Raw genomic sequence first — 72,089 nt, forward strand, 5'->3', positions numbered from 1 at the left:
AAACTAAACTTAGTTATTTTGACACCCTACCCTGCATAAAATGATGATTTCGCTAATAACTTGCAGGATTGATGAGGGCATAGTCCTGTCGCCAGTGGGGGTACAACAGCCTCCTTAATTCAGATAGACTTGCCCAAGTTTTTTTGATGTATTTTGACCCGTAGAATACGAATTTTTTGGGTAACAGTCGATCCGGATGTCGATAAGATTGTTATAAACAAAGAACTTGAGGAATCACATAACACCGATTTCTCGCAAAACAAAACATTTTTTTGTATTTTTTTATGACATTCTAAGCAAAAAATGTTTTTACAAGTTTTTTCGTAGGATGCATAGTTTTCGACATAAACGCGATTGAACTTTCAAAAAATCGAAAAATTGCAATTTTTGAACCCGAATAACTTTTGATTGAAAAATAAAATAGCAATTCTGCTTACCGCATTTGAAAGTTCAAGTCAAATTCTATCGATTTTGATTACTTTTATTGCTAAAAATTAATATTTTTATTGTTAAACAAAGCTATAAACACACAGTGATTGAATGATGTTTTCAATGCATTTCCCATTTGAAATCGAACGAGTAGGCGTCCATACAGACCATTTCTACGTGGATTACGTACATTAAAACGTATGCATTGGGCATGGGAAACAGTATGTGTTTATGGCTTGGTTTAACAAATAAAAACTTAATTTTTAGCAATGCAAATACTCAAAACTGATAGAATTTGACTTGAATTTTCAAATGCAGTAGGTGTAATTGCTATTTTATTTTTTAATCAAAAGTTATTCGGGTTCAAAAATTGCACTTTTTCGATTTTTTGAAAGTTCAACCGCGTTTACCTCGAAAACTATGCATCCTACGAAAAAACTTAGACCATTTTTTGCTGAGAATCACCCAAAGAATACAAAAAAATGTTTTGTTTTGCGAAAAATCGCTGTTATGTAATTTCTCAAGTTCTTTGTTTATAACAATCTTATCGACATCCGGATCAACTGTTACCCAAAAAATTCGTGTTCTACGGGTCAAAATACATAAAAAAAACTTGGGTAAGTCCATCTGAATTAAGGAGGCCGTTGTACCCCCCTGGCGACAGGACTAGCAATTAAAAAAGCGCAAATTATGATTTCTGTCAAAAATTTCATTTATAAAAATGTTTTCAACTTCTCATTTACTATGCTTCCAAATCAGTGACCGATTTTATATTTTAGCTGATGACACAATTATTTTAACAGGTGTAATCAACCTTAAAAAAATTAATATAATTTTACTTTACTTGCCAGACGGATTATTTAATATTGCTATGAATCAACACTATTTAAATAATGAATTGTTTTATTATTGTAATTTTGAGTAAATCCTTTACTATTTGCGTACATATAGTATGATTTAGTTGATCAACAACTTTGTCAGTAGCATTGTTGATATATTTCATGTGTAACTGTATTTTCAGCAAGTCCATCTGCATAATTTGATTGAAAGCATTTCCCGTGGACTGACCGGTTCACAAATGAGGAGGTCCTTAGTAGAATGAGAAAGAACTGAGAGGTACTAACCACCATCAAATCTCGAAATTTGGAATACTTTGGACATATTATGCGAAATGAATACCTCTGCAACCTGCTGCATAGGGGTCGACAAGACAAGAATTCTTGTCTTGACAACAACTTCTTGACTTGTCTTGAACAAAATTCAAGAAATTTAAAAAAATCTTGTCTTGACTTTTTCTTGACATCTTATATCTTGTCTTGACTCAAGAAATTTCAAGATCTTGAAATTTCTTGATTACCCGATCCGGTGTTTCCACGGCGACCTTTCTATTGCGTTGCGTGCTGACACGGCCCCGACTGTCACTGGGGGAGTCCCCGAACTGCATTTGTTTCCTGACTAACGAAAAATTGATGTGTACCTGCATGCTTAAAATAAGCATTTTGTATGGTTCGCACATACCTATTCTAAACTTAGCTGTCCAGGATTTCATAAAAATTATTGAACCAAATCCAAACAGTTAGACATCGAAAAGGATTTTGATTATTTATAGGATGAGATCAAAGTATAAAATGATAGAAATTTCAGATTTTCTAGATTTCAATTCTTCTGTAAGTAAAATTAAATACCTCTTCAAAAAAGCTCAAACACTCAGGGCAAATGCAACTTAAACTTAACAGTGCTTGCGAGGCCATAAATTATTGTAAGATGACTATGCCAAAATTAGATGTGTCTACAAAATGGCATTCAACTTTCGAGATGCTAACATGGGGTTTAAGTGTAAAAAATTCTTTAACTACATTTTGCGACATCGAAAATCTAAATAATTGCAAAATATTAAAAAAATAATGGGTTCTTATCTGTAAATTTTGTCAGTATCTGAGAAGCTTTAAAACACTTTCTTCAATACTCGAAGGGGAAAAATATTGCACACTCCCATTGGTGGCAATTTGGGTAAAGTTACTTTTAGACAAACTGGAAATATTTTCAATCTACGAGAGATAAAATAAAATAAAGTGTTCAATAAATTAAAATATATTATGTTATGTTAAAATAATGTTATCTTTTTCACTAATAAATCCGTTTTAGAGTTTTCATTTTTAGTAAAGATATTTCAAGATTTCTTGTATTCTTGACAAGAGATCTTGGTATTGACATAAAACTTCTTATCTTGTCTTGAAATCTAAAATTACTTCTTGTCTTGATCTTGTCTTGAAATCAAAACAAGATCAAGACAAGATCTTGAAATTTTCAAGAAGTTGGAGACCCCTACTGCTGCATAATACCTTGGACATCGTTCTGTTCTAGCTTGCTCAATTCCGGATCTTATTTTACAAATTTAACTGATATCCAAGTAACAATTTGATCAACTTGCTTAAATTTTGTACTATTAACATAAACACACGGTTTCATATTCTGTTGGTTACTTGAAACGAGTTTTCTGGATTTCCGTATAAAGATTCTTAATTTAAAGTTGACTTCATATTATTAAATGAAATATCCTCAAATAGAATTGTCTGTGAAATTGATAAATTTAAAATTTTTAGAAGAGGATTAAAAAAATGTTTCCTACACAGTAACATATAACATATTTACGTGTTTTAAAGCTCCATACTTTGGCAAGTTATTCTACCAACAAGACTATAACTTTCTAAGTATTATTTGATTCCCAGCAGCATTATCTTTTACATTAACAGGAAATAACACAAGCTTGTTGAAAGTTTCGAACGTGTTGTGCCGTCTGTCGACTTATTGTAGGTACAGCAGGAATATATTCCATTGTTTGGATTTTAGTTGTTGTTTCTCATCAGTAATCGAGATTGTATGAGACTACAATGGAAATAGCTTAATAATTTATCTCAACAAATATTGATACGGAAGTTTTCACTGATATTCAGAAAGTTTCAACAGGATAAACACAGTTCCTTTAATTATATTATTGAAATTATTATTAATAATAAACTCTTTATAATGGGAAATAAGCCACAATTTTACCAAAAAAAAGATTTTATTAACGTTTCGAAGCCCAAATCGGGTTTCGTTGTCAAAATACAAAATACTACTAAAATAAACAAAAATGTTGTTGCTAAGTAAAGAAATTCTTCCAATAATTTATTTAATCTGACTCATTTATATTGGCAATTCAGACGTATATTATACATGTTAAAGTAGAAGACTTTAAAATGATATCGTCAATATTTATGAGTTGCGTTCCTGTTTTAGTAGTATTTTGTATTTTGACAATGAATCCCGATTTGGGCTTCGAAACGTTAATAAAATATTTTTTTGGTAAAATTGTGGCTTATTTTCCATTATAAATAGTTGATTATAAAAATGCCACAAGGAAATATAGTCCTGTCGCCAGGGGGGGTACAACGGCCTCGTTAATTCAGATGGACTTACTCAAGTTTTTTTTATGTATTTTGACCCGTAGAACACGAATTTTTTGGGTAACAGTTGATCCGGATGTCGATAAGATTGTTATAGACCAAGAACTTGAGGAATCAAATAACAGCGATTTTTGGCAAAACAAAACAATATTTTGTATTTTTTGGGCCATTTTAAGTAAAAAATATTTCTACAAGTTTTTTCGTAGGATGCACAGTTTTCGAGATAAACGCGGTTGAACTTTAAAAAAATCGAAAAATTGCAATTTTTGAACCCGAATAACTTTTGATTAAAAAATAAAATAGCAAGTCTGCTTACCGCATTTGAAAGTTTAAGTCAAATTATATCGGTTTTGATTATTTGCATTGGTAAAAATTTATTTTTTTATTGTTTAACAAAGCTATAAACACGTAGGGTTTCCCGTGCTTTTACATGCGTTTTAACGCATGTAACGTAGAAATAGTCTTGATTGCACTAGTACCTATTCTACCTACTCGTTCGATTTTAAATGAGAAATCATAGAAACATCACTCACGCACTAGTTGTTTGTAGCTTTGTTTAGCAATAACACAATAAATTTTTAGCAATGCAAATAATCAAAACCGACATAATTTGACTTGAACTTTCAAAGGCGCTAAGCAGAATTGCTATTTTATTTTTTAATCAAAAGTTATTCGGGTTTAAAAATTGCAGTTTTTCGATTTTTTGAAAGTTCAACCGCGTTTATCTCGAAAACTGTGCATCCTACTAAAAAACTTGTAGAAATATTTTTTGCTTAAAATGACCCAAAAAATACAAAATATTGTTTTGTTTTGCCAAAAATCGCTGTTATTTGATTCCTCAAGTTCTTGGTCTATAACAATCTTATCGACATCCGGATCAACTGTTACCCAAAAAATTCGTGTTCTACGGGTCAAAATACATAAAAAAAATTTGGGTAAGTCCATCTGAATTAACGAGGCCGTTGTACCCCCCCTGGCGACAGGACTAATAGCTTCAGAACAATATTATTAATAAATTAACTAATAATACACTCGTCGCAAAAAGTATCGAATAAATGTAAAGCTGGTTCCAAAAAAAAACTGATACGACTCTTATAGCGTATTTTGTAGAAAATTGAGCAGTGTACTTTCTTCTTCTTCTTCTTTTTGTTTTGGTCTCGCTGCAAGGCCTTTACCAGCACGATTTATAGGCGATCTTGATGTAGTCTGGCTCTAAGCCATATCAAAATCGCTGACTATGTTCTTGTAAAAAGCTTTTGATGAGGTGTGATATAATGAATATGAGTTTAATTATATTTAATTTAATTTATTTTGAAGGATAAATACTTATTATTTACATACTGTCACTGTCACTGCCAAATCTTAAAATTTGTCAGATAACTTTAACCTCAAAAAATGGCTGTTTGTTTGTTTATTTTATTATTTGTCTGTCATAATAAATATAATATAATGTCAGATCAATCATACACTGCTCAAAATGATCAAATCTTACTAAGAGTCGTATCAGTTTTTTTAGGAACCAGCTGTACCTATTAAATCTAGAAGCTTTGATTAGTATCTCCCATTTTTTGGAAATGCCAGGTAGAGCCAGATTTAAGGCAGTGGGAGTCATTGGGCAGAATTGGTTCGGGGCCCTACCTCCTACCATTAAGAAAATAAATTGTTGTTATAACTATGGTATACAGCCAACTACAGGCTTTTCCCTTTTAGAAATTAAAAAAAATGTTGATCTACTTTTATAAATATACCTATTTTTAAATAATAAAAAATACAAGAGGTGCATCTTGTTACAGTGAAATATTAAAAATAAACATAGTAAAATGTATGGATAAAGTCCGGGTACTTTTCGAGATTTTTTAATTGAAAATTCCTTGATTATATCGGACATGTCTATGTAGTCTTTTAAGATATGCTATCCAATGCTCATTACAGAAAGATGATTCAAACGCTCTTGGCCCATCATAGACCGAAGTTATCATCATTCTCAACTTAAATTTTGAGAATGATCTCTCTCCACTGCATTTAGTTAGCATCAGAAGTTTGTCACCACAACGTCATTGGGAAACACATCACTCACATTCGTTTCTTTTAGTAGTCAGTATATTTGAAATTCTTTACTTATATTTGATGAGCCGATTTCCTCTTTAAATGAATTGAAAAATTCTACAAATTATACCAGTTCAACCCCTGGGTTTTCATCTAAATCATTGCTATAAATGTCGGTAAGCTTCAGTGAGTGAGCTTCAATTTCATTGGGAGTTAAGTTTTTCAAATAATGTAAAAATCCAAAATTGAAATGAATTCATTCATATGCAGAAAGCCCCTGATTTAAGGAGGAAGTGAGATCTATAATAGCGATATAATTTTCAGTCTTAAATTTCTCTGATGTTGTCATTTCAGTATCTCAAATATTTCTTAAAAGAATATAAATTCTTTAAGTGATCGAAGTGCGCCACTCAGCTACAATATTTGGATCTTGTAGAATACATTGTGCTATTTGTCCTCTCTAACATTTCATTCCAAAATATTGCAAATATTCCTGTTTCCAGTAAACACATTCGATTATACAAATCATTTGCATCGCTACGAGTTTCAAATTGTTGCTCATCATCTTCTGAAATTTTGGATAATGCTCCTTAAATCTGATTATAACTATAAACTTTAACTAGTTCTTTTGAGGCTTCACTTCTAGATGGCCATCTAGTAGCATTTACTCTTTTAGGAACAATAATATTTCTGCCACGGTCAGCGTTGCTCTCGCTTAAAGACGCTTTTGATTTTTGCTTTTTGTTAATTTGTAACACAATACTCTTTGTATTGTGATTTAGAAAGAGTAAGAACTTGCAAATTAAAGAAACGCTGGGAGAGAAGTTATTGAAGAGCGTGTGTTGGGATACACGGCATCTCTTAGTAATCTTCTAATTAAAACAAATCCTTTTAATAATTAAAAATGTCTTTAGCAAAACAAACTACGTTTGTTGATAGTAAATACGATCGACCTACATTAGCACATATCGGTGTAACAGTTTAGGTTTGGCCAAGGTCGGTTTGAAATAACAATAGTATTCATTATTTTTATAACCCAGTCGACTCAGCGCTTTTAATCAAAACAATCTTACTTTCATTATATACCAAAACAATAAACAGGACAAGACTAATTATTATTTTCTAATTCCATTGCGAAGAGTAAGTCATTAATATTTGAGATCCCAAAGGGAAAACATCACAGCTACTGAGAACTAACGTACCACCAGCTCTTTACCGTTAGTACTCTAACTTACAAAATAAATGCATCTACGGTGATACGAGTTATTTCATCAACCCTTATGGTAGGGGTAACCAACCCTTAATTATCTAAGGTGGCTCAGAACGTAGGAGCCACCATATGGCGATCCTGCCAGGATCGCCATATGGTGGTATGTGGAACGCCATCTAATATAACTGGTATTTACTGCCACCCTGTGAGCTAAGGGCGGTAGTCTTCAGGTTCTTTTCAATGTTAAGTAGTTAAGGGAGAATAAACTTGGTGTTCGTCGAGTGAAGATGTTTTATTCTCCCTTAACTACTTAACATTGAAAAGAACCTGAAGACTACCGCCCTTAGCTCACAGGGTGGCAGTAAATACCAGTTATATTAGATGGCGTTCCACATATATACCACCATAAGCGGCTTAGTTCAGAGGGAAAAATTTAAACGTCCAGAGAGAAAAAATCTCAAGTGAGGATCCGGGCTAGCTTTACTACACTGAAGTTTGGCTTTGAGATAGTAATAAAAGATATATTGGATATAAAACTATATGAACAATGGAGAAAATGAGACCTTTTAACACAAAATTAACAAGTTGTGTCTATATGTAGAGGAATTGAAAAATACATATATGGTTCATACACCTAGTCCTTCCAATAAATCAAAGAACGCTATAGCAGCAGGACAACACTCAGCTACAGCTACAGCTAAATTTAGAGAGTGGGCGGTACCTACACTGAATCCACAACGCCAAGATATTATACTAAATATGTATATTAATTTTAGCCTGAACACAGTGAACACCATTGTACTTTCCACTCATAACTGACGTGTTATCGAAGGACTGTTCGCTGCAGTCTGCAGTTTTTCAAATCGATATCATCTTCTTGCAATAATGTGATTAGAGAATTAAATACATAAATCTTCTGCTTTATGACAATGATTTGGCAAAAATACATTTTCAACAGGAGAGAAACCTTCGATGTAACGAAATATCACAGTTAATTGATTGACAAAAATTATTCTATGTGAATGATCTGCTGGCTCTGATGCCAGGGAATGAAACGTGGGAATATTTAACAGTGGTTTATTCCAGTAAAATGAAAAATTAAAAACTAACAGGCCAAAACAATTAAAAGAACTATTATTCAAGAAAAATGAAAAATACAAATCTCAGTGGCGGCTCGCGACCTCAGTATGCGGGTAGGCTACACATATACTTCGGGTAGGCGACAAAAAATATCCTACAATTTGTAATACATTTTGAGCCGTCTTGCAATACTAAATGTAATCTATGAGCGCAACAATGTGTAAAAATTGCTTTTGGAGCATCTACTTTAATTTTTGATTGTAATCCGTTTAAAGAGCCAGCCATTACACTTGCACCATCGTAAAATTGAGCAATTTATTTATTTTTGTAATCATATGGCTCAAGCACGTTTGAAATTAAACTATATAGAGCGTCTGCAGATCTATTCTCGCTAACATCAAAAAACCCTAAAAATCTTTCTGTTACCTGACCAACTTTTTTAACAAAACGGATTGTTAAAGTACACTGTGATTTTTCGGTTATATCAGTAGTATCGTCCGCTAGTATAGAAAAAATTGATTTTCATTAGTTTCTGTTGAAATTTCATTTTTTGCGTAATCGGCAAGGCAATCTATTAAATCATTTTGTATTGTTTTTGACAAACCCGTGAACACCCCTTCTATTTTTTAACATGATCCTGGATTTCCTGATCGCGTTTAACTACTAAATTAAAAATTTCTTTAAAATTACCCATGTTTGAAGAATTATGGCTCTCATCACGACCGCGAAATGCAGGTTCTTGTTTTACTAACAGAATTGTAACATCAATTTCTTCAACTTCTTCAATCTTTTTCAACTTCTTCATTATATATCTTATTAGATAGAGAAATTTGTCCAGCTAAAGCACTGTCAATAGTTTGTTTATTTTTTTCTAACCGTTTTAAACCTAAGCAATTGTTTAAATGTTCTTTCGAAGATTCATGTTTTTTTACACTAGCTGATAAATTTTTCAAATTTGAATATTTCTGACTCACCCAAACATTTTGCTTCAAATTTGAGAGCAACAGACAAGGCCAACAGAAAAGTGAATTTTTAAAATAACTTCCGCTTAGCCATTTATGATTTTCATACCATATTGTTTTAAACGATCTCGAAAATGGTCGATTGTCGTTTGTCTTTTCTGTGGATAAAATTGTTAAATTTGATAAAGGCCGGCCCATTGAAATAATTTCTGACCTTTCTTGATTTTGGCGCCTTGAATAAGGCGTCTCGATCAAACTGCATATTACATCGTTTAAAATATTCATATTCGATGACTAAAGTTTTTCCACCAATAAAACTAACACACCTACGTTTCAACAACGTCAAATATTACTTATTTTATTTTTGTATCAAATAATAATTTACTCTTCGAATAAATTGATAAGTTAACAATTAACCTCGCTTTAAATTTTTAATTATCTATAAATTCTAATAACACTTCTATCTATATCTATAAAATATAATGGACGACTGACAAATAACTATTCACAGATTTATTTGTCGTTAGTGAATTATTACTAAATTAATATACAGGGTGTCCCAAAAGTAGTGGAACGGTCGAATATTTCGCGAACTAAACATCGGATCGAAAAACTGAAAAATACGTGCTCAATCATTTTCAAAAATCTATCCAATGACACCAAACACCAATCCCCACTACACCCCCTGGAGGTGGGGTGGGGGGTAACTTTAAAATCTCAAATGGAAACCCCCAGTTTTTCTTGCAGATTTTAATTTGTTACATAAAAGTAAGCAACTTTTATTCAAAACATTTTTTCGAACTGTGGATAGATGGCGCTATAATTGGGAAAAACGATTTATCCTGATACCATAGATAAATTATAGGAACGGTCTAATATCTCACGAAATACACTTCCAAATGTGAAACTAAAAAACAAATTTTTAATCTTTTTCGAAAACCTATCGAATAAAACCAAACATGACCCTCCAACCCACCCCCTGAATGTGGGGTGGGGGGTAACTTTAAAATCTTAAATAGCAACATTCACTTTTTATTACAGATTCGGATCCGTCATGAAAAATTAAGTAACATTTATTCGAAACATTTTTTAGAATTGTTAATAGATGGCGCCTTAATTGGAAAAATTCGATTTATTAGCGCCATCTATCAGAAATTTTAAAAAATGTTTCGAATAAATATTGCTTAATTTTTTATGACGAATCCGAATCTGCAATAAAAAGTGGGGGTTGCTATTTAAGATTTTAAAGTTACCCCCACCCCACATCCAGGGGGTGGGTTGGAGGGTCATGTTTGGTGTTATTCGATAGGTTTTCAAAAAAGATTAAAAATCTGTTTTTTGGTTTCTTATTTGGAAGTGTATTTCGTGAGATATTAGACCGTTTCTATAATTTACCTATGGTATCAGGATAAATCGTTTTTCCCAATTATAGCGCCATCTATCCACAGTTCAAAAAAACGTCTTGAATAAAAGTTGCCTACTTTTACGTAGCGAATCCAAATTTGCAAGAAAAACTGGGGGTTTCCATTTAAGATTTTAAAGTTACCCCCACCCCACCTCCAGGGGGTGTAGTGGGGATTGGTGTTTGGTGTCATTGGATAGATTTTTAAAAATGATTGAATACGTATTTTTCAGTTTTTCGATCCGATGTTTAGTTCGCGAAATATTCGACCGTTCCACTACTTTTGGGACACTCTATATAATTAAAATGCCCTTCAATAGACCGATCTCAAATTTACCTGTTTATTATTCAGTTTTCATAAACAAATTTAATTTGTCCTACCTAGTTTTATTCAATACTTAACCTACTAATAACAGCCAAAATGAAAAAACAAAATTATTTAAAACAGTTTCACAAGACAAGAGAAGCAACTGATAAAAGTTTGGAGGTTCGGCTATAAGACTCTGTGCCTATGCGCCCTTTCAAAATCGTAGAATACGCGAGACCTGCAGCAGGCCTGCTCGCGTAAACAGAGAGAGATCGCACGTCAATTCAGTGTTGGCGTCGTTCTATTTCAGGCTACGTTTTCAAGTGCCTGACCCAGGAAGAATAAGAATCTTATACAGTACTACTGATACTACAAGGAGCGTACAATAATTATAACTACGGAGAAAATATTTTGGATATTTTTACAAATAATTTGGATAATTTTTGCTATTTTATTGTAGGTATTGTGTCAAAATTTATAAATTACAATTTTGAAATAAGTAATTTATATTAATAATTTATATTATTGTACTACATTTGAAGAGGGTAGGCGGCGCCTACCTTGCCTACCCCGACGGGCCGCCCCTGAATCTATAAAATAAGAAATTTCAAGGACAAATTGAACATTTTAGTATCTGATATTACCACCTCTGGCTCTAACGTCATCCCTCATTCTCTGCGGAAGGATTCTTATGAGAGACCGTATATACTCCAAGTCCAAGTTTTCCCATTCTTCTGTTAAAGCATTTCTCAGTTCATCAAGCTTATATGGAGTGACGATGCAGACTCTTATGCGTCTTTTTACGTAGTCCCAAACATGCTCAATTGGATTTAGGGCTGGGCTGACTGCTGGCCAATCTAGAACTTGAATACCAACCTCTTGAAGATATTGCATTGTTATTCTAGCAACGTGCGAGCGAGCGTTGTCATGCATAAGAACGAAATCGTTTCCAATAATTGGAAGAAATGTAACAACATTTTCTTTAAGAACCTCTCTTATATACCGATCAGCTTTCAGGAACCCCCTATGAAACACTGTTAATTCTGTGTGACTTCCAAAGCCGATAATGTCTCCTCATATCATAATCAAGGCGCCTCCAAAATTTCTGGCTACACTTATGTTACTCTGTGCAAATCGCGCACCGGCGCGTCTATAAACCATAGGCGTAACCAGGGGGGTTTTGGGGGTTATAACCCCCCATTGGGATGTACTTTGAGCTCTATACGCTTAACACCATAGCCCTCAGAGACCTTCCAGTAGTTGTAACCCCCCCTTAGGATCATCCTGGTTACGCCTATGCTATAAACTGGAATACTTTTGTCGGATCTACAAAGTGCATATCTTGACTCATCAGTAAAAATAATAACGGCGTAACCAACATGATCCTAAGAGGAGGTTACAACTACTGGAAGGTCTCTGGGGGTGTGGTGTTAGGCGTATAGAGCTCAAAGTACATCCCAATGGGGCGGGGGTTATAACCCCCAAAATCCCCCTGGTTACGCTTATGCCCCATATTGACTGCCAACAATGCGCCTCTCGCCTTTTGTCAAACTTTGTTTATGTACCGGGAACGCAACTCTCGCGTTCTTTATATGATTCATCTTATGGGTCTAATATTTCGCTGGCATATGAAGAATAACCTTTTATTGTGGGTGGCAGTCAAAAGGTTAAACGTGCCATATTGTAGTGCAGAGCCGGATTTAAGGCAGTGGGGGCTCCTGGGCAAAATTGGTGTGGGGGCCCTACCTCCTACTCTTGGCCCATCATGAACGGAAGTCGATTTTTAATTAACTTAAATTTTGAGAATGATTTCTTACCACTGCAGTTAGTTAGCATCACAACTAAATATAAACAAAGTGTCACCTCAACATTTGGAAAAACATCATTCATATTCTTTTCTTTTAGTAGTTGGTACATTTGAAGTTCTTTGCTTATATTTGATGAGCTGATTTCCTCTTTAAATTAATCGAAGAATCTTACAAACTGTACCAGATAGACACATAAGTTTTCATCTAAATCATTGCTATAAATGTTGGTAAGTTGATAATAATGTTGGTGAGTGAGCTTCAATTTCACTGAGAGTTAAATTATCCAATTTTCCCAAATGATGTAAAAATCCAAAATAGTCCTGTCGCCAGTGGGGGTACAACGGCCTCCTTAATTCAGATGGACTTACCCAAGTTTTTTTATGTACATATTTTGACGCAGGAAACAGAGTGGATTCGTGCGAAAAACAGGAAAAAGAGGAAAATGGACACTTCCCTAACACCACCACGAGAAGAATATAACAACACAAAAAGTCCTGAAAAACCTAAAATAATTGAGAAACCCCCACCGATTATAGTAGAAGGGGAGAACAACTTTAACGATCTTCATGCTATGGTACTTAGCTACCAAAATTCTCAAATAAAAGTCATCAACGACAAAACTATAAAAATTAATGTACAAAAAGAGGAAGATTTTAAACTGCTTACCGCAGCATTAAATGATAAGAAATATTCATGGCATTCCTATGAAAACAAGCAAAATAGGCCCATTAAAGTAATGGCCACTGGATTACATCATTCTGTAAAGCCTAATAATATTGTCCAAGAAATGAGGAGACGTGGCTATAAGCTCATCGAAGCTACACCCAAGCTAAAGTATAATACTAAACAACCTCTTAATATGTTCATGTTATCATTCAGACACGATGAAAATATCGATAAAATATTCGGAATTTCTGATATATTACAAGTTAGAGTTCAGATTTTGCCGTTAAGAAAATCCAGACTCGTGCCTCAATGCAAAAAATGCCAAGCTTTTGGTCATACGCAAAAATATTGCGCAAAGCAACCACGATGTGTTAGATGTACCGGAAAGCACCTGACTATCGATTGTGATAAACCTAAAAATGCCCAACCAAAATGTGTCCACTGTGGAGAAAGTCATCCTGCAAACTACAGAGGATGCATGGTAGCAAAAGAAATGCAGAAGTTAAAAGACAATCGAAATAAGAGAACTACAATACCTAAACAACCACAAAGGGTGCAGCAGCAGAATCCGATATACAAAACCAACGAAAACAAAAAAACCTACAGCCAAGCTGCTAGAGGTAATATAGAAATTGAAAGTACTAACCCAAAACACAGCTCTAACATTGAGAGCACTCTCCAACAAATACTGGAAACACTGACCAAAATGGATGAGCGTATTACTAGATTAGAATATAGCACCAAAGGAGCTATTCCTAAGAATTTTAATGCCAGATAGTCTGAGGATAATGGAATGGAATGCAAATGGACTACTGCAGCATCAACAAGAACTGCAGACTGTCCTAGACATTGAAAAAATAGACATTTGTCTCATTTCTGAAACACACTTTACAAATGAAACCTACATTCATTTTAAAGGATTTAAAGTATACCATACCTTACATCCGGATAATACAGCCAGAGGTGGTAGTGCTATCATAATAAAAGAAACAATTAGACATCATCAAGAAATATGCTACAAAACAGAAATGTTCCAAGCTACTTCAGTATGTGTTAAAACAAAATCTTTTGAGCTTATCGTTACCGCTGTCTACTCTCCACCAAAACATAACCTCAAAAAAGATCAATATCTAGAATTTTTGAATAGACATGGCAAAAGATTTATAATTGGTGGTGATTTTAATGCCAAGCACACCCATTGGGGTTCTAGGATAATTACAACAAAGGGGAAGGAACTCTTGCAGGCAGTTAAGCAATTAAAATGTGAAACACTTTCAACAGGTAAACCGACTTATTGGCCTACTGATTCCAACAAAATTCCAGACCTGATTGATTTTTTTATAACTAGAAATATTTCTGTTAATTATTTACATATTGAAGAAGCTTGGGACATGAACTCCGATCATTCACCCATCCTTCTCACAGTTAGCGATACTGTTATTCAAAGCCAGCCACCTCCTAAACTGACTAATAGACTAACAGATTGGCGGAGTTTTCAGCTTCACTTAGAAGAAACAATCAATCTCAAAGTTTCACTAAAAACTAGATATGAACTTGATGAAGAAACGGAATGTTTTGTTAAACAAGTTCAACAAGCCGCTTGGAATAACTCACCTGAACTGATTCATAGAGTTAAAGGTAATAATTACCCTAAAGAAATTAGAAAGCTAATCGAAGAAAAAAGAAAACTCAGAAGGATCTGGCAACGCTCTAGAGCTCCATCTGATAAAACAAAACTAAATAATGCTACACAACAGCTTAAAAGAGAAATTAAAAAAAATAAAAACGAATCAATTAGTAACTATCTAAGAGAATTGACAAATGATAGCACAACTGATTATTCCCTCTGGAGAGCCACTAAGAAATTAAAACGACCGATAATGCAAAATTCCCCACTAAGAAATACAGATGGAAGCTGGGCAAAAAGCAATTTAGAGAAGGCTAATAAATTTGCTGAATATCTCGAGGAAACATTCCAGCCAAATGAAGGTGATAACACACTGCAATGGGAAAATGCCACACAGGAAGAAGGTGAAATTAAACTAGTCACCCCAAAAGAAGTGGCCGACGAAATTAAATCAAACATCAATCCCAGGAAAGCACCTGGGTTTGACTTAATTACTGGGGAAATCTTAAAACAACTTCCTAGAAAAGCCATAGTAAAACTGACATATCTCATAAATGCCTCGTTCAGATTAAGATATATTCCCAAGATATGGAAAGTGGCTGAGGTCATAATGATCCTTAAACCTGGAAAACAACCAAATACAGTATCATCGTACAGACCGATTTCATTGCTACCCGTAATTTCAAAGCTGTACGAGAAGCTTTTGCTGAAAAGGTTGAAACCTCTCATAGATGCTAAGGCTCTAATTCCATCACACCAGTTTGGGTTTCGAGAAAGTCATTCAACTATCGACCAAGTCCATAGAATAACGGATATAATAGAGAGGTCGCTAGAAGGAAAGAAAGTTTGCTCAGCTGTCTTCCTCGACGTAGCGCAAGCTTTTGATAAGGTATGGCACGAAGGACTTAAGTACAAATTAAGCAGGATTTTGCCAAGACAATACAGAGAATTATTGGAATCTTATATATCAGAGAGAGTTTTTAGGGTTAAGCAAGAAGAAGCCTACTCGGAACTAAAGGAAATCAATGCAGGAGTACCACAAGGTAGTGTGATAGGACCGGTCCTATACCTATTATACACTAGTGATATCCCTGAAGTACAACATAATACAATAGCTACCTTTGCTGATGACACTGCCGTCTTAGCCGTAGGTGAAGACCATGAAGAAGCAGCAAGAAAATTACAAATATCTCTTAACAGACTTAACGAGTGGACTAAACGCTGGCGAATTAAATTAAACGAAATGAAGTCAGTGCATATAAATTTTACAAACAAGAAAAATCAATACATTCCTGTTAACTTAAATAATACTCAGATACCATATGCCGACACCGCAAAGTATTTGGGTATTACACTAGACGCTAGGCTACGCTGGAAGGCCCATGTTAAAAAGAAACGAGAACAGCTTAACATGAAGTATAAAAAAATGTATTGGCTATTGGGAAGACAATCCACTCTCTCAATCTACAATAAAATACTTTTGTATAAACAGATTATAAAACCTATATGGACATATGGCATCCAACTATGGGGCTGCGCTAGTAATACAAATTTAATTATCATTCAACGATTCCAAAACAAAGTGCTAAGGAGCATTGTCAACGCTCCATGGTACTATAGGAACAGTGATCTCCATAGGGACCTAGACATGGATACTGTTAACAAGACCATAGAAAAATTTGCCAAGAGTCACGAACAACGACTTCTTCAACACGTCAATGTTGAGGCCATCCAGCTCCTCGACAACACGGATCTAGCTAGAAGACTCAAGAGGAAGAAACCCTTCGAGTTAGTTAAGTGAAAAATAGTGCACGGTGCAAGTGATGGTACAAGTTAAAATTTGTGCAATATATTAACAGAACCTAGGGGGTACTATCGAGTTTGTCCTTAGTCTGAAGTTTTTTAGTAGTAATTTAGGTTAGAAATAAGTTGCTCATTGATCACATTATTTGATCAGATTGTAATGTTCTTAAGCATCTTATTGGTGTTTAATAAATAAAAAAAAAAATATTTTGACGCGTAGAACACGAATTTTTTGGGTAACAGTCGTTCCGGATGTCGATAAGATTGTTATAAACAAAGAACTTGAGGAATCACATAACAGCGATTTTTTGCAAAACAAAACATTTTTTTTGTATTTTTTGGGTCATTCTAAGCAAACAATGTTTTTACAAGTTTTTTCGTAGGATGCATAGTTTTCGACATAAATAAACGCGGTTGAACTTTAAAATATCGAAAAATTGCATTTGAACCGGAATAACTTTGGATTGAAAAATAAAATAGCAATTCTGCTTACCGCATTTGAAAGTTCAAGTCAAACTCTATCGGTTTTGATTACATTCATTGCTAAAAATTAATTTTTTTATTGTTAAACAAAGCTATTAACACATAGTGATTGAATGATGTTTTCAATGCATTTCTCATTTTGAAATCGAACGAGTAGGCGCGCATACAGACAATTTCTACATAGATTACGTACATTAAAACGCATGCATTGGGCACGGGAAACACTATGTGTTTATGGCTTTGTTTGACAAATAAAAACTTAATTTTTAGCAATGCAAATAATCAAAACCGATAGAATTTGACTTGAACTTTCAAATGCGGTAAGCAGAATTGCTATTTTATTTTTCAATCAAAAGTTATTCCGGTTCAAAAATTGCAATTTTTCGATATTTTAAAGTTCAACCGCGTTTATTTATGTCGAAAACTATGCATCCTACGAAAAAAAATGTAAAAACATTTTTTGCTTAGAATGACCCAAAAAATACAAAAAAATGTTTTGTTTTGCGAAAAATCTCTGTTATGTAATTCCTGAAGTTCTTTGTTTATAACAATCTTATCGACATCCGGATCAACTGTTACCCAAAAAAATCGTATTCCACGCGTCAAAATACATAAAAAACTTGGGCAAGTCCATCTGAATTAAAGGAGGCCGTTGTACACCCCCCCTGGCGACAGGACTAAAATTGGAATGAATGGATTCATATGCAGAAAGTCTATGACTTAAAAAGGTAATGATGTGACTGAAATTTTGAGTTCTAAACTTCTCTGATTTTCTCATATCTTTCGAAATTGTCACGTCTTGACTGTATAATTTATTTAAGTGATCTAAGTGCTGCCACTCCTGAATTAAGGTCAATATTTGGATCTTGAAGAATGTGACTTGTGCTGTTTGTCGTCCTCCCTAATATCCTCTCTGTTTCCAGTAAACACATTCGATTATAGGTACAAACCATTTGCAATTCTGTGAGTTTTAAATTGTTGCTCATAGTCTTCCGAAATTTTGGATAATGCTCCTTTAATCTGATTATAACCTTTAACTACTCCTTTTGCGGCATTACCTCCATGACCATCTAGTAGTATTTGTTCTTTTAGAAACAATAATATTTTTGCCACGGTCTGCGTTGCTGTCGCTTAAAGACGCAGCTTTTAAACATTCTGTTAAGTTGTATCTATATGTACAGTAAGTTAAAAATATAAGAAATTCTAAGAAATTAATTCTAAGAAATTCATTGTTAATTGATTGATATAAACTGAATAATATGTTAACTTCTTAATCCTTGAAACTATTTCATTTAATACGTTTTGACCCATCAGATGTACAATTTCCTCACATATAGTTGATGAAAGATAGTTGACATGTCCGTTTCCAAGTTTTGAATATTTATTAATATGGTGCTTCAAAAATTACTCATATTCAGCTAATAATATAGGAGTATTCCCAAATAATTTTCATTTTGTGATCAATTCGACAACTCATTTTCGCTACGAAATGCTAAATCATGTATTCACAAATAAACTTTATAACACTAAAATTAGTTTCTGAGTTACCATTTTCCAATAATTCTTTATTTCTTCGGCCTTTTTTGCTATTTCAGTATCAATACGCCCAATTCTTTCGTGTGCTTTAGACATTTCGTGATCTTATAAGCCTACTATCTGCTTGTTTCTAATCACAAAATCCTCTGTGACTAGAATGTGTACGAACACTAGATAAGAATTTGCAAACGAAGCAATACACTCACCCGGTGGAAGGTGAAAAACATAACAATGAACAATGTATTAAATTATCACTCCTACGCTCCCTCATTTTATACTTGTCATACATTATCGAGTTCCTGTATCTCCTGCCAATATCTGTTTAAATGAACCTCTTTATGTTTGGGGCTTTGTGGGGGCCCCCGAAATGTGGGTGCCCCTGGCAGCTGTCCAGCCTGCCACCCCTTAAATCCGGCCCTGCTGTAGTCGTTAACAGTAGAGCAGTAGCAGGCATTCTGGCTCTGATTTTCATGATAAAATTTTCGGTCAGTGCAGTGTATAATAAACGATCAGGTCCAGGTCGTAAGCGTATGCCATGATTTGCATTGATTTATTAAAAAAAATGAGAAAGAAAAATGTCCCCCTGTTTTCTATTGTATAACTCAACATTTCTCATAGACCTCTCCAGTGCTATAGTAGCTACAAACAATTCATGCCAGCATCTGCAACTCCTCTCGTGGTAACGCCATACATGATTCAAAGACTTTCTGTGTGGTCCAGATCCAGACAGAAATAAAGAATAGAGAAAACTAAATCAGAACTTGTTCAATGCAGAAGTAGTTTCTGTGTGTATATTGGCTTCTGCATTAATTACATTTTGAAATATACAAACGTTAAACGAGAAGATTTTTGTGAAATTAAAATAAAACATTATTTTTAATTAAATCCAAAAAAGCCCCTGTAAATGCGCGTAAACTCATAAAGTATGTATAAATAAAATTTTAACTTGGCAGAATTTGAATGAATTTATTTTTAAATTATTTCATAACTAAATTGATTTAAAAAATATATTGAACGCATGTAATTAAAATAACTTGTATTCCCCCAAATAAAGTTATTGGAATATTGAAATTATATTCTGGACGGTAGCATGCGCGTTGCAAGCATCGCTGATTCGATCGTTAGTGTTTTTCCCATCTCGGGACTCGGGAGTAGTTCTCCATTTTGAGGCGAGGCCTGAATACGTATGTTGGCAAAGACCATTTTTATTTTCAGTTGGCCAAACTGAATTAACGTCAATTTCAACGTCACCCGCCGCGCTGTCAACTTTAGTTTGTTGTTAATTTAAGAAGCTTTTTTGTTAATATTTTAGTTATTTTAAGCTAATATTTAGTGAATAAAAATGTCAACCGTAAGGCGTTCTGCTATTTGGAACGTTTTTACAGAAACTCACAAATCGGATTTTATAGCAACATGTAATATATGCTCGCAAGAGTTTTCATACAGATCAACGACCACAAACTTAATGAAACATCTCCAAAGGAAGCATCCTAATATTAGTGTCGATTTAGGTCCTCCACACGTTAAAGTGAAAGATGGGTAAGTTTTAGAATAATACTATTTGAATCCTTTCTTTAAATTTATATATAAAGGATTACAAAGTTTTATGTATGTATTTTTATCTTGTTAACCCTCTAATGCTGCCTCAACAGCTAAATTCACTACAAAGAGTAATTAAACAATGAAATTCAGTATAAACAAATAATGATCACATACCTAGTTTCTTTTAAATATTTATTATTACAGGCTTACAACTTATTTATGTCCTTTATACACAGCTTTTATTGTACTATTTAAATATTGCTAAATCTGGTAACATTTTTTCATTTTAAATTCAAATTTTCACATATTTTCCTTATTTAATGATATTTTTAGATAATTTGCCTAAAAAGGATTTAGACAGAGTTGCCTTTTCAGTATTGTTACTCATATTTGAAAGCAAACACCCATTTTATGGAATTTTTTCTACTTTAAAGTCTTAATAAGTCCAAGTTAAACCAGATATGACCTATATTAACACATTCATGGACACGACTGCATATGAAGTCACTTACTCCATAAGAAGATGTGTCTACATCTGAAGAGTGTCTGTGAATGTGTTAAAATTGATGATAGTTTTATTCACATAAAAAGGAGAAATACTGTTAAGATAGTAAAATTATCTAAAATACCACATACTTTTTGATTAGATATAACAATGACAATTTCTTTATTGTTGTTATGGTGGAAATGAGTGCATTTGATATTTGTGTTCAAAGCTTAGTCGAAAGCTGTCTGAATATTAAAAGAATGAAGCTATATCTTCAATTTATACTACTTTTTTGAGTATTAATCAACCTAAATCCCTAGATACCATTGAAATTTATATTTTTTGTTTGTTTTTGTTTGTCACTATTCAATTTTAAGTGTTAGCTTTAGCTTGGGAATATTTTGACAGATTCATTGTCAGACAAATAAAACACAAAAATTCCTCACTTATAATAGCTCAAATAAATTTACTGGTGTAGTGGTGTAGACTTCTTTTTATTGAAAAAAAAAGAAGAATAATCATGAATAATGTGAGTGTATATCATTAATTTTCATTATACACTTTACATTTGTAAATACAGTCGAACCCGCTTATTAAAATCCCTGTTATAGGAATATCCCGGTTTATGGAATATAAATTCAAGTTCCCGAAACATTTCCATTTACTCCTTAATAAATTTATCTGTTTATTGGAATAGCATCTAACTAGATAATACCGCTTATTAGCATATTTTGCAGGTCAAAGAATATTTTTTTTACAATTTACTAAAAATTTAAATTATGTTTGGTATTATGGTTTGTCGTCAACGGCCTGTAGTGCTGGATTAGATATTATTAGGGTAATAAATATTTATTACTTTGTTACGAATACCAATTCGATCTTTAGCATGGCCGACAAATGCATGGGTCATAAAATAATTTTTATTTGTCTACACAAAGGCACTGTTGCCTGTTATAAAATTGTTAGAAGCAGTTTATTTAGAAATCACTCAGAGTACCTACTTGTTTGCAAGATGGAATTATGGCTTCGTTAAATTCGAAAAGAAGAGAAAAGAACAAGAATGTAACAATCCATTTCTTGACGCCAATAAAACTTCTATTCAACCCATGGATTAAGGATGACCACACGGATTAACAACGAAAAGCTAAAATTACCAATAATTTCTCAAGAAAAAAAAAGTAATTTTGTTATATATGCATTTTAATAAGAAAATATTTACATATCTACATATTGCATACATTTCATATTAATTATATAATGTATTCATTCACATACATGTAATGTAATTTGGTATTTAACACATACATAGATAAGTACTAGTTACACTACTGTATTATTGACGTAAAAAGACCTAAAACCATTTACATACACTGATTATGTAGGTACATATTATATGATATACATATCGTCATAGTATGCGTAATAAAACTACATATTGGCATAGTATGTAAAACTACACATTGGAATAGTATGTAAATAATATTATTACGTATATTCGGTAACACTTATTTCGACTAGCCACCAATGATCGGTTATTAGAATATCTCGGTTATAAGAATATCTTTGCCTTGCACAAAGGCTATTCCAATAAGCGGGTTCGACTGTACATTATACTCTCCCTATAATGAACATGGGTATTATGAAGTTTTGCTTAATAATGAGGTACACATGGCCCGAATTACAAAGTCGTGTCAAACGCTTCCAGGCCATCCGAGTTTTCAACGTTTTGGTAAAATTCTATTTTGAAATTTTGAATACATTATTCTTTTAAGAATTCACATCAAATTGAATTGGTGGGACGAAAAAGTCGACAATTTCTAGAGTGTAATACTTATACTACATCCAAAATGCATGCATTTTATATCGTGGTATTATAGTTCTATGGAAACACAAACTCTGGATTTTTTCCTGTTGGACTCAGCCACCCAATATATGAGATCTTTTACAGTGATTTTTTTCAGGTTGTCAGTAGTTAACAGCTTTTCCCGCCTTCTAATACAGTCCGTTCCAAATTTTTTCTATAATAAACAGTTTTATAAACTGCAGAATACCCTGGTCCATGGGTTGCACTTAGGTGGTCATATTTGGCGGTAGGAAAACAGCTTTTCCACTTCCTTATTGAATATCGAAAAGGATGGAACAAATTGTTTTTCAAATCATTCCTTAAAAAGTGCACTATTCATCCATGCTTTCCAGGCTAACTTTCGGATAATCTGAACTTTTCGGAATCTGAACCAGCTGTCCCCCAATTAGTTCGGATTTGCAGGGTTCTACTGTATTTGGTTATAAAAAGGGAAAATGAGATCGAAGAACACATTTCTTTACCTTTCAGATTCAGATTCGTTTATTCATGTCAATAACACAAGTGTTTAACACATGTCAAATAAAATTACACAAAGATTTGGACGCAATACAAATTAAAAAGATGCACAATACGACTAAGAGTGTTAATAAAAATACTAACATTAAAATCACACTAAATTTGATTACATTAACAATGGACATTGCTTAAAGTCATAAAATCCTAAAACTTAAATGCAAGAAATTCCTCATTACTATAAAAAACATTTTCTAACAAAATATCTTTAATTGTACTCTTAAATTGATTTAATGGAAGACACTTTAAACTATCTGGAAGTTTGTTGAAAAATTTAATAGCCCAGTATCCTGGCCCAGTTTGACACCTCCTCAATCTCCAGTAGGCTGGCACGAGATGGTGTTTATATCGGGTGTCATGTTGGTGTATGTTCTCATGGGTTTCAAAGTGCGCCCCTCCCCTCTTGATAAACATTAGGTTCTCAAGTATATATAGAGATGGAACAGTGAGAATTCTTAGGGACCTATATGCTTGCCTACAATCATCCCTATACCAAAGACCAGCAAGAACTCTAACTGCCTTACGCTGCCAACCAAAGACTGTCAACATTTCTGCTGAATGACCCCAGACTAAAATGGCATAGGCTAGATGAGACTGAAAAATTGCATGGTACGCTGTTATTAAGACTTTATCTGAAACATTAGATGCCAGATTCCTGAGTACAAACAGATTTTTTGCTAGCTTTTTACTTAGACTGTTGATATGTTCACCCCATTGAAGCTTGGGATCTAATAATACACCCAGAAATCTGACACTGCTCATACCATCATTTAAATTCTGTGTGTCTCTGAGAGAAAAAACAACTCTGTTGGTTTTTGCTGCATTGAGCAGTAATCGGTTTACGCAAAACCATTCATTGGTCACTGACTGTGCAGACATAGAACCCTCAAGCGACTCCCCAAGTGTATCAGTTGTAAAATACACTGTGGTGTCATCGGCGAAGAGTGTGTACTTTGCATTTGTGTTAATGCTCGTAAGGTCATTAATATAAATTAGAAAGAGAATGGGTCCCAGAACAGAGCCCTGGGGAACCCCAATATTAACAACACTCTTTCCTGATAACACCCCAGAGACCCTCACAACCTGTGTTCTGTTTTCTAAGTAAGATTGAACTAGTTTTACACTGTAAGGACAGAAGTTGTATTTTTTGAGTTTTTGCAAGAGCATTCCATGATCTACACAGTCAAATGCCTTGCTCAAGTCACAAAACAGAACAGTATTAAACTGCAACCTATGAAAGGAGTCTACAATATGTGAGACCAAGTCCAGTATGCCAAGTACTGTGGATTTGTCCTTTCTAAAACTGAACTGAGAGTCTGAGAAATAGTTATTATTTTCAAAAAATGTGGTTATTTGTACTGCCATAGCTTTTTCAACAATTTTAGAGATTATTGGAAGCAGCGAAACAGGTCTATAGTTTTCTGGATTCTTAACGTCCCCTTTTTTATAAATTGGTGTAACAATTGCTTTTTTAAGGACTGATGGAAATTTATTTTCTTTAAAGCATAGATTTATTAGTTTAGTGAGTGGGCTTATAATAATATTTTTAATCATTTTAATAAGGTTAACATTAAATCCATATATATCATGGCTATTTTTATTCTTTAAGCTGTTTATTATATCCCTCGTTTGATTAAAGGTAATTTCAAGAAATGAAAAGGTGTTTGTATGATTGACATAATTAATTTTATTAATAAAGTCAATATTTAATTTTGGAATATCTTTAACTATATTAGTGGCAATTTAGGAAAAATAATCATTGAACTGGTTTGGCGTGATCTTGTGATCTTCTAATGAAGACCCTGATTTTCCTCGATATTTGTTTATCATGTTCCACATGGTTTTCTGTGGATTTTTTGAATTTAATATTATTTGGTCATTTGACCTCACTTTGGCTTTCTTAATTTTATTTTTATATTGATTTCTGAATTGTTTAAGTATATGATGGTTATTATCATTTTTATGTTGCCTATAAAATTCTTCTAAAAATTTTAGATGTTCCCGCATTGCCTGTAGGTCATTTGTAAACCATGTGATTTTTTCAGATTGGTCTGATCTTACTCTATATTTTTTTGTGAAAAAGATTCTAAAAAACAACTTTCAAGAATATTCATGAAGTGACAGAATTTTAATTCAACATCAGTGTTATCTTCATAGATAAAATCCCAGTTTACTTCCGATACTTTGTTGAAAAATATGTTCTTACCTTTTTCAGTTATAGGCCTAATAAGCATAGTTGTCTCAGTAAAACCTGTAACCTTTTTTTGAATCTCAAATTTGACAATCTGGCCTTTGTGATCTGAAAAACCAGTCTCAAAAACCTCAGCAGAGTACAGGGGCAATCCAGGATCCATGAAAATATTATCAAGACACTTATTACCCATTGTCGATTCATTTATAGTCTTGACTAGGTGAAAACCTTCAAGAATGCCTTGAAGTTTACGGGCACTTGCATTGTCAACAAGAAAGTTCACATTGAAGTCCCCAGCAACAAGGACTTGTTTATTTGGGCTTAATGTGCCTAGAACTCCTTCAAGAGAGTCCAAAAAGATGTCAAACGGGCCAGAGGGGCTATGGTATACTGCTAAAACTAACAAGTTAAAATCTTTTAGACATATACAACAATATTCTATACAAAAATCAATTGTAAAAGTGTCATTATTAACAACATTAAAACATATAGTATTTTTGACGAAGATCGCAGAACCCCCTCCTCTATTTTGTGACCTTGCCGTGTAGTTGGCCAATCTGTAGCCCTCAATATGGACTGTTTGGATTTCCTCGTCTGCCAGCCAGTGTTCTGTAAGGCATAGAATGTCTACATTCTTGTCCTTGATGCATGCCTCCAAGAGACCAATCTTGTTTCTCAGTGACTGCATATTGAGATGAAAAACACTAAGGGCCAATTGTTCGAACGCTAATCAACAATGATCACTATCAAATAATTAATTACTGTCAATGTCAACTTTGTTTGGGTTGTTAAAAAGTCTGTGGAGTCTATAATCAATTAATATAACAATAATTATTAACATAATTAATAATAAATCTCATAATTGTAATTAATTATGTTTTCAGCAACCCAAACAAAGTTGACATTGACTGTTTTGGTGACAGTAATTAAATATTTGATATTGATCATTGTTGATTAGCGTTCGAACAACCGGCCCTTAGAGGTATTGGAGATTCACTTGAGTTTATATCTTCTTCATCTTTTGTCCCTGGTGGCTCTGGATATTCATAAAATGGTTGACTGAGATCCCAATTGGCCAAAGGGACGTATCAACAATTTCATTTGCCTGATCTGTGGGAACTCCTAGCTTGAAGGAACTTCTTTGATCATCCTTTTTAGTGTACATTTTCTGGCAAATAAACCCTGCTTTCATTCCATTCTCCATTAAATGAGCCTTAACGGCTGCCGAGTCCACTGAGGGGTGGAAGCCGGTTACAAAGAACCAAGTTTTGGGGGATGGTGATTCAGCTACCTTGAGTGTTGTGACACTTGCAGCTGTGCCTCTGATTGGTGCCGGTCTACGATTTTTAGGGGCTGCTCTCTTTCTGTTTTGGACAATGGTCCAACCTTCAGTAGTTTCACTCTCATTGGTATTTGTTAACTGATGTTTTTGAAGTTGAGATATTTTGGACTCAGAATTATTGATTTCCGAATCCGAAATCTGTTTTGTTTTTGTTTTGTTTGTCATGTCGTTGACGTTGACATTATTGACTTTGACTTTTGGCGAATCCATTGCTACCAACTGTTGTTCATTGCGTTCGATTTTCGTTTCCACCTGCTCCGTTTGATCCGGTTTCAATGCGCCGGCGCCTGAGACGTCATCGTCAGCGTGAGAGGATATGATGAAGGCAGGCGAAAGGTGCGGGGAAGAGGACGAAGGATGTTTACCTTTCTTTGAGCGTGAAGTCTCCGGTTTTTTTATGGCATTCTCATACTTTTCCTTCCACAGATGGGCATTTTCCTGTAGAATCTTGTTTTTGTCAGTTAATTCATCCACTAACCTTCTCAAATCTTTTATGTTCTCTGGCGTTACATTTTGGCTATCTTTGTCTTCTTTAACCTCGGCTTCTGAGCTTCCGCATCACAACAGTAAATACGACTTTTGTCGACGAAAACTACTTTTCCGGCCCAATCTCTGTTCACACAGGAATTGTGGAAAAGGCTACCGCACTTAACACAGATTACCACAGTAGAACTTTTTGTTTTGCAGCATTTAAATGCCGTTTTATCGGGAGCGTCGTCTTTCGCATGTTTCACAGCTGACGCCATCTTTAATTCTCCTGTTTTTGGTGGGGCTGTAAATAAATACCCCAGCTGCCTGTATACAGAAATGCCTAAAATCTGTGTGCTTACCTAGGCCAGGGATGTAATAAACTCCACCATCTGTAAACTTCTTCCTATTTACCCACTTTGGTGAATTGAATGGTGCTTTTCAAAAATTTGCGAATGCATATCTACCTACATATTACATCCAACCCTCATATCTGTACGCAAAAATACTGAAAATAATAAAAATGTAGTTACGTTTATGTGACAATTAAGCACATAAGCCCCCATTTCTTAGTTTAAATCATTATCTCCAAGAACAAATTTCGAAACAATTTAATAAAATATATTAAAATTTTATTACAAACAATGGGTCACCTACTAATAAATTGTTCACTTAGTGTTTGCTCTGTACATCTTGTAATCTATTATCTTTATCTCTATTTTAACTCAAGAATTTTTCCAATCACATTCTAGACCCCCAGAAAATCAAATTGAATATGTAATCGAGAGACAGTTGCCAATGGAGGAGGAAAATAAGGAGTGTCAATTTAAAGTCGAAGTCCAACCTCTTGGAGACAATAGTGAGTTTATATCAATGACTACAGGCAATGGCAAAACAATATCCTATGTTTGGGAATTTTTTACAAAATTGCCCAACTCTGATTATCTAGCTTCTTGTAATGTTTGCCAAAAGGAGTTTTCTTATAAGACAACTACCACGAATCTAAAGAAGCATCTAGAAAGGAAGCATCCCGAGAATTTAGCAGTAAGTGATGAAAGTCATACATTTATAGTATATAATTCTGCAGATGAAGCATCTGATAGTGAGCAGAATGTTTCACCATCCATTAGCATGGGTAAATCATTCCTATGGAATCATTTTACAAAAATACCAAATTCTGACTTTTTTGCTTTTTGTAATATTTGCAAAAGAGAATTATCTTATAAAACAACCACAACAAATCTTAAAAGACATCTAGAGAGGGTCCATTCAGAAGAATTATCTACATTTGGAGAATTAAATTCTCTATTGTGGAATTATTTTACAAAAATTACTAACTCTGACGACTTAGCTTATTGTAATATTTGTAATGAACAGTTTTCCTATAAGAATTCAATCTCAAACCTTACAGAACATTTGGAATCACAGCATCCTGAATATATATCAGATAGTGACAGAAATAATACTAACAGTATGGACTTCAGTTCCATTGATGAAGCAACTAGCAGTAACAACTTCTCTTCAACTCCTAAAAAGCCTGTGTCTCATATTTGGGAATATTTTACAAAAGGTGTTAACATGCTAGCTACTTGTAACATATGTAATCACGAACTTTCTTGTATAAAGATTTCCGATCTCCAAAATCATCTTGAAAGACAACATCCTAACTCAGTGATAGGAAACGAAAATATATTGGAGAATTTTGTTGATTGCAGTGGTACTGAAAAAAATGATTTTGGATATGTTGAACCAGGCCATAGAAAAACAGTTCCCCAGTTGTGGGAATATTTTACAAAAATCTCCGACATGCAAGCATATTGTAATTTTTGCCATCAACAATTTTCTTATAAGTCATCCACCTCTAACCTCAAGGAACATCTGAGAACTAATCATTCTGTTGTACTTCCTTTAGACAAAGAAAGTAACAATGTCTATTTAGATTTAAACATGTCAGATGTTTTTAGTATATCCCAAACTGCAACAAATGAACCTACAGATCCGTTTAATGAAGAGAATTTAAATTGTACTCAAGAGTATTTTGTTACTTTAGGCCAAGGCGCCAAAGATATGGGAATGGCTTCAATCCAACCAAATCCACCAGCTCAATCAGTTCAACTGATTCAAAGCCCTAATGAAATCAGCGTAAACATTGAAAATAGAGAAGGAGACTTACAAAAAGAAGGAATAGATACTGAAACCATATCCAAAATTAATCAATTTAAAAACGACCAGGATATAGGTGAATATATATCTGATAAAGCTAGAAATAGCTGTAGTACTGGGAATGCTGATTCAAGTAAAGATACATATTTTTTATGGGAGTTTTTCACAAAAGTCTCCCCTTTAAACTACTTAGCCGAATGTAATTTATGTAGTAAAGTAATTTCTTTTAAATCTACAACGTTTAATCTTCAAAAGCATATGACTAAAAAACATCCCGAAGAGTTAAACAAGGAACAATCAGATCTGGTGTCAACAAAGACTAAAACAGATGACATTACTGGTATTAAGAGACCATCTACTGTATGGAATTATTTTACAAAAGATACTTTTGAAATGACTATAAGTTGTAATTTGTGCAAATATATTACATCTTACAGATCAAGTCAAGGAAGTACTGGAAATCTTTGGAAGCATATCGCTAGGAAACATCCTCAATTATCAGACCAAGAAGCCAGTAATGATGAACATTCAGATGATAAAAGTGTACAAAAAGAAACAGAAGGTGAAAATTCACAAAAAGACAGATTTAACTCTTACGCTGATGAAGACTCTGATAGCAATGAATCTGATACTGATGAAAAAGACACACAAAAATGTCGCCAACAGTTGAATAAAGATGACAAAAGACATTCTTCTGTATGGAAATATTTTAAAAAACTTTCTCCTTCCAATATTCCACAGTGCAATATTTGTTTAAAGAAAATGTCGAGTAAATCAGGTACCAGTAATCTTTGGAAGCATCTCAATAGAAAACATTCTGATATATCAGCCGATACTAGCCATAGTGATCAAACTTCTGACAATGAAGAAGTGCAAGTAAATAGTGATGATGAAAAAGGTGACAAAAGACATTCTTCCGTATGGAAATATTTTAAAAAACTTTCTCCTTCTAATATTCCACAGTGCAATATTTGTTTAAAGAAAATGTCGAGTAAATCAGGTACCAGTAATCTTTGGAAACATCTCACTAGAAAACATTATGATATATCATTTGATAAAGATAATAGCTATAGTGATCCAACTTCTGGCAATGAAGAAGTGCAAGTAAATAGTGATGATGAAAAACATGACAAAAGAAATTCTTCTGTATGGAAATATTTTAAAAAACTTTCTCCTTCTAATATTCCACAGTGCAATATTTGTTTAAAGAAAATGTCAAGAAAATCGGGTACCAGCAATCTTTGGAAGCATCTCAATAGAAAACATCCTGATGTATCAACCGATAAAGATGATAGCCATAGTGATCAAACGTCTGACAATGAAGATGTGCAAGTAAATAGTGATGATGAAAAAGATTGTAGTAAACAAAGCGGAAGTAGTGTACAACCAGATCTTAATGCAAAATCAAATAAAGAAGAAGGAAACCGTGATGAAGAGGTTGGTACAAGAAAGCGCTCATCAGTTTGGAAATTTTTTACGAAAGTTCCATTTTCTGATATTTCCCGCTGCAACTTATGTCAAACTAAAATGACATATAAATCAGGTACCACTAGCAATCTTCGTAAACATCTGGCTCGGAAACACCCTGAACTATCTGTAGACAAAGATGGATCCTTTGTCCAGGAAAAAGAACCTCTAGTGGAGTCCACACCTCAAAAACGTGGTCGCAAATCAACCAGTCGTGAAATAAAGGCTGAGGTAATAGATACTACTTGTGAAGAAGTCAACACGCCTCGTAAGAGAGCTTCTTCCGTTTGGAATTATTTTAAAAAACTGCCAAATTCCAAGATCCCCGTTTGTAAAATTTGCAATGTACAAATGTCTAGCAAATCAGGTACTAGCAACCTTTGGAGACATATCGCAGGAAAACATCCCGACATTAAAGCTGATAATGATGAATCTAGCAGCGACGAAGAGTCTGATGATGAAGAACCCCGGAAGGAAGAAGAGCGAAAGCCACATGATAACAGTATAAAACTTGAAGAAATCGAAATTAGTATAGAAGATAAAAAAGGCAAAAAGAAGCGATCTTCAGTATGGAACTATTTTGTAAAACTTTCACCTTCTAATACATTACGTTGTAATATTTGTAAAACAGAAATGTCTAGTAAATCAGGTACCAGTAACCTTTGGAGACATATTGCCGGAAAACATCCTGAAATACAGACAGACAAAGATTGTAGCAGTAGTGATGAAGACTCTGATGACGACGACCAAGTGAAAACTCAAAAATGTAAGAGAGAAAAAATTAAATTTGAAATAGTAGATCGTGACAGTACAGATGAGGAAAAAAAAGGTGGCAAAAAACGGTCTACAGTGTGGAAATACTTTACGAAACTGCCAAATTCTAATATACCGTGTTGTAATATTTGTAAAGCCCAAATGTCTTCTAAGTCAGGTACTAGTAACCTATGGAGACATATTGCTGGAAAACATCATAATATACATAAGGAAAAAGAAGGAGGCTCCAGCACTGATGAGCATTCCGATAATGATTCCGTTTCTGAAGATGAGTTAAAGGACACCAGCAAAAGAAGATCTTCAATATGGCGATATTTTAGTATAGTTTCCGATTCTGATACAGCTAGGTGCAATTATTGTGGGGTGGAGCTGGCTTACAAGTCAAGTACCGGAAATCTTTGGAAACACGTAGCCAGAAAACATCCTGACGAAACTTCAAATATTATTAATGAAAGCACCAGTGAAGAAAGTTCTGATGATGATGAAGAACCCCAAAATGACGACCATAATGTACAGTCAAAAATGTGGAAATATTTCACCAAAGTTTCCGATTCAGATTTCTTAGCTTCGTGCAATTATTGCCAAAAGAGATTTTCGTACAAAACTAGCACGGGAAATCTTAAAAAGCACGTATATAGAAAACATTCTAAACAGCTAGCGGAAAATTCTGAAGATGACACAGATGAAAATACTTCCAGTGACGGCGAACAAAAAGATTCGAATTCTGGGAAAAAGGTATCTCCTATGTGGAAGCTGTTTAGAAAAGTACCGAATTCTGACTATATTGCTTGTTGTCGGCTATGTCGAAAAAGGATCTCATACAAAACGACTACTAGTAACCTTCAGAGACACATTGGACGGAGACACCCGAAATATCTAAGTCTCAAATACAGAAACCGCATCAGCTACACAGCCCGCAGAAGAAACACTGCGTTGTGTGCTAGAAATGCTCAAAAGTACAAAAACGAATTGTTAAATTTCAATAAGAGTGGATCTAGTCTATGGGACTTGTTCTCGAAAATCGAAGCTTCCGATTCTATAGCTTCTTGTAAAATTTGTCGGAATCAGTTATCTTATAAGACTACGACCGGTAATCTGAAGAAGCACATGTATAGGAAACATCGTAGCCTATTACCGGTAAGTAAAGACACGGAGAAATAATTAATTTTAAGCCTCCCTTAATGTTAACATGTATATCAATGTTTTATGATATATTTCAATCGCACTGATTATAGGAAATCCAAATCTCATTACAAGCAAACATTACTTTGAGTTAATAACGAAATAAAAACATAAACAAGAGCCATGCTCATATTTTTGGTAAATAAATAATATGTATGCTACGCAGCATAATGTAGAGGCTTCAAGGACTATGGTTACTGTTGAAATCGTCAAGAAAAGCATCTAAATATACTAGATAGATGAGAGAAAATAACAAAACAGACTAAAACTCTGACAAATCTACCTGAAGCCACATGTGAAAGCTAGTTATAGGTGGTAGCAATATAAAATAGAGCAACATCCTTCAATATAATTAGTACCAAATATAACTTATGCTCTTTCGAAAGAAATGTATCATCGATATGTTTTAATGATAAATTTTCTCGAAATACAGAATAGAAAAAGGCAATAACGTCTTGAAGAGTATAAAAATGATTTTGAAATCTTACGGTACAAGATGAAGAGTCTGAGTACTTCCAATGCCAAACTTGGATGAAAAAAAATAAAGCCAATTAATAAATCACCTAAGGCATTTGCGAAAAGGCCTTGCAGACATATTTTACGTACATTTTAAAAGGACTATTGATTTTTGTACAAATCTGTCTTTATTTTTGATTAATCTCCACTCAACATGACTACTAATCACAAAAGAGGAAGAAACAAGAATTACCAATAAGTAGCAATAGGTGTGTGACAATATAGAAAATTTTTAGAAAAATAAGATGTGATTAAATCCTCAATGATGACCAATTGCACAACCTTAGATGTATCATTGGTACTCGTCTTTTTGTGTTTTTCAATCAAAATTACTTTTCATCTTCACCATCACCAAACATAAATACTGTCATATACATCATGATCTGCTTGTATAAGACACTTAATATCCAAATATTATGTCACAATGGAATGCCCATTTAAATAATGTTTTATAGTAAAGTTTAACAGCCACTAAGGATGAATCATGTCATATGATTGCTAATATTATAGACTGAAATTTGCTAGGATTGCTATGATAATTTGCTTTAGTAAAAGGCGAAAGATTTATTCGCTCTGAAGGGAAACCAGAGACATTTTTGGAGTCATCGAAGTGACTCCAAATTTATATGGCACCCACCCACTAGACCTGTACAGGCTGGTACAGGGTTCCAGAATTCCGGAATGGGTTTCATAAACGAATGGAAGATGTAAAATAAGCCAAGTGGCTACAGTACAACCGGTTCACAACAGACGGCTTCCAGGAAAAAAAAAGATAATTTGCTAGAAAGTTACTATAGACAGAAAGATGCTAAAAAAGAGAAGGCTTGTAGGAATGTACCAAGTAAGAAGTGGAAGTATTTGTCTTACTGAGATTTGGATTTTCATGGATGTATGTGTTTCTGATATTTGGACCTTCTCTAATTGATGTTTTATACAGTGTGGGCCAAAGAAAAGAGTCCACCTCGATATTTGGCAGTAGTTATTAGATTTTAAGGAAATGCCGAAACAAGTCGATTTTTATTTTTATATTGCAATTTTTTGGCATATATTTCATACTAGTGACCTCATCCATGTGAGCGTGATGACGTAAGCGATGATTTTTTTAAATGGGAATAGAAGTCGTGTGGCAGTTCATTTGAACGGGTGTTCAATTCTCTATTCAGTAATATAAACATTAATATCATTATTTATACAGGGAGAACAAAAAAATTAATTGACGCAAAAATAATTTAATTTTCGCTTAAATTAAATCACAAACAGAGAATCCCACTTACCTCTTGGCAGTTTGAACATTTAATTTAAGCGAAAAGCAATGTTTAGTTGCCAAATGAATCTTTTTTTTCTATTTTCTGACAGCAGTAGAATGTATTTTGATATAAATAAAATACACACATTATTCTTTTTGCGTCAATTAATTTAATTCAGAAATTTTTTTTTGGTCACCCTGTATAAATAATTATATTAATGTTTATATTACTGAATAGAGAATTGAACACCCTTTCACATGAGCTTACTAGACAAACGCTATTTCCATTTAAAAAATCATAGTATAAAATATATTTATCAAAAAATTGTAATTTAAAAATAAAAATCGACCTGTTTCGGCATTTCCTTAAAATCCAATAACTACTGCCAAATATCGACGTGGACTCTTTTTTTTGGCCCACCCTGTACATAAGATATTTAGTCATTTGAAAACTATTAACATTTTTTTACGTTGAGCTAAACCTACATGTTTAGCTTGGACATTAAAAACCAACTAACTGTATTCAGCAAGTTTTATCAAATGATAATTGTATTGAAATTTTAGAATGAACAACCGCAAGATCAAGTCCAATCATATTCGGAACATGATGAAGATCAAAAAGATGAAATTCCAGAGATGAAAGTAACTGAAAACACCGACAACATACCAATTCAAACAGTCAGTAATGATGTCGATAATATCGACGACGATGACTTTTGGAATATGGACACCGCTAGTGATTCTGACGATCCAGAATTCAGACCATCTCCCACGTTTGAGGAAGAAATTGATGTGAAAACCGGTTCGACTGGAAAGAAAAGATCTCTCATTTGGAATGTTTTCACTGAGAAACCATTCTCTAATTTTGTAGCCATTTGCAATGTATGTAACCAAGAATTTTGCTACAGAAGTACTACCAATAACCTCAAAAAGCATTTTCAAAGGAAGCATCCCAAGTTGTCCCTGGAACATAAGATAGAACGAGTTGTAGAAGTAAGTCTAAGCAACTATTATCAAAAGACATAAAAAACTTATCTGTGACAAGAATCATTTTTGATACACACATACATACACATAATAGTCCTTGGGCCCACATATAAAATTATTATTTATGACCACACCGTCGAAACTTTTTTTACTTGTTATTTGGGCGGAGTCGGACCAACTTGGAGCTTGGCACGTTATGGTGGTGGGGCGTTTGTCTGTCAAGCTGTCACGCAGTTGTCAATTTTATGCAAGAAAAAAATTTAAAACCACATTGGGCATTTTATTTTTATCAATGGTTCTTATCATATAAACAGCGAAAACAATTTTATCGGACAGAAATATTGGGCCATATGACGCGTCGGACACGCAAGATATATCAAATTTATGAAAATAATAAATTTATTACCACATGGCTAATTTTGTCGGATGTGTTAATGTGGTAACCTTGTCGGACAATTTTCACGGGGCTTATGCGCAGTCGGATGCGCCGAACATGTCAATTTCCAGGATTTTTTTTATTTACAACCATTTTTCCGACAAAAATAGGAGATTGTAAGTAATTATATTCTAAATAAAAAAATCTAAGTGTCCGACAAAAATATTGGGGCAAATCGACAGTCGGACATAAAATTTAATTGTTATTAGTAAACTATATTTTTAAACTATGCTGGGTTCGTGCATCCCTTATATTCACAACCATTTTTCCGACAAAAGTAGTAGGTTACAAGTAATTATATTCTTAAACAAGAAATGTAATTGTCTGCAAAAATGTTGGGGCAGACGAACAGAAAGCTTAATTCTTTTAAGTTATCGACGTCCTTAAGAGGAGGCATTGTCAAAAAAATTTTAAAACAGTTTTTCTCGGTTACTTTTGAATCGATTTGGCTGAAAATTGGTACACACACTCAGTACAACATTTAAAAGGGCGTGACGTAGAGTTGTACTCAAAATTTTCCAAAAAATTTACAAGAGGGAAAATTTTGATCTGAAAATTTGTGTACATACTCCTTGAACAATGACAAACATCGTTCTGTAGTTTTTTCTCTCGAATTTTCAAAAAAAAAAATTCCGGCAAGGGCGAAAATTTCGGAATTTTTCTGAAAATTTTCGACCCATTATTGCTGTCCGACAAGTGATCCAATATGCATTACATAATATGTAAAAAAAAGTACAAAATAAGAATGACATCTGTGGTAATAAATAAAAAATTCCAGGAAATTGAGATCTTCGGCGCATCCGACTGCGCATATGCCCCGTGCAAATTGTCTGACAAGGTTACCACATTATTGTAAAAAGGTTTTATGGTAGATTCTGGTAAAATTAGCCATGTGGTAATAAATATATTCTTTTCATAAATTTGACATATTTAACGTGTCTGACGTGTCATATGGCCCAATATGTTTGTCCGACAAAATTGTTTTCGCTGTTTATATGATAAAAACCATTGATTAAAATAAAATGACCAATGTGGTTATAAATTTTTTTCTTGGATAAAATTGACAACTTCGTGACAGCTTGACAGACAAACGCCCCACTACCAAAATGCGCCAAGCTCCAAATTTGTCCAACTCCATCCAAATAACAAGTACAAAAAGTTTCGACGGTGGGGTCATAAATAATAATTTTATATGTGGGCGAAGGAGTGTAACTTAGTGATTTATCTACACTTTTTACAGAAACATATTTGTTCGTTTATGTCTTATCGGACTATTCAGGCAATTAACAAATGTCTTCTGTATTATAGGAGAGCACAGGTGCTGATTATAGTGACGTAAAGGCTGAAAATAAAAGGTTCATGGACGACGATGATAGAGATTCTTCCGATGAAGCAGTCTCTAATTCCAAACGGAAACGTTCGCAAATCTGGAACTACTTTACTAGAAAAAAACCTGGCGAATACGTGGCGACTTGTAACCTATGCAAAAAAGAGTTAGGTTTTAGATCGACGACCTCTAATCTGAAAAAGCATTTGGATAGGAAGCATCCTAATATTGAGATTAAGTCGGAGAGTGACGATGTGAAAAAGGTGAGTTATTTTTTTAATCTTGATATCTTTGTAATGATTTTGATAATCAATAAATTCTGTTCTGTACAAAATTCATGGATTGTGCCAATATATTTTACTGACGTCTAAGAAGTGCGTAAACATATTTTTCCTCCATTATTGTTATCTCCGAATTCTGTCAATTTAACCCTTTCGTTCACCGTGTCCTCAATTGAGGACAACCTAATTTCTTGTATGTAGCTCCATAGTATCTAACTCCACATTACCCTTGTAACACATTGTCCCCGATTATGGACATCCTATTCCGTCCAATGAGCACTCGTGCTGACATCTAACAGCTTTTGAACAAAATATTTAATTTGTTGAAATATAAGTTTCTATAGTTACTTATGACTGTTGTATACAATGTATACACAATGCAATGTTCAACTGTGTATAAGTAAAGAAAAAAATTGTTTTGTAAGATACCATACATTATTAATTGAATAAATTAATTTAGTTTTTGGTTTTTGTCAGTATTAAAAAAATATCTAATATTTTTAGTCCATTGGCTTAGGATATCCTCAAATGAGGACATCTTGTAGTGACCAACTGTGTTGTTGCGAACTCGCTATGTTGCAAATTTCAGATTTTTAGAAAGAAATTTAATCCGTGAATGAAAGGGTTGATGGAAAATACTGTGTCAATAATATTTCTTAAGTACATGCAAGGTCTTAAGTATAAGCATCTTGTTTGACTAGGGGTGAGAATGAGATGTGGATTAGAAGTTAAGTAATAGTGGAAAGTAGCCTAGCTTCATCTCTCTTCATAGCCCTTTCAGTACAACATATTCGAAGGAATATGCATCATTGTGAATTTGTTCGTATACCAACTGAAAAATTCTACTTTTTTATTATTATCATCCTCATTAAGCTTTGATGCAATTGTGCATGATATGGATGCAACTTTTTCTTTATTTTTACTTTCTACACTATGACCATTCATTTCAACAGAATTTGCAACTTCTCTCATAGTAATATGCGGATTCTCAGTGACACTAAGGATTACATTTAATTCATTTTCTTCATTTACAATAGTATTTGTTCGACCAAATTAAAGGCTAAATTTTTGTGATTTCGTTGCGTTGTTAGGTAGTTATTTCTCAAGAGGAAATATTTGTTTTGACTTGATGAAAATGATGTTTTTTACAGGATGTTCCAGAAGTTCCTGTCAAGACTTGTTTGATTTGTCTACAAACCGATCAGACAGAGACCAGGGAGTTTGTAACAGTCCAAAATTTAGACCTAGGAGAAGGAGAAAAGACCTATATGACTAAAATCCAAGAAATTATGAATCAACCAGTGGTAAGATATATTTTTTTCTCAAAAAATAAATTTAATTGTATTTGAGAATAATGATAAGTTTTATAATTGAGATCTGGGTTTCTCAGATCTAATTACACTAGGATTATATTCGGGCCCTTACAGCTATCTGGAAAGACTTCTCCTTGTGCCGTCTTTTAACGAATGTTGGCGATCACTTCTTTAAACGCTTCTCTATCTTTTGCAACGTGAAATATCTGTTCAACACTGAGGTTAGTCCAATCTCCTCAGCCAATATTTCTTCTTTCTTCCCAAGCCTTTTTCCCCTCTACCTTCCTTGCATGATGACGTGTAACAGCGAGTATTTAGCGTTACGAAGTATGTGGCCCAGGTACAATGTTTTTCTTTTTTAGTTGTGTTCATCAACTTTCTGCCATGTCCAATTCATCTGAACACTTCTTCGTTTGAGACTTTTCCGGCCCAAGGAATTTTCAGAATATGCCTATACAGCCACATTTCGAATGCCTCCAATTTATTTACGGATTGGGATTTTAGAGTCTTAAAGCTTCTACCCGATATAGTAGTTGCGGCCAAACATAACATTCGACGAACCTCAATCTAATGGCCAAACACAATGTCTTATTTGCAAACATTGACTTGTATTTTATAAATCCTTTTCGAGCTATTTCTATTCTGATCTTTATCTCCTCATCTTGATCTAATTGTGAGTTTATAATTGCTTCGAGGTATTTATACTTGTCGACCCTCTCTAGCGGTTTACCCTCCAATGTTAGATGTATGTTGTCATCAGGGTTTTTTGAGATCACCATGTATTTGGTTTTATTTATATTCACTGTTAGTCCCATCTTTTTGTTTTGTCTATTAATGATTTCTAGGAGAACTTGTAATCGTCTATATTCTCTGCCGTGATTGAGGTATCATGTGCAAATCTTATGTTATTAATTTTGCTCCCTCCATGCCAATATGGAAAGATATATGTATTGGCTTTAAATATATTATTTTAGTGTTCATGGTCCTAAACTTTCTGTCTGTTTCTGTGGTTTTTTGCCCCAATATTCAGATTGTGCCCAAAGCAAATACATTTTTGGTATGATCCTAAAAAAAAATTACCCGCCATTTTTAATGCTAAGTTTATTCTTCTGATAGTCTGACATAATTTTGGTCCTTTCTTGAATTTTCATGGTTGCTAATATAATACCTGTTAAATGCAACTTTCATTGTTTTGTCAAAAATCTTGAGTTTTCAGTGTTACACGCAAAATTAATTTTTATATTGATCTTAAATGTCTATGAAAGATTATGTTAATTATACAAGTTATGTTTGTCACCAAAAATGTCTTTTCTCTCTCTCTCTCTATCTTTCTCCCTCCCTCTCTCTCTCTTCCTCTTTTTGTCTTCAGTTCTCTCCCTGGTCATTTCTAGTATATCGTGCATAGGTCTTTAGCAACTTTCATGGAAGATCTTGTTTGAGATCAATTTCAGTGTCTTCGGCTTTCTACCTTCATTTCTTACTATTACACCTATTTCATTACTTTATGACATTTTCAAAATATTTTATTTGTCTCTGTTAGATTTGGACTTGGATTAGAGAGTCTCTTACTGATCATCTAAAAGAACTAAAGGTCAGTAAGAGAGGACCACGGTTTTTCTTTACCAGACAAAGAAAATAAATATAAAAATTTCTCTTGTTGCAGGTGATAGATGAAACACACGTCCTTTGTCAGACGTGCGTTGAAGATATAGAGAAAGTGATTCAATTTAAAGAAAAAATATCCAAGGCATTTGAGTTCTGGAGTAAAATTGAGGCTGAGCCAGAGCCAGAACCGTTCGATAATTTTGCTGATGATACGCATCAGTCAGGTAAGTGGTAATGTCTTCATATATGTATACATTTATCATCAAAACCCAGCAAAATAAAAATTGTCACGAAAAACTAAGTATTTGGTAACAACAGTTTTTTACAAAAGGCATTTACTGACATAATTATTATAAAATATTACGAAAAATTTTTTTATAGATTAACAACCCATTTGATCCCACGACATTTATTTTTCGACAATACAAAATTTTTTGAATGTTCTTGTTGAACCTGGGTTAAATAGCAAAAATTCATTGTTATTTGACATAAAAAATTGAATTTTTAGCAAAAAGTAGGTGTACTCATACGAGTACAATGGGCTGATCGGGAGTCAAAATATAAACATTGTGTAAAAATGAAAATGTTTTATTTTCTTACAATATAGGAAGATACATACGTACTTGGGTATATCCTGTATTATAATCTAACTAGCATGAAATTGTACAAAACAATCACGTTTCAAACACAGAGTAACTTCACACTTTATACTACAAGTCCAACGCACTTTATTGGCATAGACTACATCGAAGTTGTTTGTCTATTTTCTTTGGAAAATGACCGCTTTCATCCATTTTTAGACTAATTGGCACAAATTCTGCTAGTCGGTTTTTAGAATAAGTAGATTTTTTAAGGTAGGTATTTTTAAATTTCTTGGAAACGGGTCCACGAAATTGCACTAGTCACCAATAATTGCGCTCTCGTGCATATATTATGATCTCCAGTAAAAAGTAAAATAGCCAGAAATATCTTTATCTCTTCCTGCGTTACATAAAGTGAATATTATTATTTTGAGCTGCATATATACTTGACTGTTCTGTAATATAAGTATTCAATAATTTCATTGTCAAAAAATTTCTGGAAATAGTCCGATACTAGATTTACCTAGGATTTACTCTTTCATATCATCCAAACGGCCGTGTAACCTGTTGCAGATGCCATACTAATATCAGTAATTTCTTCCGTCCAGTCAGATTCTTTGGTTTTATTTTGACCCTTCAATAAATTTTCTTTTCTAATGGCAAGGGGAAGATTGTCTTCTTTGTCAGAGCCATTACTCATGTAATGAACTATTTCTCTATTTCTCCGGGAATATCATTCGGAAAGCTTTGGGTCTGAAGATCATCCTTATCTATGTCCTCATTGTCAGTTTGATAGTCAACCTAGGAGGAATAACTACCGCCGATACATCTTATGAGTGAAACTCGTTGTCATTTGAAGCTAAAGCGGGTGTTTTATGTTTTCCATAAAATCCGATGGGACTCATAGGCCGTAATTCTTGAAAATCAATTCCAATACAAACATTGAACATGAAAGAAAAAAACCAAATAAACATATTTGATCTCATACAAACCCAATGTACTCATATGAGTACAAGTCTATTTTGTAACATAAAAACGAAAATAATAAAAAAATTCTTACACTGTATAAATAAACATTACCAATACTTACCCTTCCAACAATAAAAGTTAAAAAAATGATAAATAACATCAAATCCACAAAATAGCAACACTTCAATGATTCAACAGAAATATGGAGGTTAGCTTCTAATTACTGCGTCACAGGTTAGGAAGAGGAGCGCCTCCAAGGGTATAATTTGTGAAAATCTACTAGAACACTTTCTAATAGAATCGGATATATACATGGAGTACCAATCTTTTGCAAGATGTGTCTCTACTAGGCCATTTTTGCTGCTGTACTCGGACAAGTACAGTGGGACCAAATGGGTTCTCTAAAATTCGGGACTCGTTTCGACATCTCTCATATTTACTGAATCTTACTAAAAAAGTAAAGTTAGTGTAACCTTCTGGCTAAGGTCTAGCGTTAGAGTTTTAAGGTCGCGCAAGTGCCCCTAACATGACTTAACGACTACTTACGTAGCCGGTACCGACGTCTTTACGTGCACTTCGAAGCACGGCGATGGCTCAGTTAAATTAGAAATTGAAAAATTTGTCAGTGTCAGGAAAAACTAGCCACTGAGTCTTACTGACCTTACTTACTGAGTCGTATTAACATAAAAGTGGAAAAGCGGCTGGGTTGTCAATAGCCGATGAGAACAGAGATGTCCAAACTCGTCCTGAAATTTGTTTTAAATACATTATTGTTTTTATGATTTGTTGATGGTTTCAGTTAGAGATTAATAAATGTTATTACTTCACAGACTTCACATTATACATTTCTCCTCCAAGAAATTAACGCGCCACCTTAGAAATGGGTCATTTTTGATGTCTCGAATTTCCTAAACCTGTTGTCCGATTTGAGTGATTTTTTCAATATCTTATAGCCTTATTCTTTAATAATATCGCTGAAATAATATTGATGCTAGACAGGTAAATTGTCATTATATACTGAGTGTACTAATCAAACTGTGTTTTTTTTTCTCCAAAGTTCGCAACACGCTGTGGAATATTCTAGCATTTATAAAATACTGAAATTAACACCCAACTATAGCCTTAGGTTTTCTTAGCATTTTGTTTTTTGATTCATTGGCTTATGTTGGATAATAAAAAAAGGTACTTTAACAACTAGCCATGTTTGTCGTCAATATATTCTCATTTTATGCTTATTTTAATAATTAAGCCTAAAGTAAGCTATGAGAAATTAACAATTTTGAAAATTAGTAGATTTATTATTTAAAGTTTCAATTAGGTCCGTAATTTTTTGTTGTTGTTTGGTGGAAATGAACCACGCTACAAGAAATTTGACCCGCGATGATTGTTTTCATGCAGTGGCCTTACATAGCGAAGTACTTAACTACCATGCTATCGGCTCCTTATATTGGTAACAATTTTTTGCTAATGCACGTTAATGCGTTAAGACGTCACATTGCACGAACTGTAACCGAATATTTACAACAGGTAAAGCTTGGGACTTGGAACTGGCCATCGCATAGTCCAGATTTTAACCCGATCGAAAATTTGTGGGGCATAATTATTGACAGGAGACTACGACACCGTTTACCAACTCCTAGAACCTCACAAGAGGTAGAAACAGTAGCTCTCGAGATTAGGAATGATATTTATCAAGACCAAATAGCATACCTCATTTGTAATATAAAAGTACATAATATCTCCTTTTTTGTCAACATAAGCGAATCAATAAAAAACAAAATGTTAAGAAAGCCTAAGGCTACAATTGAGTTTTAATTTTAATATTTTATAAATGCTAGAATATTTCACAGGGTGTTCCTAACTTTCAGATAAAACACAGTATGATTGTTACACCCGGTATACAATGACAGTTACCTGTCTAGCAACAGCATTATTACAGCGATATTATTAAAGAATAAGGCTATAACATATTAAAAAATCACTTAAATCGAACAACAGTTTTAGGAAATTCGAGACATCAAAAATATCCAAATTTTAAGATGGTGCGTTAATTTTTTGTAGAAGAGTATAATTATCGTCATTGATTTTCTTTTTATTGTACTCTGTTTTTAATGAACTATTATCTAAGTTTATCTTATCGAAAAGTTTTGTTCTAAACGTTCCTATTTGTCTCCTACAGATTACAGCGATTTAGAAGACGGCGAGAGTTTGGCTAAGTTCACTTGCAGTAAATGCAACAAAGTATTTCCCTCTCCGTCTGTTATGCTCAAGCACAATTGCGGACAACAACCTCGGAAAGAGAAACCTGCGGGCAGACGAGAGGTCGTCGATAAAGATAACAAGTACTATTGCGAACATTGCGGCAAATGTTTCAACATCAAATGGAAGTTGAACAAACATTTGAAAAAGTAAGTGCGTTTACTATTGTGTTTACAGGGAGTCTCAAAAATTTATAGAGTTTTGATAGTTGTCCCACTATTATATATACCGTGAAACATAATGATATCCGTGCCACGCCGTATGATCTAGTAACAAAATGTTGATTACAGTTGAGTCCATGGTTATTTACCCGCGCGTCATCATTTACAGCATATGAAATAAGTCGGAAATTTACTCCACGCAACAGCAAGTGGCTACTGCTCCGATCACGGATTATATTATAAAATTTGACGTTATCAAATAAATAATGGAATGTAAAATGTTAGTTTTGCTTTAAAATATTGGTGCCGAATTAGGTACAGTTACATTTGAAGTAGTTTAATGTATGTATACACCGGTATTTTAGGCGTTAACGCCCTTCCGGTAGGGATCTATGGGGGAGTATCGCCGAGCCGCAAGCCCTTATCCCTTGTCGTACTGCTCCCTCATAGGCCGATCAGACGCCCGCATATTCCAGTCTAAGCGCCAGATTCATATTTAGAATTTTAAACTGACGCGTTAGCATTTTTGTTTTCCGATGACCTGGATGGGCTCAAACTCACATACCTCACGTCGAAGTGAAGTGGCGGTCAGCCGCTAGTCCCACTGATCTGTCCGATCGACTGAAGTAGTTTAATAAATTCTTTTAATATCATTATGCTTTGTTTTTAAACCAGGAGTAAACTAAAAAGACAGATTAACACCCAAGAAATTCACTAGGAAAGTCACCAAATACATCTTCTTTTTTGGTTAATCATGTCCGCCTTCGAAAGTAATCCATAAATATTATATTATACTAATACGTCGCCAAAGAGTTCTAAAAACAACTGTTTTTCATATAAAAGCAGACTAAAAATCTGAAAATTAAAGTTAACTTAATTGACCTAAATGCCAATAGTGTCAAAATTTTATAATTTAGTGGAGTAAACATGTCTGAGGTTGGAGGCAAGCATTACGGCGCGGTAAGTTTGAATTACTCTCTTAGTTTTACCTCTTGGTTTAAAAATAGGGTTTTTTTTTAAAGTGGTTTTTTATAGTTAAACAGAATGTGGTGACAAGACAGTGAAAAACAAGGCTACTAAATATTTGACACGGCTTGAGTTGTTTATTAAATAAGATTGATAGTGTATTTTTTGATAAACAATTGATTTGAGACATGAAATTAATAAAAAGTTATTTATTTACTGTTTATTATTTATGGAAGATTCAAGCAGAGAATACACCAGGACATATTCTGTGATCCAAGTATTTTGTTGCTAAAGATGTTCTCAAAATTTATCTAAGCGTTCCATAGTAAAAATATATTATTAAAAAAATAACTTTTTCTCTTTTCTCGAGTATTAGTTTTTATTGTATAGTATATAAATTATTGTTATCACTGAATACATAGTAAGTGAAAAAATTATATTAATTAACTGAATTAATAATTTAAGCGATTAAACAAGTAGCGGTTATCCAAGAACAATCAAAAGCCATCTCTAAGTTAATGATGACAATGTCATTGTCAACTAATTTCCATACCAGTGGGAATTTTACTACACGTAATTTGCCGTGTAAAGAAAGAAAAAGTAGGGATAGCCGTAAAATATTTGCGCCGACGCTCTTAATGGTTAATATTATAGAACAGAAAGATTGTAACAGAAGATAGTAAAATATAGGGGTGGTCCTATTACGCATATAATCCGTATATCTTAGAAACTGTACATTTGGCCACATTGAAAATATAAAACTTTAATTATTAAGAGGAAAACGAAAAGCCCTAGATCAACGGTTCTCAAACTTTTTGAGTCATGTACCACCTACAGTTCCTTTTACTATTTTTGGTACCACCTATATTTTTAGATTGTATTACCAAGACTTACTAGGTACTACTATTTTAATTTTCTTTTGTGTACCACCGCAAATAATGATATGTACCACCAGTGGTACATGTACCACAGATTGAGAACCACTGCAGATACAAAGTTTACTACCTTTTAAACAATTAGAATAATTGAAATAAAATTTAGTAAACAATATTTTAAATCCAAGACTTTTCGTTAATAAACTGCTTTCTGGCTGCATCTCGTATCTCCAGATTTTACATATACAATATATTGTATATGTCATGCATCCCGGAGATACGGGATGCAGCCAGAAAGCAGTTTATTAACGAAAAGTCTTGGATTTAAAATATTGTTTACTGTATTTTATTTCAATTATTCTAATTGTTTAAAAGGTAGTAAACTTTGTATCTAGGGCTTTTTGTTTTCCTCTTAATATGAGAGATGTCGCTAGAATGCTGTCAAGAGGTGGAACCATTGTTTTCGCGATGGTTTCCCTGAAATAAGTCAGATTGTTTATATTCCTTCAGATTTGTGACTGCATAGCTTCACTGATGACGCATGAGGATGCTGAAATGGCTATATGGAGATGGTGGTCCAAATCTGAACCGAATATAAACAAAAATCTGCATTTATCTTATAAAACTTTAAATCGCTGTTCCATGTAATATACATTAACTAACATTTTGTTCCTTTATCATACGGGGTGTCACAGATATCTTTATGTTTCCAACAGTAATTCCTAAATTGATTTGATACGATTAGAGTAAAGGTAAATTGACAGGATTCTTGATTTATGGTATCCTTATTAACGTATATTACGTATATATAACGAGGAAGACTCAAAACTAGATGGGCGAACCAGATAGTGGAGGACCTTAAGAAGATGGGAGTCATAGAATGGGTAACCATAAGCAAAAACAGGAACGAATGGAGGAAAATTGTAGAAGATGCCAAGTCACAGAACCAATTGTAAAACCAAAATGTTAATGCGGATTGATTCACCGCGACAAACGAATCGGAAGAGCCCAAAAAGGGCGGCAATCACTCCGCTAGGAGTGTAAATGCCATGATGATGATTAACGTATATGTGCAATTACTATGAAATTATTCATTTATTTCTCTCAGAATATAATTTTTAGTTTATTACCTTTCTTTCCAGATGTCAGATTGCTGCCAAGCAGTTCGTCTGCACCTTGTGCAATCGAGTGTTCAAAAAAGCCTACCATCTCAGAGAACACATGGCTTCCCATACCGGTGAACGGAACTACAGTTGCAACCTATGCGGAAAAACCTTCCAGAGATCGTCCTCGAAGCACAAACACATGCGCAGCCACAACGCCAAGCCGGGTGAAAAGTCTAAGAAGACGCCGTTCTTGTGTACCATTTGCGGCAAGAGTTTCCCGTATAGTAATGGAGCTTCGAGGCATATGAGGGTGCACTTGGGCGAGAGGAGGCACGAGTGCCATATTTGCCTAAAGAGATTCAGCCAGACAACCCACTTAAAGGTATTTATATATTTGATATTTCATATTTTAAATTATTTTCAAGGATTTATGTCACAGTGATAATTCTATCTCACTCTGTTGTCATTTATGAAGTACGGCTGCGGCCATTGAGTCGTTTACACCCTTACATATCTAGTAGCCCATGTTTTGAATTTTTACCTTGTTTAAATGCACATTCTACGTCAAGGTAACGTTAATTATCAGTGGCGGACCCAAAATCTTCATGTGCCTTGTCCGTTCCGAACGTTGGCAATTAACATGGCTATTCTGACTTTGTTATGGCAGATCTGAATGGTTCGGCAGCAGGGCCGCCGAGAGGAATGAGCGGGCCCCGGTAAGAAGTGAATAGCGGGCCCCCGGGAAGAAGTGAAGAGCGAAAATAATTGTTTAATTTTGATAAAAATAAAATGATTAATAATAATAAGAAACATTTCAAAAATAAATTTTATTAAGTTTTGATTATAACAGTGAAAATATTTATACATAATACAGGTGCTTTTCGAGTTTTCTAATTGGCAAAGATGTCTATAATTCTGTGGTTCCAAGGAAAAGGGGCATGAGTCACATTTTTTCTTGAAATCGTCAAAAGAGTTTAACGAAAATTATTTTAAATTTTCTATTTGGTAAAAGGCCACATGTCTGAAAAATGTAATGCATTTCTTAATTAGGGCCATTCAAAAATTAGGCATGAGTCAATATTTTATCTACACCGATAAAGAAAAGGGGCTTGACTTAAATTACGCCTATTAAATGGCACGCAGCGCGGGGTTTTAGTTTTGGAATAAGGCATCTTGTCGACTTAGTTCTGGAATGCGCTACGGAACGGCTCAGAACTCACAGGCACTTCTTACGGTTAACGTTGTTTAAAGTGTTTTTATGTGTTTATTTGGTATTACCTTTGTGTAAATAATACAGCTATTTAAGTGAAAATTAAATAAATAATATCTTTGAAAATGTCTCAGTCTAATAGAAGCAGAAAGATATTAGATTTGTTGTTGGAAAATGCATCACAACAAGCAGGTTAATACAAAATAACTTTAAAAATTTTAAACTTAATTTTTAATTTAAAATATTTTCTGTGTCTGTAATATGTAACACGTTTTAATCCTTTTGATTTTACTACATAAGTCTGTATGTTCACAAAGAAGGGATGGCATTAGATAACCTTTTTGCCACATTCGGCCCTAAATTTTTCAAAAATACATTAGTTTTCTCAGGATTAAAAAAAATGAATACATTTAAAACACATTGAAAATTTTGACAGGCGACATTTTGCGCCTTTATTACCCTTAAATGAAATAATAAAAGTTGTATTATGCTTTGTATAGGAAATTAAGGACTCTAATATGGACCAGTGTAATAATTAGCTATAATGTTGAAAGTGTTTGGTTTACTTCTTTTCAGGCACTTCTTCAAGTAGTAACTTTTTTGTAGGAGAACAAATACCAACTGTTAATAAATCTAAAAGTATTGAAGATGGTAACTAGATGTACATACATATTTTAACTATTTTAAATGTTCCTTCTTTGTCACACTTCATCTACACATATCTACATTACACTTTTTATAGCTGCTTAAGATGTTCTTATTTCCTCTATTGTTAATATTTTTTCTAAAATCCTGTAACCATCTTCTTGATATCGTCCTATTAGAGGTAATTATCACGAAGTGGACTTTTATGAGATTTTGACATTTTCATCAATTTTATCTTTCAAACACTACAGTATTATAATAGTGTATTATTTGTGTAGATTTAATTACCTGTTCGGCGATTGATTAAAGAAATGAGTTTAAATTTCTTTGTAATAGATAGCTGTAACATACCTAATCTATTTTGCGATTGAGCAGGCCGATTAAGCAGGCGACTGGTGTATTGTATTGTTTGAACTGAGTATTATATTTTTGAATTTTTGTGCCTTATCTGTTCGGCGATTGATTACAGAAATGAGTTTAGAATAAATTTCTTTGTATGTAACAGATAGCTTACGTAAAGGGTTTTCATAGTCTACTTTGCGATTTAGTAGGCGACTTTTGTGGCTGTCATGTGTCGAAAGTATTGTATTACATATTAATCTATTTTCGAAGAAGGAAACATTGTTCATTTTTTAAATAGTTGACTGTTATTTTTGATAGTTCGTTAGACGTCAGCAATATTTTATATACCTTTGTATAATATTTAAGTATAAAAATGAATCCCAAGGTAACGATACTTTATGGAGACAAATTCACTTCAAAATATCCAATAATTGTGTTCATGGAAAAACTCATCAAGTAAATACCTATAAAAATTGGTTTAAATATCTGGTTTTATTTATTCTTTAAAGTTGCATTTAAAAAATCCTAATATCCAAGTCAGGTGAATTTAAAAAACAATTTGTTCCTTTAACGGGAGCGACTCAAAATGTCGCCTGTCAAAATTTTCAATGTGTTTTAAATGTAGGTATTCATGTTTTTCGAATCCTGTAAAAACTAATACATATTTTTGAAAAATTTAAACCCAAAAATTGCAACAAAAATGATACCATAACGGTAAAAGTGACATCACAGTGACTTTTAGTTTTTGGACTTTTCTAAACTTTTAAAAGTGTCACTTCAACTAAGAGAGTTTGATATAAATGGAAGCAAATTTGTGTGGTGCGATGTTAAATTGTTTTCATATGGCACTGATGAAGGCATCGTTAAGTACAAAACATCCCTAAAACAAGAAGAGCCATTTAAGTGCATTTCATTTTGCCAAAGGGAAAATCGAAAATTCCATTGCAACCCGAAAGGTGCTACACCGGCCCTTGAGCTCTTGAGCATAAGCAGAGAGAAAAAGAAAGATTTACTAAATATTTTGAATTTAATAGATTTAGAATGCCATGCATTTTATGAAAATTTACCAGACAGCAACAATGTTCGAGAATGCAGAATATGTTTGTGGTTCGGACGATATGTTTAAATAATATCCTAAACAAAATTTCCAAATAAATACTTAAAAAAACCTCTCTTTTATTTACCCACTGACAATACAAAGGGGCTTAAGTATGGATAACAATAATGTGTTACCTGCTTTATAATTTGGAAAAGAGACACATGTCACTAAACTAATAAAAATAATAATAATTCAAAAAGTACAATATTACACAAATATCACAAAAGAAGATTAATTAATAAATCATCCTTACTCTGGTTAGAAAGGCTTTATATATATTGTTATTTTGAAATATTTAGTGCGCGCATAGCTTATATTTACTCTTTTGCTAATATTGGCCAATTCTAAAAATGACTAACTAGGTGACTTATGCCCCTTTTCCTTTGAACCACAGAATTTTCGAAAAATGGCATGATTTTACCAAATCGTTCTCAAATGCACAAGTTGCTAGGCCAGTTAACCGATCCTGTTTCATTGTAGATTGTATGTCCCATAGCATTTTTTATTCGAGAAAGAAAACAAAAGCAAACAGAAAGCATCTTTTTGCTTCTGCGACTGTCACGGGTTATGTGCAAAATATTCTTTTAACGCAATAACGACGTCGACACTTTTGAAATAATGAATTCAATTTGAGATGTTCAATTTTATTAAGTAAATCTATTGGAGAAATTTGAGATTCACCAATATTATCCTTGTATATCGCTCTCAAATAAAAAAGTTCATCTATCAATTCTTCACTGATGTCTTCTTAATAAATCCCGCGCAATATTATTATATCAATTTTTTTTTCTTAATATTGTCGTCATCTTCCTCTCGGAATGTCCATAAAATCTTAAATAGCGAATAAATTTCATTGCTGCATTAAATCTTCTGTTAAAATTTCTTATTATATAATCAATGACAATGTCAAATATTTCACAGCCAACTATTGCGTCGGCTCAAAATTATGTCACTAATAGGCCCAAGCAAATCATCAAAAAATCTCGCTGGCTTCTTGTGCCGTTTTCCTTTATTTGATGTAAATTCTGGATTTATTCCATAAATGCTGGCAACTAATTTAGATTTTTCAACAATGAAAGACCATGCATTTCTGATTTTACGCAAAAATTACGTCTATGGTCTGGTCGACGCCGGGCCCCTTACATCGCCGGGCCCCTTACATCGCCGGGCCCCTTACATCGCCGGGCCCCGGTAAAATGTACCGGCTGTACCGCCCTCTCGGCGGGCCTGTTCGGCAGATGACAATCCGAACTCCTCCGCAAGTTTTGGAGCCACGAGTGTCTACTCCCTATACCCTTTCTGCTGTCTATTTTCCCTTGGATGATTAGCGGTAGTACTCTATATATTTTGTGCCTCAGAACGTGACCCAAGTATTCCAAGTGCTCGGTCCAGGATATACGTAAAGGTACGTATCCATACGTGGCTGATCCGTGCTCGGTGTAGCTACTCAAATGGATACGGCATACGCTCTCCTATATATAAACCCCAAACCGGTTGAATCGAAGAGGGTGAGCGCCGAGCGGCGAATACCAACGTATCCACTATGTGGAGCTGCTACACCGAGCACGGAGCACCCACTTATGGATACGTACAGTAAGCCCACATTTCGAAGGCCTCTACTTTTTTTATTAATGTTGCGGTCATTGTCCACGCTTCCATTCCTTATAACAAAACCAGGAATACATAACATTTCAGAAGTCGGATTTTGAGAGGTAGGCTGAGGCTACTGAGGTTTGCATATTATGGCGCATCTAAAAATAGTCTAAGAACCGTCTTTAAGTTAGTGATTGGTTACTCACATTGTAAACATTTATTGCGAGATAATTCGCTGTAAAACGAAATCAAGACACGTCTTATATTTCAGTTCATTCAGAGAGCGCCATAAAGACTCTTACTAGTTTCACTCTCATTAGAGATCTTCAGTGAGTGTATATATGGCTATTTCTGTACCAACTGAAACAAACCAAGCCTCCTAGTACCGAATCACGACAAAATAATCCGATATGGATGCCGTAGCGACATCTGCCTAAATCAATTCGAAGTTTTATTTTCGGAGAAATAAAACCTCTGCGACCAAGTTTCTGCTTCCGCCTTCGTGGTTTCTATTACTTGCAAACCAAACCAATGCTGGATGAAAGCTTTCTTCGCTACGGCGTCCATATCGAGTTATTTTGTCGTGATTCGGTACTAACAAACTTGGTTTGTTTCGGTTCGTTCAGAGATAGCCATATATATGTACACTCTCTGAAGATCTCTAATGAGAGTGAAACTAGTAAGGGTGTCTATGGGGCTCTCTGAACTAACTGAAATATAATACGTCCCTTGATTTCGTTTTACGGCGAATTCTTCTGTATTAGTTCTACTCCTAACTGAGTATCGAGACCAAGTTTTCGTTGGAATTTTGCAACGCTGAATATGCAGGAAGTGAGGTGCAAATTATAGACCTCCCCGTGTCTTTTTTATTCAGCATTCGTTTGGTTTTCAATAATAAAAACGACAAAGGCGTAACCACAAACTTGGTCTCATTTGAAATTATTTAGTGCGAGCTTACGTTTTTGTAACTTTTGGATGTGTCTAGATACACGCTAACTTCATCTACATCTAAACGCTAACATCATAACTTCTAAACGTCATCAAGCCAGTGACATCATTATTTAGCATGCCCTGTGACTGTATTTTGGTACACGCTAATTTCCCGATTTTTTTGGTGTGTTTAGTGTTTGTTTGATAGACAAATATTTGTGATTAAGGGAAGGGAAGCAGCAGCGAGACTCTGCAATGTAGTATACTACATGTAGAAAAGTTTCTATCGCTTTGGCGTGCATCGACATTGTCACGTGAATGCGATAATTTTGGTCGTTTCGTTTCTATGTAGAATACTACAATAGAATACTATGTTGCACGGAGTCCCACTCCAGAACTACATATTGAGATGTATCAATCTTAATTGTAACAAATCAATGTGTATATAAAAATATATATTCAGGTTAGCAAAATATACATTTAGTTGACATGGCATGTACAAAATGTCAGTCAACCAAAAATATTAAATTCCTGCCTAGTGTACCGAGCACAAAATTTTTATTCTGCGGGATATGAAAGCTCGTAATTTAGCGCCATTTTTGTTTTTAATTCCTGCAAGGGGGGGGGGTATCTAATCTCACTCCGACACTCACTACTAGCACAGCATACATGCGGTACAAGTTAGCATGCACCAAAAATACAGTCACAGCGCACGCTAAATATTGACGTCACTGACTTGGTGCCGTTTGGCTTGCGTGTATCTAACTTTTTGATGGGTGAAGTTAGCGTGTACCTAGACACAGCGGTAACTTTTTGTTAAACTTATTATTATTATTTTCAGGTTCACCTTCGTACGCATTCTGGTGAAAGACCTTACGGTTGTATGATTTGTGGTAGGACCTTCTCTCTGAACGCGAGTTTGCGCAAACACATGCGACTACATGTCGGATCTGGCGATTTCGTGAAGTTGGTGAAGAACTTTGAAACGAATCTGGCACCAGGTGAGATGGTGGCTACGGACGGGTTACACGTATTGACAGCTGTCACTCAAGATATAGAAATGGACGCGAATCAGTGTATTGCTTAATGACTATAATAAGAAGTATAGATTTTATTATTATGAGTAAAGGTTAGATCATATTTATAGTAATTCTTGGCGTAAATAAATTGCTTTATTTAATAAAAAAAATAGTTTTTTTTCACCTTTCACAATATTTCCCTTTATTACTTTCCTCTTGTTATTCTGAAGCTATTTTCTTGTGGCATTTTTGCAATTAACTAGTTTTGATGGGAAATAAGCCACAATTTTACTAAAAAAATAATTTTATTAACGTTTCGACCCCCAAATCGGGTGTCGTTGTCAAAATACAACATTGATTTTGACAACGACACCCGATTTGGGCGTCGAAACGTTAATAAAATCATTTTTTAGTAAAATTGTGGCTTATTTCCCATCAAAACTAGTTAATTACTTTTCTCTTGACGGACACAACATATTTTGGATCTACCAGAGTTTCCCGTGAGGTCTGGTTAGAATGTGTCGCAAGCAAGATCGTGAGATCAAAAAGAAGAAGAACTGTATTGACTAGTACGCTTTGTTAACACAAATAAGTGACAGGTAAGTATACAGAATAGGTATAGAAGTGAACAGATGTTCAACCTGGGATTGAACACCTATCTTTTAAATAGCTAGAAACAGAATACTTATTTTATATCAATAACAGTGCTACGGTGTTATTTACGAAATGGGTCGGCGTAACAACTGATACGAGAATAGAAATTTCAAGATAGGTGTAGAGCTGGTAAATGGACAGTAACTTTGAAGTACCCTTTATACTGGTATGTGGAATCCGAAGTAGCACAATAAAATCATTTTAGGTTTATTTAAGGTTTATAAAGGTTTTATTGTGGTAAATAAGAAGATAATGCTTTTAAAGTTACTTTGTAGATATACTGCCAGAACTTTAAAACTGTTAAGAGGATGGGTACGTATTTTCGGCTGCAACGCTATTCAAATGGGAATTCATTTTTTTCAAATCCTGAGAAAACTAATAAATATTTTTGAAAAATTTAAATGCAGAATGAAATATTACGTTATTAGCGAGGGCCGAAAGTCCCTGAGAACGTCTATAATTTTATTTTAATGAGTTACAGGGGTGAAAAACTAAGAGAAAATTTAGTGTGATTTTTAATTTCAAATATCTCATTCAAAATAAACTTTTTATTTGTTCTAAGGGACTTTCGGCCCTCGGTAGTCTTAGACTTAGTCTTTCATTCTGCGTTTAAATTTTTCAAAAATATTTCTTGGTTTTTTCAGGATTCGAAAAAATGAACACAATGTCCGTGGTAATATTTTCCAAATCTATCTTCGTCTTTCAATGCACTCAGTCGAATAGAATAATATATTGTCAGTCAGACATTGACAATCAGTGACAATTTTAAATATTTGACATGGCATCGGGAATATTTTGAGTTGTTGATTAAATAATATTGATATATAATGTATTTGATAAATAATTGATTTAAGACGTGGTCTTAATAAAAAGTTATTTATTGTGTATTATTTGTGGAAGATCCAAGCAGAGAATACATCAGGATAATATTCTGTAATCCAAGTATTTTGTTGTTAAAGATGTTCAAAATTGTAAACGTTCCATAGTAACAATATATTATTAAGAAATCACTTTAACACTTTTCTTCTTTTCTCGATTGAGTATTAGTTTTTGTCGTACATATAAATTATTACAATCACTGAATACATAGTTAGTGAAAAAAGAGACAATTCCCATTAATATGCGATGGATAGAAAATGTAAAGAGTAACCCTGAACACCTGTTTAGTAGAAAAATCGAGAATAACTCAAACGAAAATAAAAGAAAGGCTAATGAAACAAATAAGACATACAATAAAGAAGTACACAATCAATATTTATTATCTCCAAATGGGAGAAGCGAAGAGAGAGCTCGTGCAGTAAACAATGAGACTCCTGGATGTTCCCGTACAGAGCAACTAGAGAGGGACACAGAAAAAACACTGAATGCGATATTAAAAAAACTAGATTGGAAACATAAGGAACATATAATCAATTACTTGAACCAGCTATTTATACATGAAAGCTCATCAAACCAAAAGTTGCTAGATTTAGATGGATATCAAGAATCCACTTATTATCCAATGGAACATAAAAAGTTTAAGCAGTAACTATAACAGTCTAAAAAATATTTCATAAGCGAACATAGACCCAAATTAATTCTATTAAATGAAACTTGGCTAAAAAATGATCATCACTTCTATCTAAGAGGATATGAAATACATAGGTTGGATCGAGGGGATGGTTATGGTGGCCTAGCTACTGTGGTTCACAATAGTCTGGATCACAAAATAGTATATAGGTACAATAATAATGTTAGTAAAATTCAAATTTTAGCAACAAAAATAATAGATTGGGACATTACAGTTATTAACATTTATATCCATCCTAGGGCAAAAATAAATTTAAATAGTTGGGTTGGACGCATAAATAAAATCAGGGGAAATAAAATTTTAATGGGGGATATGAATGCACATAATGCACTTTGGGGAAGTCAAGTGTGCTAATGTTAATGGAAGAATAATTGCTGAATCCTTAGAGGATTTGGATCTAGTTTGCTGCAATGATGGGAGACCCACGCGGATTACCCTACCTGGACAGAATGCCTCAGCGGTAGACCTAACACTAATTTCCTCGGAAATTGCAAATATATGCCAATGGGATGTGTTAGAGGATTCTGGAGGCAGTGATCATTTTCCAACTTCTTGCAAAATCGCAATTGTAAATGAAAATATAGTAACACAAAAAAGTCATAAAAGAAATACAAAGAATGTCAATTGGGAGAATTATGCTTCAAAAATAGAAGACTTGATGAAGAATGGGTGCGAAGACTATAATTCATTTACACAAATTATGGAAATGGTGAGTGATGAGGAAATACCTCTCTTGAAAACAGAAAAATCTATAAGAAAAAAGAAAAGACCTCCCTGGTGGGATAAGGAGTGCTCTAATTTAATAAAAACAAGAAAAGAAAAAATTAAAAAATATAAGGAAGAAGCAAGCAATGAAAATTATATTGAAATCAAAAAAATATTTGCATACAGTAAAAAAATATTTAAAACAAAAACAAGAAATAGCTTCAAAAGCTTTTGCAATGGATGTACAAGGGACACTCCTCTATCTGAAATATGGCGAACAGTTAAGTTATTCTCCACATATCAAAATGCTGTAATCCCTGCTAAACTTCCCAACAAACACATAGCTCAGAACATATTAAATAATTTGGCAATTGACATAACAGATCCTGAGTTCACGGTTACCCTAACTAACGAGGATGTGGAGGACATTTCAAGGCAAGAAATAATAAGTGTCATAAATAAAAAGGATAAGGCTACTGGCTTAGATCTTGTAACATATAGCATGATAAACAGACTTCCCCTGGTGGCGCTAGATGCATTGTCAAAAATATTTAATCAAATAGTTAAAAGAAACACAGGTTTTCCACAAGAATGGAAAAACACCCTTGTCATTCCCTTTTTAAAACCCAATAGAGACCCTCTATGTGAGGATAATTATAGAAACATAGCTCTAGAGTCATGTGTAGGCAAAATTTTGCAAAATATAATTAAATTAAGAATAGAACAAATAACGGAAAAAAAAATCGATATTAAGCCCTAAGCAGTTAGGTTTCAGAAGAAACAAAGGGTGCAACGATAATTTAGCTTTAGCAATTAATTATATTAGAACTGGATTTAGTAAAAATTTAAATACAATTGGAATTTTTTTGGATATCAGTAGGGCATATGATACAGTCAATATATATTTGCTATATAAATATTTATTAAAGTATGACATCCCAATAACTTATGCAAACTTGATCTTGCAATTTTTGCTCAACAGAAATATCTACGTTAAAGACAAATCAAATAATATATTAGGCCCAATGCAAGCATCCACTGGATTGCCTCAAGGGTCTCCACTCAGTCCAATATTATTCAATCTCTATACTAGATCCCTACATGATTTAATAAACCATGAGATGGAGTGTTTTCAATATGCAGATGATTTTGTAATTTTGGTGCAAGGATCTGATATATACAAGTTAATTAATTCCTTAAATACCCATATAATAAATTTACAGGAGTGGTTTGAGAAACACAACTTTAAAATTTCAGCACACAAATCAAAAGCAATAATATTTAGAAAAAGAAGTCAGGCTTATAATTTCCCACATTTGATATATCAAAATATGGAAATTCCATGGAAAAATGAAATAAAGTATCTGGGATTTCATTTACAGTGCAATTTGAATATGACAATTCAAATTAACGACATGATAACTAAAGCAAACAAAGGAATAAATGTCATGAGAGCAATTTGTGGTACAAAATGGGGAGCTGACCCGAACATCCTTTTGAGTTTATACAAAGGAATAGTTAGATCTCATTTAGATTACGCAGCCAATCTTTTAAACCCCTGCAGTAAAAGTTTAATGATGAGGTTGGAACAAGTACAGAATGTTGCCTTGAGAATCGTAACGGGTTGTCTACGTTCTACACCCATCTTAATATTGCAAGCAGAATGTTCAGTAACAACGTTACAAGTTAGAAGGGAGATACTAGCACATAAATATATACTTAAACAAATGCCTGAAAAAAACAATATCATAGTAAAGAGTCTAAATAAGCTAAACGAAGCAATAAATGCAAACAATAGATTCTGGAGGAACAAGGTCATACCAGATTACTCACTAGCATATACAAATATACTCAAAAAAACAAAAAACATAATTAGATATAAAATCAATCCTATATATGAGGTAGAAAGAAAAACTCTTCTATATCCCATTACAATTAAAAGTCTAGAATTTGAAAAATATGAAATTGAATCGAACGAAAGGTTCATAGCTAAATATGGTGGACTATATAATAATCATACCCAAGTATATACAGATGGATCAATAGACCCACAAACAAATCAATCGGGATTTGGAATTTACATCCCAAGCATCAATTATAAATATTCGTCACGACTCCATAACTACACACAAATCTGCACAACTGAAATAATAGCGGTATACAAAGCCATCTCGGTATGTATTGAAAAGGAAATCATGAAAGCAGTGATCTTTGTAGATTCAAAAAGTGCCTTATCCAAAATATCTAGTCACAAATGGGACCAAATGGATTATGTAACTATAATGACTAAAAAACTATTGGTAGATGCAAATAATATGGAATTTTCAATAGGATTAGAATGGGTACCGGGACATCAGGGAATTAAAGGCAACGAGGTGGCAGATAGCTTGGCCAATATTGGGAGAGAATTAAGAGTACCATATGATGTAAAAAACATCAGCTCAGATATCTTTTGTGTTACAAAAAAGAACATCTTGACTCAATTTTACAATAACTGGTATTCCCAAATTAAAGGTAAATATCCGGACTATTATGGACTGCAGAATAGTTTCCCTATAAAACCTTGGTATAACAAATGTGGATATTTGGGTAGGAACAATATTACTAACTTTAATCGTTTACGAAGTGGACATTGCAAAACTCCTTGTTATCTCCACAAAATAGGCAAAACGGAGACACCGATATGCGAATGCGGTACTATGGGAACATTGGTACACATCATCTTTGAGTGCCCCATAAATAAACATAAAGATATGGATTTGTATCTAGAACTAATAAAAGCTGGAATAGACAGTCCAATATCTTTACAGAGCATTTTATATAAACCCTCGAATAAAGTTATTAAGATAATCAATAAATTTATCAAATTTTTTCAAGTAGATCTATAGAATTTAAAAAAAAAAAAATAATAATAATAACAATAAATAAATACTTCAGAAAATACAGGGAATCTCCTAACATGTCAAAAATTATATTTGTATCCTTAAAATCCTTAATCCTAACCGAAGGTAGCCAGCCCTAAACCTATGTGAAAATGTTTGGAAGCTACCCCCAAACGAGAAAAGTCTTAAGTTAACCTTAAATGTATGTAACACTTTCCCCCCTCTATCTACAGGAAAACAAGAAAAAGTACAAGGACCAAAGATAAAAAAATAGATCTGAAGTTGACAGGACACCTGGTTGTGCATTGCGTTGAGCAAGACGCGCATAACCAATAACATGTACTGGGTAAATGATTAAAAAAAATCGAAACCCAAAAAAAAGGAAGAAGAAGACTTTTTATTATTTTATGGTTACAAATACCTACCTACAATAACACATGTAAAAATTTGTTTGCCAATATGGAGATATGGTTTAAAGAATCATTTTAATTTAGAGTTTATGTATATAATAAGGTAAATTGTCTTTAAAAGTGTCCATTTAAGAAACCTTTTTAAGTTTGCTATAAAACTGCGTGAACTTAAAGCGTCTTTTAAAACATGGTTTTAAAAGTTCCTCCACGACAGCTTTAAAACCAGTTGCTTAAGACAACAAAGTCTTAGAAGTTTATTTTTGGTTTTATTGACCTCTTTGAGTGTGGGCCCTTTTATGCTGAAAGCGGTTTTATTGCAACCTTAAGGTTTACTTAAAAACCAAATGGTTTTAATTTTAGTTTTATTCTACAGTTTAAAAGCATCCTTAAAATGCTTAATAAACCCCTTCGGTGCTACTTGGGATGTTCTTGTGCTGCTGGGATCCGGCACACTGAAAATGATTTGCTGTAGATCTATCACAAACGGTTCCAACCGATAAAAGAATTTCACCTTAAATAACCAAAATGAGATGAGCTTATTTTGAAAATATTGTTTATTAAGTTGATACATTTTGTTACGGAATATAGCAGTCAAATCAGCGTTTAATATCAAAGATATAGCAGTTGTCTAATGGTGAGTAGTTTGGTGATAGTAGAAGAGTTTTTCTAAAGATTATTGAAATATGAGTAGACTATATTATTTTAAGTTGCTGATATTGTAGAACAATACTTCAGCAGTAGATGTTGACGTCTAGTCCAAAGTAGAGGTTCGTGGGCTTTATCATACAAACTATCTGTTGGACTGGATCTGAATGCTCCCTAGTAATAGGTGATTCATTTAGAGATACTTTTTTGGTAGGGATTTGATGGGAGATCGTGAATGAATCATGTCACCAGGCGTTTTTTTAAGTATTGTTTGACATTTCATCATGGAAAGATTTAGCCTGGCACAAAATCTAGAAATTATTCAGCTGTATTACGAAAATGGGCATTCTACGAGGAATGTGCGCTTGGAGCAAATTATGGTCCACATAATCGTCATACCGAACGCACAATTCGCTATACCATCAGCAAGTTTGAAACCCAGTTTCTATTATTGGATAACACGCGACCAAATAGATCACATTCAGCACGTAGTGAAGAAAATATAGCGGCGGTAACGTATAGTGTACGCGAAAATAATGAAAACTCGATTCGTCGCCGTACAACTTAGCTTAGTTTACGTAAGGATCTTGGTTTAAAAGCATACAAAATTCAATTAGTGGAAAATCTAAAGCCGACCGAGCTTCAGAGTCATAACCGTTTCAGTCGATGGTCTCTTGATAAGCTTGCAGAAGATCCATTGTTTTCTAATGAGGCCCTTTTTTCGTTTAATGGGCACATGAATAAACAATATGCTCATATTTGGGTTGATGAGCAACTCGAAGAGGTTCAAAAGTTGCCATTCCATACAGAAAAACAAATTTTTGGTGTGGTTTATGGGAAGCTAGGACAAATAATCCCCGGACAAATAATCCCGGACAAAAAATTCCCACAAATTATCACTGGACAAAAAATCCCCACAAAAAATCCCGGACAAATAATCCCCACAAATTTTTTTGGACAAAATATCCCCACAAAAATCCCCAAGAAATATTTGCTGCTGAAATTTTTCCGAAATTTTACCAAATTTCGAATTTCAATTCCATACTGAAAACTTCAAATTTTACATGACGAAAGAGTGTGAGTTTTTACAAAAATCGTGGAAGATATGGGGAATGAGCTAAGGCCGCGTTCTCTTGACAGGCGCTTAACGCGCGGATACAACTACATACAGATTATTTGAGACCGTTCATATGCCAACGCGCGTTTTAATGACCTAAAACGCGCATTAGCATATGAACGTTTTGTTTTGAGGTCATTAAAACGCGCGTTGGCATGTGAACGGTCTTAAAATGTATATCGTGCGTTATCAAAACGCGCGTAAAGCGCCTTTCATGAGAAAGGGGCCTTAGCTCATTCCCCATACCTTCCACGATTTTTGAAAAAACTCACACTCTTTCAGTGGCGTGCGGTGACTTTTTCGAAAGGGGAAGCGATTCAATAAGGATATAAAAATATTTTCTTAAGGGTCGAGGGTCGAGCAACTTTCCACCTGATAACACTCTGATGCGCAGGGGCTCTCTATCAGCAAAGTACTTAATTATGTGAGACGTCCTGCGTACAAGGACTCACACACTAAATCCGTGACGCGTGAATGCGTGAGGCACTCTATTCCCGCTTTTTCTAGTGACTAGTGACCTATCATTGATCTGTATTGCTAGCTCGGGCCTTGAGTCCTCGCGCCGGGCTTGGTTTTCTTAAGAAGAATCCTATTTAAAACAAAAAATATGCTCCGAGGCATTTTCCACAACACACAACTTTCACTAAAATGACACTTATTTATACTCGAGGTCTATTCTCCTATTAACTTCTGATAATTGTTGAATGCAGTCTTTTTTAATGGATAATAGGGCTAACTTTCAAAGTCTGTCTTCGCTTGTTGAATTTCTTTTAAACTCTTAATTTGAAACTTTTAATGCATCTTAATACTGCAAAACTTCGTTCAACTGATGCACTTGTGACTGGGATAGTTAGTAGTACTAATTCACACAACTTGACCACTTCACACAGCGACTTGTTTAAACCAGTAGTTATAAAGAAATCCCAGATTTCTGGGTATTTCTTTATCATTCATGTCAGTTGTTTCATAAATGATACTTAACTGAGAATGCGAAGCTGGGATATCAAAAAATTTTCATTATTTAATCGTAATGACATAAATTGCTCTGTGGGAAATTTTGATGAATTATAATTAAAAATATTAAGATTATATATAATTCTACAAATTTTAAATAGTTAAAATTTTGAAAGCTAGAATTCATTTGTTGTAGAATATTATCAAAAGGTCTCTTTGTTTCCTCTGTTTTCTCTGTCTCTCTGTCTCCGAAATTATCAATCTTCATTATTTTTCTTTCATGTTCAAACCCCATATGTTCAGTTTTATCCCAAATATTTTTAAACTGCTCTCGTTTTTTAATTATCGTATTAATAAAGTCATCAATTTGTCTTATACAAAATGCAATACCATTTGATTTCTGTAAAATGTCAAATAAAAGATCAGTAAAAGGAAATATCTCTGCAAAAAATTTAATTCGAAATATTCTTTAAGCGAATGTATGTAATACCTAAGCACCCCTTAGCAGCAGTAACAGTCGGAGCATCTCACTTTCGGGAAGGCGATACGACGAGCGCTTCCATGGCATACCAAAATTCACGCGACTAGTGGGTGCGGTCATTGAACCCTGACCAATTTTAAAAGGGACAAGCGGCGATTTTGAGATGCGCTTCTGCCAGGAGTGGACCAAATAGTTGAATTGTGTGCATATTGAGTTCGTTCGTACGCGATTAATTTTTAATATTTTTCAATGCCTATTGGCTAGGTAATATGTAGATTATTTGGATTAGGGAAAGAAATTTTATTATTAAATATTAATTAATAATATATTTTCTTATATCGACGAATAAATAGGGAAGCGGAGCTTCCCCCGCACGCCTCTGCACTCCTCTGCACGCCTCTGCACTCTTTTGTCATGTAAAATTTGAAGTTTTCAGCATGGAATTGGAATTCGAGATTTGGTAAAATTTCGAGAAAACTTTCTGCAGCAAATATTTCTTGGGGATTTTTTGTGGGGATATTTTGTCCAAAAAAATTTGTGGGGATTATTTGTCCGGAATTTTTTGTGGGGATTTTTTGTCCGGGGATTATTTGTCCGGGGATTTTTTGTCCGGGGATTTTTTGTCCAGGGATAATTTGTGGGGATTTTTTGTCCGGGATTATTTGTCCGGACCCCGTTTATGGGCCGGTGGAATCGTCGGTCCATATTTCTTTCAAACAGAGGCCGGCCAGAATGTTACTGTGAATGGAGACCGTTATCGCGCTATGATCACGGACTATTTGTTGTCTGAAATTGAAGCTCGTGGTCTCGATGATATTTGGTTCCAACAAGATGGCGCCACTTGCCATACAGCCCGTGAAAGCATGGCTTGATTGAGAGAACGATTTGGTGAATAATTTATTTCATGCTTCGGACCAGTGAACTGGCCGCTTAGATCCTGTGACATCACACCTCTAGACTATTTCCTTTGGGGCTACCTAAGGTGGTCTACATAAATATATCCGCTACGATTGGGGTATTGGAGGTCAATATTACTCGAGTCATTGGTCAATCGACACCAAACTTGGTCATACCAATCGAAATGCTCGAACGCGTCATCGAGAATGGGAACTTCAGAATGGACCATCTTATTCGCAGTCACGGCCAACAATTAAAATAAATTATCTTAAGAAGTAATTGTAAAGAATGGTTAGTTAGTTCTTTAATTCAGAGTTTTTTGATTATAGTAGATAAATCTGACGATAAAAACAAGCCAAATTTTAGAAGTGAATACTTCTTATCGTAGGCTATTGATTATGTTCAAAATAAGAGAGCTAAAAGGAACTACAACGTTAACGGGATTTTATTGTCTCATATGGTCAACGAACATCTATATTTAAAAAAACCGCGGAGTGCTACCATTTAAATGGGTGCGTTTTTGAGAAAGGGGTCTTTTAGTCCCTAGGCACAGGGTGAATTAGGGTGAGTTCCATTCACTTTTGGTACAAACATTTCTATATGAAAATTGTTCCAGGATAAATTTACTATCGAAATATTATATTTTAAAGCCAAAAATATTTTTTTTTACAAAAATACATTCAAAAGAAAAGCAAGAAAAAAACACAAAAGAAAGTAATTTGGTTTTTAGCCCCATAATTTCTTTCCACAGGGATATAGGTATAGGCATTGCTTCAGCGAAAAATAACTTTCATCCTTTCTTATTCAAATAACGTTTGGTAGAAGACTCTAGGATTTACAGTTTCCAAAATAGAATTTTTCAAAATTTGCCGCTCACAGAATTTTTGAGCAATTTTCCCCATTATTTCGCAAACATTGTTCTGTAACTTTTTCTACGCATTTCTAGGTATATGCAATGGTACATTTAGTAAAAAGAGAAGTCAATTGCCTTTAAAATGGTCTACTGTGTAAGGTCGTACGACTATTTTTAAACAAGTTGTGCTTTTTCAAGATTTTATACTTTTAATGATTTTTGATATTTTTTATGATTATTTTTATAATTTTCTCATTATGACTTTTTTTCTTGTACATTTAAGTATATACATTCTAGAATTAAAAAAGCTTATTTTCTTTACTTTAAAATGTTGTATTGCAATCACCTCTAGGACTATTTTTAAACAAGATATCCGTAAGATATCCAAGGGGATCCGTAATTTGAGAAAAAATTTAATTTTTTTTATTTTTTCAATTAGAAGAATATAATTGCATATTGTAACATAATTTTTAATTCCAAATAACTTTTCTCGATAACACTTTTCGATATTGTGGAATATAAAGGTACTTTACTCTTGAGCGAAATTCATATTTTTTAACATACCTCGTACACTATTGATAAAATTTTATATCTGATAATTACATCTTAGGTTTTAGACTATGCAGAGCATTTTATAAAGAATAATTTTTTTCATAAAGTTAATAATAAAAAGTTTTCCATATGGTTCCAACTTAGTGGGACCTATTGCATGTGTATATGTCAAACTTTGAAAAAGCATATCTTGTTTAAAAATAGACCTAGAATTTTTTACAATACACCATTTTAAAGTAAAGAAAATAAGCTTTTCTTTTTATTGCACAATGTGTATACCTAAATATACAATAATAGAGTTATAATGAGAAATTTAAAAATAATCGTAAAATATATCAAAAATCATTAAAAGTATAAAATTTTGAAAAACCATATCTTACTTAAAAATAGTCATACAGTCTTCTACGATATACTATTTTAAAGGTAATTGACTTTTCTTCCTACTAAATGTAACATTGCAAAGCTGCGTAAAAAAAAGTTACAGAACAATGTTTGCGAAGTAACAAGGAAAATCGCCCAAAATTGTTGTGAGTGGCGAAATTTGAAAAATCGTATTTTGGAAACTGTAAATCATACAGACTTACACCAAACGCCATTTTAAAGAGGAAGGATGGATGTTTTCTTTCTATGAAGCAATGCCTATACCTATATCCCCGTGGAAAAAAGTTATAGGGCAAGAAACAAAAATGCTTCCTGTCGTGTTTTTTTCTTGCTTTTCTTTTGAATATATTTTAGTAAAAAAAAAATATTTTTGACTTTAAAATGTGATATTTCGATAGTAAATTTAACCTGAAACAATTTTTCTGTAGACGTGTTTGTACCAAAGGTGAATAGAACTCACTCTAATTCGCCCTGTGCCTAGGGACTAATTCATCCTTTTCTAAAAAACGCACCCCTTTAAATGGTAGCACTCCGCGGTTTTCTCATATATAGAGTTCCATTGACTCCATGAAACAATAAAACCCCGTTAACGTTGTAGTTCCTTTCTAAAATACATAATCAATAGCCTATCGCTCGGTATGATGTTTTTGCACGGACACGAAATCTTATTTAGCGTCATTCGAAAAATCGAGACGCGTGTAGTAACCTTTCGGTATACAGTTATATACATACAATAAAATAAATAAAATTGAATTAGATCGAATCGGACAGAATCACCTTAATTTTTTTAAATAATGTATTTTCGTGCGAAGAAATTTTTAAGACGAGAAAATAATTGGTTTAATTTTAGATATTAGTTAAGAAATCATCCAACGTAAAGTTAAAAGAGAATAAAATAAAACAATATGAAAAAAATTTTAAGAAACGCTTTTATTTAGTTATGAGTGACTAAAAGTTAAATAATAAAAAAAATCAACTAAAAAGCAAAAAATAAAAAAATCAAACTCGACGGAATATTCGAAAAAAAAACGTTCGTTAAAAAAATGAAAAAATCTAACACATTCGTTAAAGAAAATCGTGGGGCGAAAACCGTTTATTCGATGAAGACGCGCCCCACGCTTTTCTTTAACGAAGTTGTTAAATTTTTTCATTTTTTTAACGAACGTTTTTTTCGAATAATCCTTTGAGTTTGATTTTTTTATTTTTTACTTTTTGGTTGATTTTTTTATATTGTAACTTTTAGTCACTCATACTAAATAAAAGCGTTTCTTAAAATTTTTTTTCATATTGTTTTATTTTTTACTTTTTAGTCTTACACTTTTCAAACATTAAAATATATCGTCATGTTTAAAAAAAATGTAGGTATATGACAGATACCTTTTTGCATTTATTTTAACTTTTGATACATACATTGTACATTTTCTGTAATTTCTTCATACATTTCTTAAATCAAAATCATTATTTACGACTATTACAGTTTTCGCAGTATTTCCATCTCTTGTTATACTTTACTATTGCACGGTGTAGAGGCTGTTAATTTCTCGCAATGCAGTTCTTCGATGCGCAAGCGGTCTAAAGGTACGTATCCATACAAGGGTAAACCTCGCTCGGTGTAGTAGCTCCACTTAGTGGATACGTCGATGATCGCCGCTTGGCGCGTACACTCTTCGTTTCAACCGGTTTGCGGTTTATATATAAGGGAGCGCATGCTGTATCCATTTGTGCAGCTACACCGAGCGGGGTTCACCCTTGTATGGATACGTACCTTAATGATCGCACTCGGCTAAATGAAACGTAAGCTTTGCAGGCTCAATGCAGGCTTTTAAGACTGTCCTTACGCAAACACTTTCGGGCCCAAGTACACGACAGCGCAGCGTAGTCAACAGTCGAACCTTGCGTTTTATGGACAGTCGAAGCCCACGACAATACTAAGGGCAGCATTCGTCCCTCTGCGGTGCCATAACTTTTTTCGCTGAAAACTGGATAGAAATCGGACAGAAACTGGATATATTTGAAACTTTATTGTTTATATATGAAGCATAACGTAAACAAATAACGTAAAAAGTAAAATTATGTATAGTTCATATAATTAGCTACAATCTGTAAAAGTTTCAAGTTTCTACATTGTAAAAAACAAGAGAATTTAAGCATTTTCCATTAAAATCGTTTTTTTTTTATTTACACAATTCATAAACATAAAAAAATTGATCGACTATTCGTGTATTGTTCCCGCGAATCCATATGTCTGCAAAATTTCATTCATTTCCATTCAAGAAAAGGCAGTCAAATTAACATCTAAAGATTTGACGCAAACGATTAAACTAAATAAAAGCGTTTAATAAAAATACACAATATCAGTAGAATTTTTAAAATTTGTCTGGCTAAATTTAAAACGTCTACAAAGTTTTGCGAACGTTCTATATAATTGAGGCTTTTGTTACATAAATGTCAAAGAAAAAAATATAAATTACCTCAACTTGTTTTATATGATATACACAAAAAATACCACCGTATAATATACCACCATAACTTGTAGCAACGATAAGGCCCTTCCTTTGTTTTAAGAGTATTCATCGTTTGTTAAAAACTTCCCAAAAGTTTCAATTACACTCGTTAGCAAAATTTTCCGACTTAAACTTTCTTATTTGAAGTAATATTATCTTCTTACTGGCAACAATTTTGTTGGATATGCAACGAGTGCTATGGAATTTAATTTCCAACAAATTCTCCTTAAAAGCTGCTAACTATCTGCTAACAGTTGAGGAAGTTCGGGAAGGAATAAAAGAAAAATTATGGTTTTAGTCAAAGGTTATGTAGTTTGGTTTTGAATGCATTCTCATTTTAAACATAACCGCAGAGTTATTTTAAATATTTTTATATACAATGTTCTTTGTTAAAGAAAACCAAAAGGTGGTAGAGGTCTTTAAAATAAGTTTTAACATATTTTGGGGAGCGTGAATCTTTAGTGAGTGAGCTTTAATTTCATTGGGAGTTAAATTTTCCAAATGATGTAAAAATCCAAAATTGGAATGAATGGATTCATATGCAGAAACCTCTGCCGTCTGACTTAAAGAAGAAATGAAGTGATCTATAATAGAGATAAAATTTTGAGTGTTAAATTTCCCTGATGTTGTCATTTCACTCTCTGGAGGTGTTCCATAATCCAGTGGAGTCAGTCGAATATTCCTTAAAAGAATAGAATTAGAAAAGAATCTTTGTGCCGCTCCTGAATTAAGACCAATATTTGGATCTTGCTGGAGAATACGACTTGCTGTTTGTCCTCTCTAAGATTCCATTCCAAAATATTGCAAATATTCCACTAAACACATTTGATTACTTATACAAACTATTTGCCTCGCTACGGGCCGGTTGTTCGAACGCTAATCAAGAAGTTGATTATAATTAAGTCCCCTTAACAACTATCAAATAACAACACCCCTAATTCGTACGTCAATCAGTTGATTGTAATCAATTATGTTAATTATCATTATGATAATTAACATAATTGATTGATTAATAATTATTAATTAACAACAATTATTAATATAATTAATTAATAAATCTCATAATTGTAATCAATTATGTTTTCAGCAACCCAAACAAAGTTGACATTGACAGTTGGTGACAGTAATTAAATATTTGATAATGATCACTTTATTCTATTTTTGATTAGCGTTCGAACAACCGGCCCTTGAGTTTATAATTCTTGCTCATCGTCTTCTGAAATTTTGGATAATGCTCCTTTAATCTCCTTTAACTAGCGCTTTTGCGGCATCACTTCTAGATGACCATCTATTAGTAGGTATTTACTCTTTTAGGAACAATAATATTTCTGCCACGGTTGGTGTTGCTCTCGCTTAAAGATCCAACTTTTAAAGATTTGATTAACAAGTTGTATCTATATGTATCTATATATAGAGGAAGTGAAAAATACATATTTGTAGTTCATATAATTCTACTAAGAAATCAAATAATGCTATGGCAGCAGCAGCTTTTGCAACCAAATTTAGAGAGTGGGTGGCACACAGAATCCACAACGCCAGGATATTATGTTCTCTAATTTTAGCTTGAACACCATTGTATTTTCCATTCATAACTGACGCGTTATCGTAGGACTGTCCCCTGCAGTTTTTCAAATCGATATCATGTTCTTGCAAGAATGTCATTAGAGAATTAAATATATCTTTCTACTATTCTACTCTATGACCATCATTTGGCAAAAATAAGAGAAACCTTTTAACAGGAGTGAAGCTTTCCATGTAACAAAATATCACAGTTAATTGGCTGACAAACATTATTTTATGTGAATTATTATGTGCTGATTTTTTTACGTTTGGTGCTTTGTGGGGCCCCCCTGGAATGTCGCAGCTGCCCAGCCTGCCCTCCTTAAATCCGGCCCTGTACATGACAAGTGGATAAGGAGATAAGGGGTGAAAATCGAGGATTTTTTGTGAGACTCCTAATCGAAATAGTGCACCAAAATTTGGGAATAAGTAGGCCATGACGTTACTTAGCAAAATCTCCAGGGGCAGACAGCTCTGTAGGGGACAAATAAGGTGGCGAATAGGAGTGAACAGGCAAAATTTTTGGGTGCTGCTCGTAATCGAGAATATGTCCGCAATTTAAACAGTTGGTTCATTTAGATGTGTAGAATCAAAATCCAAAATTACAGACAGCTAGGTGGGGTCATTTTCCCTAAATATGGGGTAAATTGAAATTAGGGGGTAGCGCTCGTCTTCGAGAATATTTATGCTCCAGCGCTCCGACTAATATCTATGCCACTAAAAAAATCCGGTGTTATTGTCCCCGCATGTCAAAATATACGTAGTTATTTTTTTCGTTTTTAAATATTTTAATGTATTTATTCATTTAAACAGACTTTAAACAAAAGCGTAGGTTTTAAACATTATGTTTGTCATTTTTATTAAAAACCAATTTATCTGTTGTATTGATAGCAAATAAAGGAAATAGACATAATAGTCTAAGAGCTAGAGGCGAGAAATCATCGTCATAAGTAATATGGAGTTTGGCATATGAAATGTGTCTATTGTATGTTGATAATTATGACCCCTTTCAGGCTGACACCTCAGTGGATACAGGGAGTAGCAATAAGGGATGAAAGGGGAAAGTTAACGCAGTCATTAAAGGTTTTCACCTCCTATTTTGTTAAACCTCCATCGATTTACATGAAAATTGGTGAGTAGTTAGAGCATACCTCAAGAAATAAAACTGATATGGTGCCAACGTGTGCTTTTACCCTGGGGGTGGATGCCACCCCTTCTCAGAGGTGAAAACTATTTTATTAAAAATAACCCCACTAATCGATAGAGGGACAAATTTTAAGCAAAATTTATTACCTCTAATTATTAAAATAAATCAATACTTTTTGAGTTATTAAAGATCAAAGATTTGAATTTTTCGTGAAATAAATGCATGATGTAAAGCGGTTTTTCGTAAATAATTCAAAAACTGTAAGTTTTATCAAAATAGTTATGATTACCAAAATTGAAGATAATAAAAAGTAAAAGAGATTTCTTATTCGAAAAACCTTTGAGAATTAATAAAAAGTGAGTTATAGGTGATGGAATGTATATTTTGTTTTGGCTAGTACCCAAATCTATGTATTCAAGCTCAAATAACGGAAAAACGGTGCATTTTATAAAATATATTTACTGAACACTTGCCAAAGTACTTAGAAATATGTATCAAATGAGCTCCCGGAAA

The 72,089-nt window shown here is 33.8% G+C and overlaps 1 protein-coding gene across 1 annotated transcript; it reads left to right on the plus strand.

The window, feature by feature from the left end:
- The first annotated feature begins 28,262 nt into the window (after window positions 1-28,262).
- Window positions 28,263-54,434, plus strand: LOC114338666 (uncharacterized). Its single transcript, XM_028289273.2, has 8 exons — window positions 28,263-32,753; window positions 35,125-35,553; window positions 37,292-37,573; window positions 38,743-38,895; window positions 40,568-40,733; window positions 44,239-44,467; window positions 47,463-47,808; window positions 54,087-54,434. The coding sequence occupies exons 1-8, from the start codon at window positions 28,344-28,346 to the stop codon at window positions 54,330-54,332; spliced, it is 6,261 nt and encodes a 2,086-aa protein (XP_028145074.2). The 5' UTR covers window positions 28,263-28,343; the 3' UTR covers window positions 54,333-54,434.
- The last annotated feature ends 17,655 nt before the right edge of the window (window positions 54,435-72,089 follow it).

This window comes from Diabrotica virgifera, chromosome 1, assembly GCF_917563875.1.
Source record: "Diabrotica virgifera virgifera chromosome 1, PGI_DIABVI_V3a".
NCBI lineage: Eukaryota > Metazoa > Arthropoda > Insecta > Coleoptera > Chrysomelidae > Diabrotica > Diabrotica virgifera.

Excerpts from the sequence above, each read along its gene's own strand:
- LOC114338666 (XM_028289273.2), top strand. The coding sequence starts at position 28,344 with ATGGGTAAATCATTCCTATGGAATCATTTTACAAAAATACCAAATTCT. Across the intron at positions 38,896-40,567 it reads AAATTATGAATCAACCAGTG|GTGATAGATGAAACACACGT; the intron begins GTAAGATATATT and ends CTCTTGTTGCAG. Across the intron at positions 40,734-44,238 it reads TGATGATACGCATCAGTCAG|ATTACAGCGATTTAGAAGAC; the intron begins GTAAGTGGTAAT and ends TGTCTCCTACAG.